Genomic DNA, 70,709 nt, shown 5'->3' with positions numbered 1-70,709 from the left:
TTCCCATGGAAGTAGCTCCGTGCAAGGGCTCAGAACTGCCCAGCTGAAGTCAATGGGAGCCCCTAGCACTCAGCATCTGCTCTGCAGGGTGGATCTGCTGGTGAGCAAATGTGACAGGACAGTTCTAGACTTCCTGGTGCTCTTCCATCCCCATCCTGTGGGAGGAAAGGTGCTAAACCCCTGGGGGTGATAGTCTATTCCCTGCCCCTCATCTCCAGGTCAACATGCCCAGCAATGCACCAACAGCTCTGGCAATCCTGTTTTGTCCCTTGGTGCTGCCTTTTGGGAGTGCTCTCCTAGAAGTGAAGGCACAAGGTGGCAAATCTGAGTACGTGCCTGATGTCGGCCAAGCCATGGATGGGAAAGGGCAGCAGCTCTTGACATGTGCATCTGTGAAGCTGGCCCAGTGCTGCCCTCGCTCGCTGGCATGTAGCCTCGTGTGACTCTCTCGACAGGGGTGGGGAGCAATTGTAACATTAATGGCCCAAGGAGCCCTTCAGGGCCTTCCACTGGGACCACCCACCAGCCACCCACAACAGCTATGGCACTGGCGCTCTGGGCGGGCGGTGGGGCACACGGCTGTCGCTCCTGCTGCCTTTTCCAAGGACAGTGACCCTTGACGACCCCTCAGCCTCTGTAGGCGGCAGCAAGAGCAGCAATGGCATTAAAATGCTGCTGTTGATTGGACACTGGGGCATCTGGAGACATTTTGCTGGGGAAAAAGAAAATGACAAAACTCCACATCAGAATTCTTCCAGCCCCATCCCTTTGCGTCCACAGCCTGAGAACCAGAAAGAGGCTGCGAACCTTCCCCAACGAGGGGAGTTTTTAATATGACGGAATGTAGGGCTGGTGAAAAGGATGCTAGACACGACGCGTCGTAATGTGCAGGCTGTTCATGCTAATTACATCAATGTTCGCGTCATTTCTAAAATGATGCTTCCAGTTGGGGGGCTGTGGGCTGGGATCAACATTAAGAGCCTTCTGTGCTCAGATTATTTCTACTGTGATACACATTCAAATGAGCCTGTCAAGTGACATTTTCTGTCTGGTTAGGAATTGGCTTTTCTAGCTTCTTGCTCATATGTAAACATTTTTAGTGGTCCCCAGCCAAGCAGGAGCAGGGAAGGCAAACATCAGACCAAGCAAACTCAACCCCTTTAGGGAAATCACTGGCCACCGAAGGAAACAAAATGCATGATGGCTTCAAAAGCCATCCATTACACTGTGTGCTGAAGTGATTCATAGCACGGGTACTTAGAGATTTAATTAGATCGTAATCACGACATTTTATCTTTGTTTTAGAAATTAGCACTTAATGACTGTATTGCTCTCAGAACAGCACCGTGACTAAACACAGCATGAACCCATGGCAGTGCTGCAAGGGGCAGAGATGGGAGAGAGATTGTGAGCTGTTCTTCAGAGCAGGGTATTAAACAGCCCAAATCCAATAGGACCTGGAAGCGTTTAGCAAGGACTCGAATGGAACTGGCTGAAAGTAGAGAGGAGAGGCAGCAGTAAGTGCCAGGTCTGCATGGCAGGTACCCGGCCAGGTGAAGGAGCTGGCTGTGTTCTCTTGGCCAGGCCCTGAGGAGCACCAGCCCAGATGGACAGAGCTCTCTGCGCATGCCCTGGGGATCTCTGCTTGGACTCCTGAGCATGGAATTGAGCTCTGTGCTGCTGAGCTTTGCCCTTGTTTACATCTGGGCAGCTGGAGGGTATGGGGAGTGACACCTGCAGACCTGGCTTGAGGCAGCCAGCAACTCTGTGTTAGACTGCAATCCGCCTCCACTGTGTCCCATTGCGACTCTGGGGCCCGGGGAGAGAGGGCCCCTCCAGCGGACTGGAGGCCTGATGAGGTTGTGTAAACAGAGCTCTCCTTAAGAACAGGGTTTGCACCGGGATAGGAGAGCTCAGGCTGCCAGGCAGCAAGAGCCCGCTCTGACTCCCGCCCAGCCTTGGGGCTGTCAGGTGCCAGTTTTTTCAAATGGGTCTCCTCCCCTACCCACAGGTGCTGGCTTCCTCCAGGCCCAGGGTGTGCTCATCCCCAGCTCTGCCCCAGGCCCCACCCGACCCCTTCCCCCAAGGCCCCCCCCACTCTTCCTGTCCTCCACGGAGTCGGTGCCTGGGCCCCTACCTAATAATGACCTAGCAAAGCCCGAGCTGCAGTGGAAGAGGAGTCGCAAAGGAAGCGTGGCACTTGCCCAGCAATGTTCAGTCTCCCATGAACTCAGGGGTCACTTTGTCTGGGCAGAATTAAGGCAGGGAACCCTCTTGCCTCTGGAGGTGTTGTGTGTGTATAGGTGCCAATGGAACTGAGGTGTCTGGTCCTGACATGCTAACTTCATGCATTGCATTTCCACTACATGGTGGGAGCTGGTTGGCATTTAGGTCTCCCCGCTCTCTCTTTTGGGTAGCGCAGCAGCTGACTGCACCAATTATGAGATGTGTCTCAAAGTCTCAGCGTCAGCCCTGTTTGCCAGGGATACAGAATGCCAGGGAGGGTGACAGAGATTGAAGCTGCATTCAGCAGGTTGGACTCTTCACAGAATAAGGCAACAATCATTAATCTCAGTCCCTGCTGGGCACTTGTTCTCCTGGGCTGCCACTTTGGGCACCAACAGAACCTTTGGTGCTGTCGCAGATTCTTGCATTCTGCAGAGGCTGTTTGTGTGTCCAGTAATGTGGGGTGTGGTCTGCCTGTGGTTTGCCACACGTCCATGTGCTTGGCCAGTACACACAGACCTGGGACACTTGCGTTATGCTGCTCTGTGGAGGATCAAGTTAGCAGTCTTCAGATATGTTAGGAGTGTTCTAAGGGGGACACTGAGCAATGGTTCTCCATGTGCACTGAAGGAAGGACAACAAGTTATGGGCTTAATCTGCAGCAAGAGAGAGTTAGTGTTGATATTAGGAAAATCTTTCTAATTATAAGGGGAGTTAAGCTCTGGAACAGGCTTCCAAGGGAGGGTGGGGAGTCCCCGTCACTGGAGATTTTAAAGAACAGATTAGACAAACCCGTTAGTCCTGCTTCAGTGCAGGGGGCTGGCTTGATGACGTCTTGAGATCCACTCCAGCCCTACGGTTCTGTGGTTTGTTGGGGTTTGGGGTTTTTTTGTTCCACACTAAGGCTGGTGATTAGTTTATACCTGCAGTAAGAGGAATGTAACCTGACCTGATCCACATGCATCCAGTGCCTATTTTATTTCAATTTGTATGCAAAGCCTATCCACACGCACGAGGCATAACTTTAGAACTGCAGCCAGATTTGTAACTACTGGGAAATGCCAAAGAGCTTGCTACACACAAACTGAGCAATATGGAGCTCCAATCACCTGCCCCTGTTCTCATGCACCTGGGGAAAAAGACAAGCCTTGACTTTCTCCAAGTTCTAGGCCTCTGTATCCTGCAACAGCAAGATCGACAGGTTAATTTCACATTGTGTCACGGGCTGTTTCCTTTGGTCAGTTCTTAAATTTCTTACCTGTTAAAAATTCCCTGAGTTTGCTCTTGATCCTGTACAGGGCAAGATTCTGAGTAGGCGTGCTCCTGGCCTTTTCAATCCCTCAGACTGGCCCTCACAATCTCATTTCTCAACTGGAGGCCCTCTCCTTTTAACTCTGTCCTCCGGTGTGGGCGGTTTCTGCCAGGAAAACACAATATTGCTGACTCAAGAACCCCTTAATGCCATCTAGCAAGGAGGTTCCAGGAATGGGCTGATTCTGGTTCATCAAGAATGTCACGGGAGGTCTTCAGTGTGAAATGCATGTACCGGTGCTGTGCAAGGAGTCGTGTGTATACACTGCAGGTATGTTTCTGGAGGCTGTATCAAGGTGTGACGCACCAGTCGAGGTGAAAAAGCAGGTTTTCAGTCAGCCAGAGGCGTTTATTCACCTGTCGTGGCTGTCCGTTGTAAATGGAGCACCATGAACTAACACAATGGATGTCCATTTACATACAAAGTCAATGAAGAGATGAGAAATCAACAGGGAAGCCGCACACAGGAAAACCAAGCCCCGAGGGGTTATCCTGCCTGGGAGGACAGAGCATGAGCTGTGGGGGTCTAAGTAGAAGGCAAAGAAGCCAATTCTTATCCTGCACCGAGGCAGTAACCAGGCAATGCGTTTACATTCATGAAAACAGCATCTCGGCCAGCCTTGGCTGAAACACTCAGAGGACTGGAGGAGGTGGGGGGAGAGGAACTTCTGCAGACAGGAGCATAGCCTGTTAGTTAAGGTTAGTCTCCAACAATCATGATATGATTGGAAACAAGCGGTTACACATGAATCACGATCTCCTGACCAACAATTCAAGTTATAACGAGTAATACAGATCTATCCAAGGGCTGTAATATTGAGCAGGGCGCTGAGCCCGAGTTGCATCGCACGAGCTGGTGTGTACTCAGGTTCTCTGGGGACAGCAGAGCTGGTATTTCAGTGGAGAAGCTCTTTAAAGGGGCTCGGAGCCTGGGGGCCTTGTTAACCAGCAAGGCACAGGCAGGCTAGGCATGCCTATGTGAGAGAACCATCCTGGAGAGCTGCGGTGTGTGCACACAACCGTCACTCATGCTCCCTGGGAGAGGGGTGTGCAATGTGAGTTTGCTAGGAAGCACTGAACGCGCTTTATTAGACCATAGCGCTGCCCTGTGACTCCTAGCAATGCAGCCTGCCCCTCTTGCTCTGAGCTCTCCGGTTTGCAACCCTGCCTCTCCATATGACCCATCTTGTTATTCCCAGCAACAGCCCTCTGACTGTTCTCTTGATATGGCTGCAGTAATGCAGGACTCGCCTTTGATCCGCAGCATCTGGGAGGCGCAGGGAGATGCATGCCACTTCCTACAGCCATATTTTTACTGGCGCAATAAAATCTCTTTTTGCAATTGAAGTGACTCTCTCCTTTATCCTTGAAATCTGCACTGCCCCTGCTGCCTGTGGAGGCAATGCCCTTCCCCACCTTCCCTTTCTGGTTACGCCAGGTGAGCCGCTCGGGCTCCTCGCTGCCCCAGAGTAGGGGACCTCGGTCATAAAACATCTTTGGATAATTACTAACCGATTCCCTAGCAGGAACAAACTCCATAGAGTCCATTCAGTCCCTGGGTAAATATTCCAATCTCCTCTTCATGTCCTCGGCTACTGGAGTCCTCTGAGCCACAGCTCAAACTGCCGCTTGCAGCCGTGATCGTTGGCTGGCTGGCCCTGGGCAGGGATTCCTGAGGTGCAGCAGTGCAGAGACCTGGGGAGCTAACTGGGAACTCATCTAAATCAAGATAGGTCAGTGGGGTTCTGCCTGTGTAAGGGGGGCCAGGATGGGGCATGGGGTGTTCAGGGCAGCCAAGTGGGTCACCTTGCTTCAAAACCTTGGCGTGTGTGAAACTGTGAACAAGTAGAATGGTAGCTTGTTGCCGAGCGTGGTACTCCTGGGGAAACCTGCTGAGACAGGCAGATTGTGATTAGTGCTATAAAATTAAACTGAACCCCACATGGCTCTGTACTGAGCTGAAATTTCAAAATCAGGAGCAAACCAGAGCCCTGAGCATAAAATCTCCTGACTGAGGATGGTGACCTTGGGATGTAAAAGTTCCAGCAGGGGTTTTTACCCCCTGCATGCTGCTGTGATCTGAGCCCCCTTGGGCTGTCACTGGGGAGGGCTGGAGTGGCTAGTGCGATTTCTCTGCACCCCTAATTCTGAGCAGAGAGGGGCCTACGCTGCAAAGTCCGATCGGAACTTTCCAAAGCTTGAGGTGTCTGGAGCCAGGGGTTTGGCTCAGACCAGTCTAGATGTAGGGGCCAGCGATGGAGCTCACATCTGGAGCCAAGCTCTGCCAGCATTCTGGAGTGCTCAGATCTGGGTCTCTGGGTCAGTCCAATCTCGTTCTGAGCCTGATCTCAGAATTTCTGTCGCTTGGCAACATGGAGACGCCACCAGTCTGAAAATGCACCCAATGGCCAGTGCTGCGCTGGGCGTGGGCTCCAGGGTGGCAGTGGGTGTCACTGCCCTGCTAGGGAGGTCTGAACTTGCCTGATATTCTGGCTTGCCCAGACCGTCCTGTCCTCCCTGCCCACGGTGCTCTCCCAGTAACTGCATGCCTGTACGGGTGCACTCATGTACATAGCATGCAGTGGCCTCAGCGTTACATGGGACATCAGGATAAAGCAGCTGTGCTGTCCCTTCCAGCAGCCAGTTGTGTGGTTCCCTGCCCCCAGCTTGTCATTGAGCCCAACCAGCACCATTAGCCTCCCTGATGTAAAGACCAGGTTTGAGTTCAGAGGGCCTGGGTGAGTCCTGTGTGTGTGTGTGTGTGTATATATTTTGGGGAGGCAGTATCTCAGATGAGTCTGGCTGCCCACTCCCTTCTGGTGCCGCCTGGCACTTCCCCCTGCGTTGATCATTGCAGTCACACGGCTCTGTTCCAGGGGTGCCTTCGGGGTTCTTGCTGGAATTTGTTCCCTTGCAGTGACATAAGAAGCATCGCTTTGTAGTCGGCGCTAGAATGTCTTTGACAGGAACCTTCACAGCCATCACTTTGCACGATGCCCAGCACCATCTGTCGACAACAATTTCCCTTGGAGTAACTGACATCATTGTTCCTGAGCTGGAGAAAATATCAGCAAAGCTGCCTGCTTGCAGGGATCTGTCAGGGCTCTCCCTTCTGGTCTGATCTTCTGCCTGAGCCCGGCTGCACAAGTCATCCTAATTGGACCAGGCCTTTAATTAGCTGTCAGACAGTGAATTATGGGCTGATGCCACAAGTTCAGATCAGTGTCGATACGATCAAATCTTCCGACAAAGGATAACGTAGGGATTTTTTTCTCATCTACTTTTTTTCCTAAAAGCTCTCTCTCTAGACCAGTAAACTCAAATGGGGCTTAAAGGTGAACTCTGAAAACTTTAGAAGCAAATTAAATGCATTAACTGGCTGTGTAAGGTCCTAACTCAGTGAGAAGACACAAGTGGACTCACGCCAACTAATATCACATCCAGAAGCCTTGCAGGCAAAGATCAGCTCCTCCTCCATGTAGCTGCCAACATGGGCTGGGGCCCAGTGTCTCCTTCACAGCAGGAGGTGAAACCACGGGCATCTGATGTACCTCAAGATGCTGCACTGGCTCGGTGAGGTGTCTGGGCTCTGCAAGGGGACAGTCACAGAGATCCTGGGCTCTGTGCCAGCCCCATGGGCCTGGACCCTGGAGCTTCCCTCCTGCAGTGGGGGAGCCTTCCCATGCTTCTTGGGGCATGGCTAAGGGAAAGGGGGTGTAAGCAGAGCTACTCTGTCTGCCATAGCCCCCTCTTGGGGCCTTCAAACGGCTCCCCTGTGTGCCTGGGGACCAGGCGGGAAGCACAAAGGACAACTTCGCACAGCACTAGTGGTGAATGAGCTGTAATGAGAACCTTGGACAGCCTCACCCAGTCCCCCTCCTTCCAAGTCTCGACCCCTCACACTCGCCTCACTGCAATTCCTCCGGGCTTTCCCATGCACTCCTTCGGGAGGCCTTACGGGGCCTGTGGTCTCCTCCAGCCAACTCTGCTGGGACGCCATTTCACCAGTAGTGTGCACGGTGAGTGACCTTTCTGCCATCCGTTCTCCTCCCAACCAGGGCCTGATTCGAAACCCACTGAAGTCAATAGACAGACTCCATTGCCAGGGCCACCCAGAGGATTCAGGGGGCTGAGGGCAAAGCAATTTCAGGGGCCGCCTTCCATAAAAAAAAGTTGTAATGATATAGAATACTATATTCTCGGGGGGGTCCCTGCGGGGCCTGGGGCAAATTGCCCCACTTGCCTCTCCCCCCCGTCCATTGCTGTGGATCAGGCCATGGGTGACTGAGCAGTAGCCCTGCCCATGCACCTTGCTAACTGGAGTCTGCTGTGGCAATGTCCAGGAACACCCCCCGACCTTGCTGCTATAGGTACGAGTCATGCTGGGCATCTTCCTTGGAGAGTGGGCAGGGGCCAGTCAGCTCTGAGAACAGGGCATTTCTGTGCCTTAGTGCAACTTACTAACAGATTGGTAGGAAACATGACTTCCCCGGACATAGCAGGCCACAGGGCGTGCTGCCTCTCGACTGAGCACCGGCACTTCCGGGGGTTGGAGCCTCAGGAAGGTTCCCTCTTAGTTATTCAGTGGGTGTTTTTCTAGCTGACCCGCTTTAGAAATGATTTGGGTGAGAGTTGCTGGCCTGCGTTCTGCAGCAGGTCAGATGAGATGGTCACAATGATCCCCTCTGCCCTGGGAACCTCTGACTCTGGGGCTTGGCTCCTGCTGGATGGAAGGAGGTGGCACAATATAAATATATGAAATCAGTGCAGAGGAGCTACAGAGAAATGGGAATCCTGACAAGAAAGAAAGCTACAGACCACAAACTGCTGGCAACGAGAAGCCGAAGTGCAGGAGAAGAGACCTCCTCCGATGAAGTTGGGAGCCCAGGGAATCTGGAAATGGGGTGTTATGATCAGAGTCCAGCTCTGAATCTGTCTTTGCAAATTACTTAGTTCTGAAGTGCCCTGAAAGCTAAAGGAAGCTAAAAAGCATAAAAAAGGGGCTCTGAAATTGGATTGGGAATGTGTGGCTTGTTTTAAAATGAATGAAACTGTACAGAACATCTGAGCTTTAGAGAAGCTTGATTAATTTATATGCTGTACCACGGCAGCTTAAATAAAAGAAAAATGAGATTTGTTTTTGTAACAGGACTCTGAGTTCTGGCGAGTGAGGCTCCCAGGAGAGGCTGGGGTAATTATTGGGTGTACGTGTGATGCCAATCATCCAGCTGCAGCGATGCTACCTGGTAACAGAAACACCGTGAGGAACAGAGCCACAGCTCGGCGGGGAGGGTGGAGAGGAGAGTCCCTTGGGACTGGGGAAGCCAGTGGAGAATACCTGGTCCTGGCGGCAACGTTAGAGATCAGTGCCTCCAGTGCAGAAGGCAAGTTACCAGCCACCCCATTTAGCCAACTGTGACTAGGTCTGCGCTTCACCCCAAACTCTGCCAAGCCCCCCCATTTCCCTCTCCTTTGGCTTGGCAAAGTCTTGGAGTGCAGGATGGTGAATAACCCAGCCAGTGCTTGGGCTGGGAAGAAATGTCTCTTATAGGCAGGTTCTTCTATAATTGGCTATTGTGGGTTTTTTTTGCAACTTCCGCTGAAGCACTGAGCACTGGCTACTGTTGGAGGCAGGATACTGGCCTTGTCTGACCCCGAACAGCAGTTCCTGCCGTCCCGCAGGGAGAACAGAAGAGGGCTAAGAACAGAGCCTTGGGCCTGACAGTTTATGTCAAACTTCCGTGAGAAATGGAGCAAGGAGCAGGTCGAAAGGCATCCGAGCTGGAGCTGCCCTGGCTTCTGGCTCAAAAAGAATAAAGAGGGTGAGAATACCAAGCACTGTGTGGAGATGAAAACACAAGGAGGGAGGATGGGGTCTGTGATCAGAGGCAAAACCGCAGAGCCCGGTAGGTCATTAGCCACCTGGCAAAGGCAGAGACAGTCTTAGGAAAGAGTAGGGGAATGTTTGAACTAACGATAGGCCGGCCGCGAAAGGTTTAGTGCAGATGAGAACAGAAAGTCTGGGTGCTTATCTGCACTGCACAAGCCTCATTGCTCTACAGAATGGGGCTGGGAATCCAGTGAGTTTTCAGCCATTTCCTGCATCCAGCTGCACTAGAAATGCCTTGAGAACAGCCTTCCTTCTCTAAGGATTTTGTCACTTGCATTTCCAGTCTGACATCAATCAGGAAACAGGCAGCTGCAAAAATGAACCCTAGTAATAATTAATAACAAGTTAGTTGAACTTTTTCACAGCTTGGGGAGGTGCATTCCTGGCTTGGCTTGAGGGAGGAATGAAGCTGCTTATTCTATTGAAAATGCCCCAGTTTAGCTAACGTTTAGACCCAGACCCACAGCTGGTGTAAGCTGATGATGTTCCATTGATTTTTATATAGAGCTGAGCCAATACACTCCAGCTGAGGATCTGGGCCTTAGATTGCATTATTAATAATAATTGTATTGATATTTATTGGTCACGCTTTACAATTTTCTTTATAAACAGATTATGAAAGATTAATAAATGGCTAATCAGAGTCAACCAGGTTAATAGGCTGCTTATCATCATCTAGAACATATACAACTCATGTTTATAACACACTTATAACACATATTAATAATTGGTAAACTCTTTATAAACAGAACTTTAATACAAAATCTGACCTAGCTGTTTCTCTGGCGCTGTGGGCTGACACAGCCCCGCATAACAGATCTTTCCCAGAGAAGTGCTGGTCTGCCCCAATATAACCATTCTTGTGTTCCTTGTCCCCAAGACCTACAGTCTGAGGACCTGGCTGGGACAGAAACCCCCCAAAGAAGTACACAGGAAAGGCACAGGGAGGGGTATTGCAGTGGGAATGAGCCATGGCAGGGTTTTCAGGCCTGTTTGGCAGGAGGAGCGATGGCTTTTGTGTTTGTAGGAGTTAGATTTTCTAGTTGCTTTCCAGGAGGAGTCACTGCACTCATTGCAGTGAGAAGGTTAATTAGTTGATCCAAATGCTGTGGCTGGTGTGTTTGGAGACTTTGAAATTCCAAAGCTGCCAAGGACACGGACGGTTCATTGTCTGATGGTGAGAAGGGTCAAAAGATGACACAAAGCCTTTACAGTTCTGTTAAGTATATTCAGAAGGGCCTGATCCTGCTGCCCTCGGTAGAGATGGCAGGATCAGGCCCTAAAAAGGCTTGCTTTGACCTGACCTGGCTCAAACTCTTACGGGATCAGAAACCACTTCAGTTTACATTTATGACGTTTAAATATTCAGGAGATGATGAATATTAAAGAACTTGCCGCTGGGGGTTCAGGCTTGAATGAACCAGTCTAAACACGGTGCACGCAACAGCCGTGAACAAGCAGCACCGCATGACTCTGGGGAGCATGGGGACGCTCCTGGCTGTGGGCTGGGAGAGTCCAGTGGGATGGATGGTGGTAGCTGAACCAAGGGGCGTGATCCCAGCAGACACTGCCTGCCCTATCCCCGAGGCAGCTGATAGCAAGCAGGTCACGCAATGCGCTTCACGTGCTTTGAACAGGCTCTCAGAGCCTGGGAGCTGCCACAAAGGCTTGATTTGGACTTAAAAACTTGGGGCCGGATTCGTCCAGCTGATCAGGAGAGGGGAACAGACACTTTGTTCATGATTCAATGCGTAGCAAGCGCTGCCTGCTGGTGGGACTGGGACACAGCAAAGAACAAACCACCCCTGTGGCAGATACTGCCTAGCACGGTATGTCTGCCTAGGACACTGGTTCTCAACCAGGGGTCTGGGGCCCCCTGAAGGGCCGCAAGCAGGTTTCAGGGGGTTCTCCAAGCTGGGCCAGAATTACACTTGCTGGGGCTAGGGCAGAAAGCTGAAGCCTGGGGCCCTGAGCCTGCCACCTGGGGTGAAGCTGAAGCCTGAGCAATGTAGTTTGCGGGGGCCTCTGTGGCGTGAGGGCCCAGGCAATGGCTCTGTTTTCTACCCCTTAATGCCAGCACTGGTTTTTCTATGCAGAAAACCAGTTATTGTGGCACAGGTGGGCTGTGGAGTTTTTATAGCATTTTTTTGGGGTGTGGGGAGGGAGAGGCTCAGAAAGAAATAGGTTGAGAACCTCTGCTCTAGGAAACCAGCACATCTAGCATCTCACTCAGGCTCCTGGCCCTCTCGTTAACAGCTGATGTTCTGTAAGTCATTAGAACAAACCATGACTCTCCGCTACAGAATCCCCTCTGTAGCAGCTAGGTGTGTTTTTTCCCATTTTATAGTTGTGTGGCTTGTCTAGGTACATGTGTCGCTTGTTTTGTGGTTGTCTGCGCTGGCCTCAGGAAAAACTCAGCACAGTTTGACTGAAACATCAAATCCAAGGGCTGTCGCTGGAACAACTGTTATAGTGGGAGTGATGAAACCCTTATTGCCACTGCCCCAGCCTAGTTCTCCAACTCCAGCCCCCCGATCGAATCTGCCTCTGCTGCACTGTGGTTACCTACATGTTAACGCCACTCCTGATCTGTCTACCCATCCCCTGCCGCTCTCCAAGACGGCTACCCTGGCTTCCTGGAATGTTTGTGTTGTTGTTACTCCTGTGCAGGAGATGTCAGAACAATGTTATTTTATTCAATGGTACAGCGAAGCAGAGCTGGCCCTTGTCCAGCGTGCAGGTCTTCACACAAGGCTCTAAAAGATCCAACCGTATCCAGCCAGCCGTGCTCCATCTGGGAGGTTTAAAGTCAAAGCTACTGTGGGTGAAAACTAAGCGATGTTTTGTGGGAGGAAGAAATAGCAAAAGGTCTCGGACTAATTGGAGCTGGCAAACGTTTCCCAGGTCTGACTTGCGAACCTTAAAATGTTTACATGGAGATCACATTTAATGTGCAGCCAGTGCCCTTGTTACGGAGGAGAGAAAACTTCTTCATTTAAACTAAATGTCGAGAGTCCGTCCCTTCCTGGCTCTCAGAATATTTCCTAATTATATGTCTCCTTCTCTAGCCTTGTGTTCCAAGCGCCAGGTGGAGGAGAGCAGCATAATGAAAACTGTTAAAAATGCTCCATTTCTTTTGTGAAGCAGCTCATGGTCGCTGCTGTGGGCACCGACTGGAACAGGTGTGCCCCATGTGTGCTTTGGGTCAGGATGATGGCATGCTGCTCTGTCTCTTCCAAAGGACTGCGGGGGGTGGAAGGAGAAACCATCCCTGGAAGGGATGGCCCTTTCTTCTAGTGATGTGCTGGTGGCATAGAAGAATACGGTGGTGTCATTTGATGCTGGGGTACATAGATTTGTCAAGTCTTTGGTTTTACGTGTGCTGTAGAGCCTGTGGTGATGATGGTGTGGGACAGGTCATAGGTAGCTCTGTTGTAGAGAGTAATGTTTTACTCAAAGCTAGTGTTAGAGCATATTGGGAATGGAGCCTTTGAATAGAAAAGGGGAGCTGACTCTCTCCTGATCATTTTGTCTGTCCCGCAAACACCTTGCAAGCTAGCCTGAAAACCTAATGCAACAAGACGGGCCTACAAAGTAACCAGGAAGGCTTGAGGCAGTGTCCTTGCAGACCAGCTCAGGAAGGGTATTGCATGCTTAGGGGACAGCATGGAAGAAAGTACAGGGAGGGAGTGGGAGAGGTGGGCAGCACAAAGCATGGAGGCTGGCAGTGTGGGTGGAGAAGCAGGGAGTGACAAGGGACAAGGCTGGGCAAGTGGGAGGGGCAGGCCCTGGAGGTGAGCAGACGATGCTTGAATTGGATGTGCTGGAAAAGGGGGAGCCAGCGAGTCTGGTTCAGGATTTGTACAGGACTCCTGAGCAATGTGTGCTCTGGGGCAGCTGAGTCCCAGTGCTGCTGTGGGGTAGATCAGAGGTCAGGGCCCACACACACTGGGAGCAAGGGGAGTGAGCGCCTGACCCTGCTCTCGGGAACCTCCCTCTCACCCAGCCAAACCAGGGCTGGGAGCATGAATGTGTCTGGCCCTAGGCCTCTGAAGAAGAGATGGCGACTGCCTGACTGAGAAGGGGAAGAGCATCTTCCTACACTGATTAGCCAACCTAGCGAGGAGGTTCAATAGGAGCAGGTGGCCAAAGCCCAAGGTAGAAAAGGGTGACCTGACAGAGGGTTAGGTGTTGGGGGGGACACATGGGATACGCCAACAGGGTCAAAGGAGCAACAAGAAGATCATCAGTAGGGGAATCTGATCAACATTGTAGATATCTGTACACAAATGCAAGGAAAATTGGGAATAGACAGGAAGAGCTGGAAGTATTAGTCCATAAGCTAAAGTGATTTAACTGGCATCACAGAGACTCAGTGGGAAAAGTCTCATGACTGGAGTATTGGTAGAGAGGGGGATAGCTTGTTCCGAAAGGCTAGGCAGGGGAAAGGGGAGGAGGTGTGTGTTGTACATGAAGGATATAGACAGTTCTGTGGTCCGGAAGGAGGTGGGAGGCAGACCATTTGAGGGTCTCTGGGTAAAGATAAAAGGGTTAAAGAGAGGGGTGAAATCAGGAAGAGGAAGTGGGTGAGGCGTGTCTAAAACAAATAAGAGAAATATCCAAATCACAAGACCTAGTAGTAGTGGGGACTGTAGTAAGAGGAGGCCCTGAGATATAAACCTTGGTATCAGAGGCCTGGTATGAGGCCTAAGGCCTGAACTAAAGTAATGGTCAAGACTTTGCTAACATAGAGCAAAGTGAAGCTGTGAGCCAGAGGCAGGCCCTGCTCACAGAAACTGACAGGGAAAGGGCTGATGCTACAAGAAGATATGTACCTAAAAGGTACTGAACACTAGAGATCAGAACATTCACATACTGGCACATTCCACACAGATAACAAGGAACAGGCCGACCCATCCCAATGACAGGGGCAAAAGGGTAATATGATGGATAGAGTTGTTTTGTTCCAGCAACATGTACAAGGTGAGAGGTGGCACCTTACTGCGTAGAGGGGTTGTACCTTGCTGCGTAGAGGGGCTGCACCTCAATACATCAGGAGAGATGTGTAACCTGTTTGTACCTGTGTATAAGAATGCATCCCTGGGGCGATGTCTTTGTCCGGCCGAGGGGGCAGTGGAAAGTCCCGCCACTGACTGAGCTGAGTCCATTGCCAGGGGGCACATAGTAGTAGTATGCCCTGCACTAGAGTAAAAATCTAGGGGGAACTATCATTGTGCTTCGTTTGACAATAAACCTGGCCGACGTACCTTCGTACCTCACTGGACTCTGTGGTCATTGGGGGTTTTCTTGCTATCTGCTGTGTCAGCTATCTGTGCAGAACTGGGACAGCACACAGAGGAAACACGCACGCAGCTGAGTGATACCAACATTGAAGAGAGCAGAGCACCACACCGGTAGCATCTGACAACAGGGGACTTGAACTACCTGGACATCTGTTGGGAAGGTAACATGGAAAAACACAAACTTTCCAATATGTTCTTGATGTGCCAGGGATGCCTTTTTGTTCCAGAAAGTGGAGGAAGTAACCAAGGGACAAGCGTTTTAGGCTGGATTCTGACCAACAGGGAGGAAGTGGTAGCAAATCTGAAGATGAGAGAGAGATCCTGAAATGAGAGATTTCATGATTCCTAAGGCAAGGAAGGTGTGAGGGCAGCGGAACAGGGATAATGGACTTTAGAAAAGCAGACTTCAACAAACTCCGTCTGTAAGATCCTGTGGGAAGAAAATCTAAGGGAATAAGGAGCTCAGGAGAGCTGGTAGTATTAAAGCTGCAACTGCAAACTATTCCAGTGCAAAGGAAAGAGGAAGAACAGTAGGAGTCCAGTATGGCTCCCTCAGGAACTCTTTAATGACCAGGAAATCAAAAAGGGATCCTACAAAAAGTGGAAACATGTCAGATAGCTAAGGAGGAGTGCAAAAAAACAGCACAAGTGTGTAGGGACAAAATCAGAAACACCTGGCAGGGGACATAAAGGCAATAAGAAGAGGTTTTTAAATACATTAGGAGCAAGAGAAAGATGAAGGGAAGTGTAGGTCCTCTACTTAGTGGGGAAGGAGTGCTAATAACTGATGACATCAAGAAAACAGATACTTAATGCTTATTTTGCTTCAGTCTGCACTAAAAAGGTTAATGATGGCAACAGAGTATTAAGCAGGGGGAAGGAATGCAAGCTAAAATAGGGAAAGAACAGGTCAAACAACATTTAGGTAAGTTAGAAGTATTTAAGTCAGCAGGGCCTGATGAAATTCACCCAAGGGTACTTAAGGAACTAGCTGGAGCAATCTCAAAGCCGTTAGCAACTCCTGGAGGATGGGAGAGATCCCAGAAGACTGGAGAAGGGCAGGCACAGCACCTATCTTTAAAAAGGGGAACAAGGAGGACACAGGGAATTATAGACCAGTCAGCCTAACTTTGACACCTGGAAAGATACTAGAGCAAATTATTAAACAATCAGTGTGTAAGCACCTGGACGATAATAGGATTACGAGGAATAGTTAGCAAGGATTTGTCAAGAACAAATCATGCCAAACCAACTTAATTTCCCTCTTTGGTAGGATTACTGTCCTAGTGGATGGAGGGAAGCAGTAGACATGATATACTTTGATTTTAGTAAGGCTTTTGACACAGCCCCAAATGACATTCTCATAAGCAAATTAGGGAAATGTGATCTAGATGAAATAACTATAAGGTGGGTGCATAACTAGTTGAAAGATCATACTCAGAGAATAGTTATCACTGGTTTGGTATCAAACTGGAAGGGTGTATCTAGTGGGGTTGCACAGGGCTTAATCCTGGGTCCTGTACTAGTCAATATTTGCTTATAAAATTTGCAGATGACACCAAGCTGGGAGGAGTTGCAAACACCTTGGAGGACATGTTTAAAATTCAAAAGGACCTTGACAAATGGGAGAATCGGCCTGAATTCAACAAGATGAAATTCAATAAAGACAAGTGCAAAGTACTTCATTCAGGAAGGAAAAACCAAATGAACAGCTACAGAACAGGGAATAACTGGCTAAGAGGTCGTACTGCTGACAAGGATCTGGGGGTTCTAGTGGATCACAAACTGAATACGAGTTATCAGTGTGCTGCAGCTGCAACAAAGGCTAATGTGATTCTTGGGAGTATTGGCAGGAGCGTTGTATGTAATAGCCAGGAGGTAATTGTCCTGCTTTGCTCTGATGAGGCCCCAGCAGGAGTGTGTGTCCACTTCTCAGCACCACAATTTAGGAAAGATGTGGGCAAACTGGAAAAAGTCCAGAGGAGAGCAACAAAAATAATAAAAGGTTTAGCAAACTTGAGACGAGAGGAAAGGTTAAAACAAACAGGCATGTTTAGTTTTGAGAAAAGAAGTTTGAGGGGTGACCTGATAACAGCCTTCCAATATCTTAGGGGCTGTTATAAAGAGGAGGGTGTTCAATTGTTCTCCCATCCCCTGAAGGTGGGACAGGAAGTAATGGGTTTAATCTGCAGCAAGGGAGAGGTAGGTGAGATATTAGGAAAAACTTTCAAACTCTAAAGGTAGCTAAGCTCTGGAACAGGCTTCCAAGGGAGGCTGTGGAGTCCCCATCATTGGAAGCTTTTAATAACAAGTTGACAAACATCTGTCAGGGATAGGCTTGGTTTACTTGGTGCTGACACAATGCAAGGGGCTGGACGTGATGACTTCTCAAGGTCCCTTCCAGCCCTGCATTTCTCTGATTCTATGAATACAGGAGACAAAATTGCAGAGGGTACCAACCGAGCCCTCCCTTCCCTAATCCAGCCAAATGTGAGCATTTCCTTGGCCTTTGCTGCAGTTAAAGCATGGTAAATAAAACTGTTCTTGGTCATTTTCTGCCCTTTTTGCAGACAGCAACAATGGGACCTTGACAACAGAAGCAGATGGTTTTGCACAGGATGTCTGTTTCACTTCTAATTGACAATTAGAGGGAATAGCACCCTGCCTTGTCATTTGCATGTTGAAAAGGAACACCAATGACATGAAACCACACAATTCCTATTCATCGCAGAGCCTATGTGTTGCTCCCTGTGTTATTCTGGTCGGAGCGCTGCCGTTTGGGCACAGTTGCAAATCCTTTATTTCAAAGAACCCCTGAAGTTGCAGCATTTCTTGGTGGCAGCCCTGGCTGTGACAGATGTCTTTCCGAGCACTGTTATAACGATGAGGCTCACCTTTTTGCAGTGCAGGCTATTTCTAGCTGTTGGAAGAGAGGCCAGTGTTTGTGAGATGTGGGTGCGGATGAGGGCCTCTGTTGGGATCTTGGACTGCAGGGCAAAGCAGGCTGGCTTGGCCTCTGACGGTTTCCAGTATAAATCATAGACTCATAGACTCATAGGTCAGAAGGGACCAATCTGATCATCTAGTCTGACCTCCTGCACAAGGCAGGCCACAGAACCCCACCCATCCAATTTTATACAACTCCTATCCCAGGACCGAGTTATTGAAATCCTCAAAAATGGTTTGAAGACCTCAAGCTGCAGAGACACCACCAGCAAGCGACCCGTGCCCCACGCTGCAGGGGAAGGCGAAAAACCTCCAGGGCACCTGCCAATCCGCCCTGGAGGAAAATTCCTTCCCGACCCCAAATACGGCGATCAGCTAAACCCTGAGCATGTGGGCAAGAGTCACCAGCCAGCACCCAAGAAGGAGTTCTCCGCAGCAACTCAGTACCCATCGCATGCAACATCTCCTCGCAGACCACTGAGCAGACCTGTCTGGTGGTAATTCAAGATCAATTGCCCAAATTAACGATCCTATCATAACATCCCCTCCATATACTTATCAAGCTTTGTCTTAAAGCCAGGAAAGTCTTTTGCCCCTACTACTTCCCTCGGAAGGCTATTCCAGAACTTCACTCCCCTAATGGTCAGAAACCTTCGTCTAATTTCAAGTCTAAACTTCCTAATATCCAGTTTATACCCATTCGTCCTCGTGGCTACATTAGTACTAAGCTTAAATAATTCCTCTCCCTCCCTAACGTTAACCCCCTTGATATATTTATATAGTGCGAGCATATCCCCCCTCAGCCTTCTTTTGGCCAGGCTAAACAAGCCAAGCTCTTTGAGTCTCCTTTCATAAGGCAGTTTTTCCATTCCTCGGATCATCCTCGTAGCCCGTCTCTGAACCTGTTCCAGTTTGAATTCATCCTTCTTGAACATGGGACACCAGAACTGCACACAGTATTCCAGATGTTCCCTTGTCCCACTGTTCTTACAGTTAGGGAGTTTTCCCTGAGATTTAATCTAAATCTGCTGTGCTGTAGTTTGAACCCATCGCCCCTTGTCCTGCCCTCCGTGGCAAGAGAGAACAACTTTTCTCCATCTTTTCTATGGCAGCCTTTCACGTATCGGAAGATGGCTCTCATGTCCCCCTTAATCTCTTCTTTTCCAAACTAAACATCCTCGGTTCCTGCAGCCCTGGTACAGAGGGTACCTCTGGCTGTCAAGGGCCCACCAGGTAACTTTAGCATGTACCTGGGCAGTTCAGCATAGACTCATTGACTTTAAGGCCGGAAGGGACCATTGTGATCATCTAATCCAGAGGTGGGCAAACTACGGCCTGCGGGCCATATCTGGCCTGCGGGACCGTCCTGCCCGGCCGTTGAGCTCCTGCCCTGGGAGGCTAGCCCCCAGCCCCTCCTGCACCGTCCCCCCTCCCCGACAGCCTCAGCTCGCCCTGCTGCCAGCGCAATGCTCTGGGTGGCGGGGCTGTGAGCTCCTGGGGCAGCAGACCTGCAGAGCCTAGCCTGATCTGGTGCTCTGAGCTGCACAGTGGCGGTGACAGCCAGGGCGGCAGCGTGGCCTGGCTCCAGCAGAGTGGTGCTGCTTTAGCGCCGCCAGCCACCGGTGATCCAGGCAGCGTGGTAAGGGGGGCAGGGAGTGGGGGTGGGGGTTGGATAGAGGGCAGGGTAGTTCAGGGGGTAGTCAGGGGGCAGGGGTGTGGATAGAGGTTGGGGCGGTCGGGGGGGGGAACAAGGGTTGGATGGGGCAGGGATTCCAGGGGGGCGGTCAGGAATGAGAGGAGGGATTGGATGGTGCGGCAGCGGCGTTCCAGAAGCAGTCAGGGGACAGGGAGCAGGGCTGTGTGGATGGGACCATCCACCAGCCCAGCAGCTGCTGCAAATCTTTCTTACAGCTTGAACTGCTTGGTTTTTAAATGGGTATTTTCCTTCTCTGTTTAGCACCTGTAACTACAGGTCATAGTGAACTGTAGGAAATGTTAATCACATTAAGGGACTGATTTCACACTACAGGCAAATTAGCAATGGGGCTTAAACTCATCCCTCTCCTCCCAACAGTACCTGGCTACCACGGCTAGCTGTCTGCACCCCACAGCAGAATGAGCAAGGCTGGGGATGGTGTTTGAGTCTTTGCCCAGACATCCCCACTTTCTGGGCAGAGCCTTTACACGCACTGTGCCTGTGGTTTGCTGAGGTTTAATGTAACTCATGGCCAGCGCAAGGCGGCTTTGTCAAATGCCAGCAGAGCATGTGTTCGTAGCCATGTGCGCGCCGGGCAGCCCCGCAGGGAGGTAGCTGGCTAGTCTATATTACAGGTACAAGGGCAGTGCTATTTCACTGCAGGCTGAACTTTAGTTCTGACATCCTATTACTGAAATCTCGTCGCCCTCGCTGTGCAATCTGGGGTTAGCATTTTGGACTTGGCATGCACATTAATCATGTCACCGAAAGGTCTGCCTTGTCACCATCTTTGGACATTTTCATCAAGTCTTCACAGTACATTGGAGCAAAGCGCACCATCTCCCTTAACAAGTACATAGACGGCTTCAATTATCAAAATTATACACCGGCCGTTACAATTTAGATGCTAGCTTATAAAATCCTCACTCAGAGAAAATATTTCCCCTCAAACTCTCCCGGTAGTTAAACGGCGGGGAAGCTGTTCAGGGCTGCAGTGTCCTAATGGAGGAAATATTGAACAATCAAATATAATTGGCTTTGAAACAGGGAAGTCCAGCTCCCACTTAGAGGCACTGAGTCTTGTCTGAGAGAATGCAAATAACCCGAGACAAAAGCCCTATTAGCTCAACTAGCCCAACCCCCTCACAACCTGGATTGGTCCCTACTGCACATTTCTAGCATTTCATCCAGTCCACTTTTCCATGTGCCAAATAACGGGGCTTCCATTGCTTCCCACACGAGAAACTGCCACAGCCTGACACACCTCACTCTCAGGAGCTTCCCTGCACACACCCAACCTGCAACCCTTGAATTCCTGTCTGCAGGGCTTGGGAAATCCAGGATTCGTTCCATTTCCATGCCCTCTGTCACAGGGATTGGGGGTGGGTGCTCCCAAGGTACCAGCTGCCCCTAGTGTAAGGGGAGACTGAAATGACTGGATCTGGGAGGTTCCTGGTGCCAGGGAGGGAGGGAGGAGCACATGGGGCCAGAAAGCCTCTGCTGATAGACAGAAGGGGCAGTTTGATACTCAAGTGAGTCCAGGCCTCACTGAACAAACAGCGGGAACAGAGGGTGAAGCACATCTCGTAACTGAGTAACAAGCTCCCTCTGCAGCACCAGGACTATCAAAGACTGGCTGTGTGCACAGTGGGCTTTGCAGACTCGTCCATGGACCAGGCAGTGACGTGCTGTGCAATCACCACAGCGCTGGAAACATTTAAATACGTGGCCTGGACGATCTATGGCCAGAGAAGGCACTTTACTGAGGCTGGAACAATCCTACTTGAACTGCAGCTGAGCAAAGGCTGGCACAGGGGGTTCCAGCTCATCGGTGCGATGCACATTACAGGCTCGAGGCCTTTTTGGGATCGCAGAAAGTGCTGTGCGTGGATCTGTTGGAGCACAAAATAGCCTGAGCAGATGTTGACCTTCACTCACTGCAGCTTTGATTGCTCTTCTCCAACCATCGCAGGTGTTCCTGAAGGTGCAACTTTAACCCTTAGCGTCCGATCCATCCTTGCACTGGGAGCCCATGGGCAATAATTGATGATAGGCTTCTCTGTGTCTATCAGGTATTCTCTGTCAGATGGCATGCAGCCCCACAAAGCCCTGCATGTCTGCACTGTGTCCGATCCCGCTGGGGCGCTGCCCCCACACCAGGTCATCACCGGCATCAAACGGGAAACAGCCAAAAAGCAAACACCCCCTAGGCCTGCCCAGTTCCATGCTAAGCTCTTTATCTGAGCACAGGAGGCGGCAAGACCAGGCGGTTAAACCCTTGGCATGGCAGTTGCACTGGACAGAGCAGTGTCCGGTAGCAACACTGCTTGATCCATGTCGGAGAGAAGAACTAAGTACAGGTTTGGAGCGTGATCCCTCCCATGTGGCTTTGGCTCATAGCCTGTCACCCGTCTGCATTCTGCTGCTCCCTGTCCCTTGCCTGGGGAGGGCCTGTGACTCCAAGGGGTTGGAAAAGTTCAGGGAAGTTTCCAAGCCTTTGGTTATGTATCCAAACGGCATGTTTGCAATGTGTGAGGTCCCCCCCCCCGCCCCCGCAGTGTAGGCAGGCAGCTTGTCTAAGAGGGGTGGGGTGGTCACACAGCCAAGAGAAAAAGTGCAGAACTGTCCAGCCTCCGCTCCCCTCCCCTCCCTGGCAATGTGTGTTGGAATCCTTGTGCAAGAGCTTCTCATTGCCTTGAGAGCCTCGGGACTCGGAGCTTTGTGCTTTGTGACTTGTGTGGATAGCGCTCAGGCGCTGAGCCCCACTGAAGGCATCACTCAGCTCCCCCTCCGGAGAGGAGCCAGCATTTCTAGGTGACAGATCAGCATTGTGGAGGTGTCCCTGCATCCCATTACCCGTTGCTTAGGGAAACATCGAGTGGCCTGACTAATCGGTTTCAGACCACGGGCTGTGCTGGGGCTCTTACCTCTGACCTTGAATACAGGGCTAGGCGAGAGAACGATGCCGTTTGTGCCAGTACCTGCAGTGCTGCTTCTTGCTGTCCTTGGAGCCTCCTTTGTGTTGGCCGAGTCTGGTAACAGTGTGAGCATGGAGCAGAGAGGACGCAGCTCAGGCCACATGTAACGATTAGGTTGGATATTACTTGAAAGAAAGCGAAGTTCTCTTCTGAACTATCAGTAAACAGCTGGCAAAAGTGACTTCAGCAAGAATGACCCAGGAATGTGCTGTGTCAGGCGCAGCTGCGGCTTTGTTTTCTCCTTGTGTATGTGTCTGGCTAGCCCCAGCCGTGTATTTCACGCTTACCAGTCTGTCTCACCTTGTGTTTCCCTTCAAGCCCGTTACCTGCTCCAGACCTGAGGAGGAGCACCAGTTCCGAAAATGGTTTTGTAACCGCCTTTAACGCCGCTATGGCCGCACGCACGCCACATTAGCAAGGCGAACAGAGTGCTCGCCTGCAGCCGGGGCTGTAGCGGAAGCTATTTAGCATGGCTCCTTTCTCTCAGACCCTGGCTGATAAGTCTGGCTGCCCATCCCGTGTTAGGTCTGTCTCTGCTCCGTCACCTCACAAGGGAGTTTTGTCGGCATACAGTTACGGTTGCTCACAATATGGCAGCAATGCATTATGCCTGATTCTGAGCCACACCGAGGTAACACTCGATTGATTGAACTGGGCAGAGAAAGGTAACACTGGTCTACAATTTTTGAGAAGTTGTCTGCTTCAGAGATAAAATGTGATATTTATTATGTATTTTGATGTGCTGAATTCAAATATGACAATTAAAACAACTGATTGGCTACTGTTTCTAAGATATTTAAGTTTTTACATTTTATGTCTATGTATATTGTGTAGATAGTAGAGTTTTAATCATAAATTGTAAACCTAGGTCTTTTCATGTGTTTATGGTTGCTTTACATGATAATATTTCACCTGTCCTGTTTATGTAACACTTTAAAAATCAGCAAAAGGGTTATATAAATAAAATTTATTATGAAACAAAAGGCAAAAAATTATTATGTACATAGTTTAGTCCTATTCAGTGTCTACTCGGCGCTTCTTGGCTTGTCTCTTGTATTCATTAAATGGAGCATCTCTTGTCACTGTCCAGCAATAGTCTGCAAGCATTGATGGGCTCCATTTGCCCTGATAGCCTGCCAGGAGATTCCACTGCTGTAGTCTGGAGCCCAACAGCTCTGCCTTACTCTTGGGTAGTTCCAAATCCCAGACAAGGTCATTCACTTCACCTTGTGTTATGAGGTGTGGTTCAGAGGAGGAGGAGGGGAGAAAATGTGGGTCCTGTGACATTGATGGTTCAGGACCAGAAGTTTCATCCTCTTCCTCTTCCTCTTCCGACTCAAGTGAGAATGATTCTGGTGCATCAGGAACCGGCAGTCCTTCTCCGTGGGGTACTGGGCGTATAGCTGATGGAATGTTTGGATAATGCACAGTCCACTTTTTCTTCTTTGACACACCTTTCCCAACTGGAGGCACCATGCAGAAGTAACAATTGCTGGTATGATCTGTTGGCTCTCTCCAAATCATTGGCACTGCAAAAGGCATAGATTTCCTTTTCCTGTTCAACCACTGGCGAAGATTTGTTGCACAAGTGTTGCAGCATATGTGTGGGGCCCACCTCTTGTCCTGATCTCCAATTTTGCAGCCAAAATAAAGGTGATAGGCTTTCTTAACCATAGTGGTTATACTGCGCTTTTGTAATGCAAAAGTCACTTCACCACAAACATAGCAGAAGTTATCTGCACTCTTCACACAAGTACGAGGCATCTCTGCTCACTTTGGCTAAACAGAAATGTGTCCCTTTGCAAAATCAAACGCTGACAAATAAGAGAGCACGACACTGTATGATTTCTAGAGCTGATATAGGGCAATTTGTTCAGCAGAGTGATGTAAGCTTCGTTATGATTGCATCATCCATGACTTCTAGGAATAACATGATGCAATTCATATCATGTATGACGCAATACTAGCTTCAGATTGCATCATTCATTGTTTTGCCTAAAAAGCAAGTACTGTCCAAACCCAGTCATAGATTTATTCATAGATCCAGTCAAAGATGTATTTTAGTCATTTCTGGTTTAAATTGAGATCCCTTCCCTTTATAACTCACTTATCCTCCGCCATTCCCAAGTCAAGGGTCATATATACTGACCCAATAGCATATCTTGAAAACTAGAGCCAATCAACAATTGTAATCATCATTTTCGTTCTCAGTGACCCAGAATTAGTAAAGTTGGACTACATTTATTTCAGAAGCATTTTGGCTGTAGAGCAGTATAATTCCATTTCATGGAAGATTTGGATATTTTGAAATCTGGTTTAACTCCAATTTGGAACAAAACCCAAAATGTCATGCAAAAGGGAATGGGGCCCAGTTTCAGGACAGTCTGCCTGCCGGGCTGCCCCAGACCCAAAGACCCTGGAAACTTGGGGGTTCTTGATGCTGAGACAGTCCAGTAGGTGGGCTGCAGAGGAGCTGGGTGGGTGAGCTGCCAGCAAGTTTCTGTTGGAACTTCGTAGAAATCAAACTGGTTCTGAAAAAGGTTTTGATTTTGACAAATCGACAAATTCCAGTGACAGAATGTGACGTATCCACTGACTGATGTGGCGTTACTCCTGATTACAAAGGGTGTGTCAGAATCAGACTCATCTGTATAAACCCCAAGACAGCTCTCATTGGAATTCTTAAGTACCTATGAGAATAACAGAGCTTCAATATATAAATCAATAGCTAATTAGAAGAAAAAAAAGGAACAACACTATAATTTAATGCTTCAACAAAGCGTGAAGGGATTGGAGCACAAAAAACCTACTCTTCCGTCTTTAGCTTGGCGTGATACTTTAAAACTCACACAGTACGTCCCTAGGAGCCATTTCATCACTGGGTGAAATTACATCACAGAAGAAATTGACATTCTGCTCTGTGAGATCCCTCAGCCACCTGCATTAGGGCTAAACTGTTTGGATCCAACCATTTCTCTCCATCTGGAGAATAAGCAGTTTCCTTCTAAGGTCTTTTGCATTTGGAACAAGAAAAAACGCAAATAAGAATATTTTATGTTGTTCAATCTGGAGGATCCGTTACAAAGGGTCAGATATTCAGAGGAGACCACGACCCAGTTGTCACTATACATACAATAATTCCATCTACAACAAAACTGACATGAACAAGATGTTCAGGCTGGCTGGCTGAGTACTCAGGTCGGGAAATGCTTGATTTAAAGCTGCGTGGCTAGTTTCTATGCATTACAATAGCACTTCAGTCCCAGGATCCTCTATTGTTTCTCAGGTAAGGCACTAGTGTCTCACGCCCTCTCCTTGCACATGCTTCATGTGGCACCATGCACCACAGTGTGTCTGCCAGACCAGCTGCGAAAGCCACTTATATGCATGATACCAGTGTGGCCATGATCAAACGCCATGGAGGTCCAGGGGAGTCTTTCCACTGACTTCAGTGCGGTTTGATGGGGCTCATGTCACACCCGTTACCCTTCCCTGTGTGCCTTACAAGGCATGTCTCACCAGGAGGTGGACGACCCTGCATGGGATGATCGGATAAATGTGACTGGATGTGTTCTTTGGGAAGCAGCACATGGCCATGTACTACAGCCGGTGCCCTAAGACATCTAAAGGAGCGAGGCACAACTCTCTCGGGCATTTCCTTGTCTTTTGGAGCTTTGCAGTCTTCATTTTTTTTAAATAACTTTTTTTTAATGGAAATTCCTAGGTGTTTTTCCTTACTCCTCTCCCCCCAAATTAGAAAAAAGGAAAGATGCTTCCCCCGCTGAGGTTCATAGCAGGGAGCACCTGGCCGGTGCATGGAGTCTATCCTACAAGATGCCTTCCCGGGGATAGTAAATTCTGTTCTGTGCTGCTTGTTGAATGAACTGCTGGTCCTGCTCTCTGTGCCGCAAGGCAACCCGAGGGCTGTGTACCTCCGCTTGGAATGCTCTGAGGTGTGTCAGGCAGAACTGTGGGCCAGTAGAAGTGGGCTGGGCTGGGCTGGCCGGTCTCTTGTTCTGGGCAAGAATGGCTGGGAATGTCTGTGTCTGTCAGGTGGCAGCTATAGCCTGCTATGAACCTCGGCGGGGGGTATTTGCTGTGCTCACCTCGTTCCTTTTCTGAACTACCACTCTGGACACGTGGGCAAAGGCAGCATCACATGAGCCAGGCAGGGGCTCTCCTTGGCCCAACTGGCTGGAGCAGTGCTGAGCTGGTCTCTATCGTGATTCCCCTCCCCTGGCTGTGAGGGGCTCGTCCCAGCGGGAAGCCGCTCTGGCCAAGCCTCAGCAGCATCTCACTAGCTTTGCAACAGACTGTTAGCAACCCCGGCTCACTCTGTGCAAATGCCTCAGCTCAAGCCTCTCCCATTTCCAGCCCAGCTCTATCGTCTACACTAATGCTTTGAAGCTGCATTTTAAGAGCCCCTAATGTGATAAACATTTTCAGCTTTACAGCCCTTCCTGGGCCCTCACCCTTTAGAAATCTAACACTTGGTTGAAGCACACGTCTGCTCCCTCTGTTTGTAAGGCCAAAGGTAAAGTAATTGCCTGATATTGTAGCCCTTCCCTCATCCCCCCGCCCTATTTCCCACACATACGCTATTGTTGGGAGGCTCAGCCTTGTGCCTCCTCGGCAGTAGGTTGGAAATGGCTTTTCTGCCAGGAGTGTGGGATTCATGGGCCTCATTGTCAATATTTCTCTTTTTCTTCGAATCTCGTTTCCTGTAGGAATTCTCAGTCTTCCAACTGCCCCCAGCCCTGGCTTTGCATCACCTCGACACTTCCCTCCTGACCACAGGGCCTTTGACAGCTGCTCCTAACCAATAGATTTGTGTGGGAATAAATGCAGATAGGGCTCTCGTTAGATGTCCATTAATTACTTCTATTTTTTCCTATGGACAATAACCATTTCACATGAGGTCTCTCAAACCCATTCCCTCAGTTTGCTGTATCTACCTCATGTAATGCTAGTTACTTTGAAATATCCTCCCCACTTTACCATTGCAGCTGACTCCCTGAATGCACAGGACAGGGCAATGCAGATGGGAGCATTGCTCCAGGGCAGGGAATTAGGACAGGGCCTGGCTTGCCAAGTTCATTGCCCTTTCCTGGCTCTGCACCTCTACTCAAACCTGCCTTGGGGTTCTTCAGGGGCTCCTGCCCCTGTCTCAGAGGGTTGTTTTCTGGGACTTGGCAGTTTGTTTCCCCATCAGTGGCAATTCCACAGTGGCACTTCTGGCAGAGAGGTCGTTGATGCGCCCGTGACGCTTTGTACCTCAAAGCAGCACCCTGGAACCCCGTATTCACCACTGTCCTATAATGATGATATGTTGTGTACAAAGTCTGCCTTGTGAGGTATCATTTTAAAAGTCTCGATCTGTTGAATGTTAATATCCTGGTGGATTGTATGTGCTGTCATTGTGTGTGAAGTTATGAAGTATTACTGTATACGGTACTGAAATATGTTGGGAACACCCACAACCAGCCTTTCGGGTACAACAGTGGAGCACTCAGACAGTATTAATGGTTCAGCAACACCCATCAAGGAAAAATCCACTATCCCAGAGACTGCTTGACCAATGGGAACTGCCTGATCCCCATGTCACAGCAAAGACCTTTCCAGCAAGCTGGAAGAAAGTATAAAAGAAGGGAAGTGACATCATCACTTGGCCTCTCTCACCCCCCCTAACTCCACACCTGGAGGAGGACCAAGACTTTGAACTAGGGAAGCGTGGCCCCAGGCTCGGAAAGCGTCTCAATCTGTGTATTGAGGATCTGTAAGCTGCTTGTATCATCTGTCAGGGTTACACTGCTTGATTCAAATCCTGCTTATTTGTAGAACTTAAACTGCAAATTTATTTTTATCAAGAACTCTGACCTTCGTGCTTGCTCCTTATAATCTCTTAAAATCTCTCTGTAGTTAATAATAAATCTGTTTTGCATTTTACCTCAAACAGTATGTCTTGGTTGGAGTGATTGAAAAATCTCAGCTCCGTTTACAAAGGCTGGTGTGTGTCCATTCCATGCCGAGGGGGGGAGACCTAGGTAACAAGCTTACACTGGCCAGACTTCTGGCTTGTGCAGGAGGGTACAGTTCTGGGCTGCAAGGCTGGGGAGCTGGGGGGAATTAGCTGGAATCTCTCTATTGTTGGTTAATGAGTGGCTGGGAGATCATTCATGTAGCCAGTAGCGGGAATGGCTGTGTATGTGCAGTGCCTGTCAGAGGCTTGTAAATTGACGTCAGCATCACAGAGGGAGAGACAACCCAGTTGGTGGGAAATAAGGGCCCAGCAGTCCCACAGTCCGGGATGCACGCTGGGAGCCCTGTCACAGCTCCCCAACAACTGCATCTAGAGCACATACGCAAGTCAGTGGAGGAGTCTATTTGTGGCCCACGTGCAAGTGTGTTTACTTGTATGCAAGAGCCTTGGGGGCGTGTGTGTGAGGGAGCACAGCTGTGTGAGTGTGCATGTGCACACACATCTGTACAGCATGGGTCAGGTTCTCTTGTTTCCTGTGCTGGCTGTTTCCTAAAAGCAAAGCAGGGCCCGACGATGCCATAAACGCAGACAGGACTGGCCTGGCTCCTGCAGGGCCCTCCCTACGTGAGGCAGGGGTAGCGTCGGCCCAAGGAGGGGCCCTGCCAGCAGTTGGGTTCTGTTCCCTGGGCGCGTTTTCAGTGAGTTCCCATGGAAGGCGGAATAGCTGGGAGCAGGCAAAGTAGCCTGGGCTATAACATGCCAACAAGCACACGGCTCCTGCCTTCCTGCCAACCCTGGCACTGCCATGGGCACGTCATCCAGCCGTGGGCACAGGAGCAGTGTGAAGTGCTCTGGGCCTCCCCTCAGGTGTTACTCGCAGCCGCCTCACAGTGTAGCCATCGGTTGTGTTACAGCCTGGATCAGTGCCCCCCATGTGGTGTATTGGCTGGGTCTGGCCCGACCAATAGAACGTGGCCCCTGACACCTACACCGTGACTGATGCAGGCTGGAGAGTGCATGCTGTTACCTGCGATGCTGCTGCCCTGCTCTGCAAAGGAGGGGCAGGGAGGGAAACCTCTGTAACCCGGCTGAAGTTGCCCTCCAAATGTCCCTACAGCTTCCTGGCGAGAGCTCCTTGGCATGTCCTGCCCTAGAGGGCTGGAGTGTTACTGCCAGCATCACCGCGTGGTGGTGTTACAGTCTGCTCGCACGAGAGCAAGGTTTGCTCCTTGGGGGGCATGGGGCTGCTAGCTTTTGTTACATGAGGGTGGCTTTGGAGGAGGGGAGCTATATGAGCAGCGGGACGGTTCTGGAGGCAGATCTGATCTCCGGGAGCTGGGCTGAGACTCCTGGAGGAAGGGGCTGCCCTGTGTGCTGTGGGCCGAGCTCCCCTCCGGACGGATGTGTGCAGGGGCGGCTGTAGGTATTTTGCCGCCCCAAGCACGGCAGGCAGGTTGCCTTCGGCGGCTTGCCTGCGGGAGGTCCCTGGTCCCGCGGATTCGGTGGCAGCCTGCGGGAGGTCCACTGAAGCCGCGGGACCAGCAGACCCTCCGCAGGCATGCCGCCGAAGGCAACCTGCTTGCTGTCCTCGCGGCGACCGGCCGAGTGCCCCCCGTGGCTTGCCGCCCCAGGCACACGCTTGGCGTGGGCGTGCTGGTGCCTGGAGCAGCCCCTGGATGTGTGTGTAGATAAAGCAAGTGACACGTAGCACGCGCTCAGGCTCTGCCTCACAGTTGCTTCCTAGTGCTGGAGAAAATCTGCAAGGTCCCAGGGACCTGCTCCCCCTTGGCAGAGCAGGGGCAACAGGATTCTGCTGCTGTGAGCTGTTCTGCACCTGCTGCATTTCATGCCGGGGCGGAAGCACTGCTGGGGTGTGTAACTTAGCTTTGTGTGGTGTTTGTCTCCTTTCAGATTACGAGGTGCTTCTGAAGCCTTTGGGGATGAAGTGGCCGAGGGAAGTGTAATCTCATTATCACGTATTATCTGTTGTCACTATTTACCGACCTAGCTGCAGACGGACCCATTGGGGCTCCAGTACTGTTTTCCAGCCTGCTCCCCTCGGTCACCAGCTGCCTCTGAATCCCATCTGACTGGCAGTTCTGGGGAGGGTGCTACAGGCAGCCGGACTAGTGCCACTTGCAAACAGGAATAAGTAGCCTGAGGTGGGCATGGGAAGGCAGCTTTCTCCCCAGTCTCTTGTGCCCTGCTCAGCCCTGTCCTTACAAATGGCAGTTTAACAGCTGGTGGGAGCATCTTGCTGCTACCTGGTTAGGCATTCTGGGAGGGGCTGGGGACTGGAGCAGAGGTTTTACATGCTAATGCTGTGCTTCCTTTGGCACCAGGAGACCAGTTCAGTTGGGCGTTTCCTGGCCTCCTTTGACTTCCCCTCAGCCCCCCAGGGGAGAGCGGCTCAGTGATTTACAAAATGTACTTTAAACTTTTTTACACTCACATGGAGGAGGCTGGAAGCAGTGGCCACTCCACTGTGATTTAGATGCGAGTGGTAAATTGTAACCGTTGACAGAAATAGCTGAGATTTACTACAGAAATCAATAGATGATTCACACAGGCCAGCACTTGACGAGGCAAATAAGAGTTCACCACCATGCCGGCAGGCGTCCGCCTTGATATTCAGTGAAAGGGGCCACTCGGTCCAGCGGCTGGGCAGGGGCTAGTGAGATGGGTTGCTGCAGGAGGGGCTTGAGACAGGAGTGTGTAATTACACAACCCCCTCTCCCTTTCCTGAACACACACGCAATCACTGACAGCAGGTTGAAGAAGACTTAAGCCAGCGGTAATACTGCCCAGCGCTTAGAGATGGGGATTTCTATTGCCAAAACACCCTACAGACATTAATCAGGAGCCTAGAGACCCCAGTGATGGGAGTGGTCTAATGACCTGAATAGAATGGACTAGAATACACCACCCTGAGGCTGGAATTTGTTCTGAATCCCAATTTTGCAGATGGGGAAAGCGAGGCACGAGCCACCCCAAAGACGGTGGTAGAGGTGGGGTTAAAACTGAGGCGCTCCTGGCCCCCCTGCCTGTGCTCAGCCCACTCCTCTATTTATGAGCACCCCATAAAGGAGATTGGGGGATTCCCTGGGCATGATCGACTCATACAGGCATGTGACTAGCTGGAGAGGAGAGGAGAGGTTATCTCCATTTGCAGGCTGGGCTGCTGGAAACCCTGCTGCAGTGACCCCCAGGTAGTGCCTGGCCAGGTAGTGGTGTAATGTGGCCAAATCAATGAGCCTCTGCGTGATGGGAGGGGCCCCAGGTGTGGCTGGGCAGAGCATCAGAGGAGGTAAGGTTGGTGTTTCTCCTCGACAGTGAACAATTCAGCAGTTCATTTCCTGGGGGCCCGGAGGGGAGTGGGACTGCTCAGCATGGAGACAAGGCATGTTACACCCCAGAGAACTGAAAGAAACAACCCCATGATCATGAGCCGCTTCCCTCAGCCCCAGCCCACCTCCCCTGGTGCTGGCTCTCTCACGGGCCCCAGCAGCTGCTTAGTTCATTTACCCCTCATTGGTTTTTGAAATGCCCAACTGATCACTGCTCCTGCCGCAGAGGAGCTGAACCCGTGGCTGGTGGAGCCTTGCAAAGGGGGATTGAGGTTTTTCCCTGCCCGACAGGGAGCAGAATGTGGTGTTTGTCCATAGGGGGTCTGCAGGCCCTTGGAAAGTCGCTCTTTCTCTGGCCATAGCTTTCTGCTCCCCTCTGTGCAGCTCTGCTGCCCAGGGCATGCAGGGCAGGGCTTCGCTCAGTGGGTGAGCGCTGTATCCAGAGGGGTCTAACCCCACTGGACTAGTTTCTTACTTCCCCGCGAAGGGTTGAGTCAGCAATGTGGCTCTTTCTCCTCCCCCGTGAGCTTTTGGGCTGTTCTCTACATAGAGTGTTTGCAGCCCCCACCACCTCCCCTCACTCTCTGGTGCCCGTGTAACACTGACAGACCCTGGTCATCGGCAAGCGGGATCGAACCTGGGACCTCTGGAGCTAAATGTCTGAGCCTCTACTGTATGGGCTAAAAGCCACATGGCCCTTAGCTCAGGCTATAGCAGACGCATTAATCTCGACGTGGTCTCAGGGCCGCTAGAGGGAACAGACACCACACCCCGGGGGTGTGCGGGTTACACCTGTACTTGTTGTGGTGCTGGGATGCCTGCGTATCTGTGAACCCACGTGAGCCGCCCGGAAGCACAGAACAATCTGGAGCATGGTCTGTCACTGTATTTAGAGCGGGTGCAGTGATGGTCCTGAAGACCGGCATCCTCTCCTGACGCAGTTTGGGCAGTGGCAGCGCTAGCGTTCCCCATTTGCTGCCCCTGCCCTGTCCATGGTGGGGCTCCATGGCCCATTTGATTGGTGGCCTGTGATGAGAGGCTGCCAGCCTTGGCATCTGGAGCTTGTGGTGATGGGGGCGTCACAATGGTCAGGCTGTGGAACTCCTTGCCAGGAGATGTTGTGAAGGCCAAAAGTATAACTGGGTTCAAAAAAGAGCTAGATCCATTCGTGGAGGATAGGGCCCTCAATGGCTGTTAGCCAGGCTGGTCAGGGATGTGACCCCCAGGCTCTGCGAGTCCCTAAACCTCCAACTGCCAGAAGCTGAGAGCGAACATCAGGAGATGGATCACTTGATGGTTACCTGCTCTGTTCATTCCCTCTGAAGCACCTGGCAGTGGCCACTGTCAGAAGACAGGACGCTGGGCTAAATGGACCTTTGATCTGACCCAGTCTGGCCATTCTTATGTTCTTAAGGTTTAAAAGACGGAGGTGGCCAGCATGCCAATTTAATACCAGTTGGGGTCTGGCCACTGGGCCAGGCCACCAAGCAGGTTTCACTCAGAGCATTGGAGCCGCTGGGCAGTGACTACTGACCTGCTGGAAGCAGCGACCCAGGGTGCAGATGGGAACTCCTCTCCTGCCCGTCACTTTATAAGTCACTGGTAGTGCATCTTCCTAGTGACCCTTTGCCTATGGGCGAGGAGAAGGGGCATCTTTCTGGCAGGGGCCTCATTACAGGAAGGGTTGTCTGGGCAGGGCCTATGCCCAGAAGCACAGACTCCTCCCAGGTAAAACAGAGTGTGTCTGGGGCGTTCGCTGGACGGGGAATGAGGTGCTAAACTAGGGATGTGGAAGGTTTGTTCACTCTAGCAGGCGCTTTTTATCCCTGCCCTGCTCTAGGCCCCAGGCATAGCTCTATCAAATTCACAGCCTGTGACATTGGGTCTCCCCCATGACCTCTGGCTATTGCTGGGGATCACAGTATTGCCACCCTTACCTCTATGCTGCCAGAGCTGGGTGGCTGGAAAGCGACGGGTGGAGGCCGGACGCCCAGCTCTGAAGGCAGCACTGCCACCAGCAGCAGCGCCAACGTATGGATGGCAATATCCGGCCCCCCTTACAATAACCTTGCAACCCCCCCCCCCCCAGCACCCTCTTTTGGGTTGAGACCCCCACGGTTACAACACCGAGATCTGATCATGTGAAATTTAAAATTTTAAAAATCCTATGACAGTGAAATTGATCAAAATGGACAGTGAGTGTGGTAGGCCCTGCCATTGGCACAGTGCTGGGTGCTTTGTCACATTGGCCCTTGTCTCGCCAGAGCCGAGGGCATCGCGAGCCGGTTCCGGGGGAGCCGGCGGGACAGTGCTCACTGCAGTGGGAATTTCTGCCAAGTCCCTCGGGCTGTGTTAAATGATTGGGGAAAACAAACCATCAAGTCCTGGCTCTAGCTGACAAATTAATTAGGAAAACACAGGCGTCAGTGTCTGTGCTGCGGCGTCTCCTGAGGCAGGCAGTTCTGAGGCACCAGGATGCTCCATCACCCACTGCATGTGCTCAGCTGGATCAGTGCATGGTTTGTTTGAATGCACTAATTCAGCAACTGCCTGGAGTGGAGGTGTAACTGTCCTCCCTTCCCCACACCCCGGGGATCGTTACACACGGCGGCATGTGGGAGATTTGACTCCGCTTCTCTTTGCAATGAGAGCAAGGGGCCTGGCCCAGCCCAAATGGGCTGCGTGGGCCACGGGGAGGAGAAGGCAGGGAGAGGATTTGAATTAAAGAATTAATATGAGAAAATGACCTACGTGGTGTGAATGGTTTGGAGCCACCATCCAGCCAGAGTCACGGGCCTCTTCTAAACCATCCCACTAAGTGTGGCCGTAACGTACTATTGCATGTGACGCCCCAGTCACTAGCTAGTACCTGGCCTAAGGAGAAGGTGCTACCAATCAGCCTGGGCCGTGGGCTCATTTATTCGCTGTAGGGACGTCCCTGGACGCCCTGCGGGTAGGAGCAGGGCTCTGCCTGGGGCAAAGGCCTTGTCATCTCTAGTCCGGCATTAGGCTTGGCTTGAAGATGGGGCACGGAGAAACCAGCCTTGACCCAGTGCTGGCTCTGTTCAGCCTAGGCCAGGCAAAGCAAATAATTTCCCTCTGCTGGTGCCCCCCCTGATTGCCCATGTCTGAGCTAGTCCGGCGCCAGGCTCAGGAGGCGCGTCACCTTCGGCTTGGCTCCGATGTGCCGCATGAAACAGGAACGGGTGGGCTGAGCGGAGCTGGGCGGGGCTAAGTGTGAGGATGGCATATGAGGTGTAAAATTCACCCCCACAGCTCTGCCAATGCCCCTCGATCCTGCCTCTTAGCCCCCCCTATGCTATGGCAGGCCTGGGCACTACCCCATCTCCTCCTGCCAGCTCTGCTGGTGCCTCAATCCTGCCCCACGGCTCCCTGCTCTCCCAGCACTGGGCTCCCTCTTCCCCCTTGGTTCTGCTGCTGATCCTGACTCCTCACTCCACACCCCCAGCTCATCCGGCGCTGGGCGCCCCTCCACACGGCTGTCACAGCACTACGAGCCTTTCCAGTAACCTCCAGCCACGCCTCAGCTGGGGACTTTGGGGGTTGGGAGCCTCCCTCAGCCAGGCCTTTCCCTCCCAGCACATGGAAACCCCTTATTGCTCTGGCAAACAGGAGCTGCTGGGCTATTCATGGCTTGTCCCACTCAAGGTGCAAGGCCGGCCTGGGTGAGGCGCGGGGCTGGGAGCAGCTCCCTGACACTGCCATGAGCCCTGCTGCCTGTGGGACTGTTTGCATGAGACTCGGCTCTGCCTGGCACGTGGGTCACTCTCCTGACTGCTCAGGCCAAAGGAAGGGGGCCTCGGGCTAGCCCCAGGCGATGTCCCGTGTTCCCTTTTGGAAAATACGGTCACCCCAGGCCAGCAAGATCTCCTCTGCCAGAGCCACAGAAAAGCCTTGAACCTGCAGATTTCTGCGTCAGCCAAGCTCCTCACAACCCACCCGATAGGCACAAGGGACCAGGCTCATAAATGTGCTGGATGCGCCTCAGACAGAGCCCATCCGTCATGCTAAGAGCAGGCCAGGCACAGAGAGGCCCGGGCCTGACGAAAGGAGAGTTTCATACCTGTTATCAGCTGGGATCAGTTGGTGCCTCATCAGTGTGGAAAATGGCAGCTGCAGCAATTCCTCCCAATCATGGCAACCTGTCACCTTTATAGCCTGAAATTGCCACTTTCCTGTGACTCTCTGCCACCCCGGGATACCTGGGGACTGCTCCCCCGGCACCCATCCAGTGGGTGACACATCTCAATCCATCCTGGGTTGGACAGTTGGTATCTGTCCCCTCCTACATGCTCTGAGAGCACTGGTCCATATGGCCTGGTTTTCTCTCGTTTTCTCTCCCTCGTTTCTTCTCTGGCACCCGTCACTGCAGAATCTGGCCAGCGCCTGATGTATTGGCAGTTTTGCATAGTGTATGAGGGCGTGTTTGAGCACAGACCCCATGCTGGGTGCAGGGCGAACCCAGCTGTGGAAAGACCATTCCTAAGAAAAGGACCTCAATAAGGACCAGTTCTATTCATCTTTATTTCACAGGAAGTCACATGCTGAACAAGAAAACCAGTGGCAATAGAGTACCCGTATCAGCAGAAATCTGTGCTTTATTCACAGGACAAAGTATCATCACAATGTGGTTGGAAACATTTTTTTCAAGCATACACATCACCATCGTCATGGGTACATACTTCGCTCAGTTGACAAAGGCAAAATGGAGAGGCCCACCCCAGCCTCAGACGCATGGCTTCCCATGGGTCATAGAGCCCCATGCAGGCCCCAGCCCCTGCGGGCGTGGGGCATTCATCCTAGTCCTGGTAAACTGGACTGGGCAGCGAGAGAGACTGACCCACCCAGAGCCCGGGCAGCTTTAGCCAGGGATTGCTCCACTTGGTGGTTATTTTCGGAACATGCACAAGGTACATGCCAGGCAGTTTGCGCCTGGGCAGCAGTGTGTATCGACCAGCCACCATTAAAAATCAGATGGCCCGTGGCCTCCACATGGCCCATCAGGGCCTCTTCTGGCTGCTCAGGGTGTGCCCCGTCACAGCGTAAAAACCAAATGCCAAACAAGCCCCCCAGCTGCTGACAGAATCTGGTGAGGGCTTGGCTGTGTCCAGCGGTCACTTCCTGGCACATGTTGGCCTGGGGACATAACTCCACATCCTCCTTGGCCTTTGGCCTGGAAAAGCCTGGCCTCCCACAGGGTCCAGAAAGCCGCTCTCACCAGCACCTGTGAGGAAGGACAAGATGGCCGACGGAGGGGGCGGCTTGCTCGTTGGCCTCCAGTTTGAACTCTCATGGAAGATTGCGGCATGCTGGCCTCACCACCGCTCTGGGCCTGGACATTTATTCCCACCTGAAGTCCTGCCCAACGGTTTCATAGAATTTAATATTATATGGTCTATAAAAGTCCCGGAGCTGCTCTATCACCTCAGGGTCTATCTGCACATGAGTTCTCCCTTTGGACTTGCCCAGGCAGCGTGGAAAAGTGCTGCTCTCTGTTTTTTTCAGGCAGGGAAACCCTTTTGTCTTGTTGAAGTAGAAGTGCTTGTCCGTGATCACCCGCTTGATGCCCAGGAAGTCCTGCACTTTGCCCATCTCCCCTGCCGGGTCTGTGATCAGCTTTTCCCCACTGACAAAGTGGATCTGGGAGAGGGGGAAGTACTGGAGCCAGCTCTGCAGGTGCACCACGTACATCCCGATGCGGATGGCGTTCCACGAGGTGTCCACCAGCCCCAGGCTGCGGTTCTGGAAGGACAGCCCTTCGAAGGTGGGGATGTCGGGCTTCTTGGAGAGCGTCTGAGTGTAGTCCGAGATGGCCCTGGTAACCGGGTTCCGCACCACCACGATCAGCTTGGTGTCTCTGGACATGTTGAAGATCCGCCGTGGGGCCTCCTTGGTGACAAAGTAACTGGGTGTCTTTTCCATTGTGATTTGGCTGCTGAGTGTCCTGGGCATCAAGCTTCTGTAAGCAAAGAAACGCACAGGTGAGGACAGGAGCTGGGACCCACACAAGGCGCTTGCAAACACAGCCCAGGTGCCCCAGACAGACAGATGGACATTTAGAACATCTGTCTCAGAAATGGAGTGAGCCCACCTCAATGTCCCCACCATGGAGGTGGGTCACAGGGACACTAACCAGGCAAGTGCAGGACTGAAAACAAGATGGTGCCTGATTGAAACTTCGAGAGGGATTGAGAGACACCCAGTGGACTTGGCCAAGACTTGGGTTATCACCCCTACTCCTGTGAAAAGTCTGAAAGTGCCTTTGAATGACCAGCCCCCCAGACCTCCAGCACCACACTGCCCCTATTATCAAGTGGGGTGTTGGCATCAGCAGTAATGCGAAGAGGGGAGTGCGACCTACCCACTCACCCACATCGTTTCCTGCTGCACTGGAGTAGGTAGTTCCTCTGCACCCCATGCATGGACTCGAGCAGGATTAGGCCTTCACAGCAAGACCAGAACCTGACCTCCCGTGCCTGACAAACATGCCCCCCCTTCCTCAATTGGCCAGCAGGGAGGGGCTCTGGCAGAGCAATGGGGCATGCAAAGCAGCAGTCACAGGGGGCTGCAGGTCAGGCCCGAGGGGCATGGGCAGCGCTGCAGAAGGAAGCCTGTGTTGCGCTGGGGCCGTTCTTCCTTCATCTTAAAGCAGGAAATTCCTTTGCAGTTTTAAAAGAAAGCAGCTTGAACTGAGCCCAGAGCTGCCAGCACTGCGCAGTGTCAGGCGCTCTGCTCACAGCCCCCTCTCCATTCACAAGCCTGGTTCCCTGGGAGCTGCAGGTCAAGCTTTTCCCCTTTGTTACTACAGCACTTTTGCCATTTACAAACCAATCTGCAGCTGGCACCTTCTGGAATTATTACCATTGCCTTGTTTCAGTGTGCCCTGATTGCATTAATGAGCGAACAAAGCCAGAGTGCTGGCCCCGGAGCCTGCCGTTATGTGGGGCACAGCGCCAAAGACAAACCAACCGGCCTCGAAGGGTCTGAGCCCCTGGCAGGAGCCACAAGCCAGCCCTCAGTGGGGGGCTGCACAGCTACTAGTCAGTGGTGGAGCCGGAGACCCTGTGTTCTCTAATGGGTCCCCCAACACCGAGCTAGTGGACAACGCAGTGCAGCCTGGGGACAGCCCAGGTGCCCAGCTACCTCGGAGCGAAAGCAGAGCTGCTACTCCAGTTCCCTCTGCCCTGGGCCAACATAGGACATGGATGGGTGCCTCGCTCAGGGAGAGTGAGAGGCAGCATGAATGGGCAGGGCCTGGCCTCAATGGGCCGCTCCACGGAACCCAGCACCTGCTCCCAATTACCACCCGCCCCCCTCCTCCGACAAACTCAAGTCAGGCCTTGGTCTGACTCTCGGGGCCCATGGAGGGTTTCCTCCTTTCCACGGCTGCTCCCGGGACCCCTCCATGGCAAAGGCCCTGCCCTGGGCCAAGCTGCAGCGTGTGTATCTGGCTGGGCTTGACCCTGCAGGGGCAGCTGAGAGTACTAGTGCTTTGTACCCCCCAGCCCCTTTCCCAGCTGGCTGTGCTGGTTCTGCTGGGCCACCCCCCCATGAGCCCACGTCGCAGGCCAGGCATTGTAACCAATGGGCAGTTGTGCCAGCAGGGCAGGAGGGGGCCAAGACCCTTGGAGGAGCCCAGTGTCCTGCTGGCAATGAAGGGGCAGCCCCAGGCTCGCGATGGAGCGTTACCCCGTTCCACAGGCCATGGGAGGGCTGCACAGCAGCTGACCCCTGCACTCTGCCCTGCCCCTGGGGACACGCTGCACCGGACCAGCAGGGAGCCTACAGATGCTCCCCATCCTGCACGTGCACCGCTGACGTCCCTGACTACAGCACCACTGTGCCTGATTTACACTGGGATCCAAGCGTGGCGACTCCATCCCCATGTCTGGCCCCCAGCTCAGGCTCCAGCTGTGCACCCAGCAGGTGCGAGAGCAGCTGCCCCACAGCTGTGCTCAGCACCCTGGCAACGGTTTCCTAGGAACACTCGCTAAGCACAAGAGCTGTATCCCTAGTGCCATCAGGCCACGCGCTGGCTCCTTGGGGCGGCTGCTGCGTGCCTCCTGTGGCGCCAGAGGGGGGACACCGGCAGCTCCCCGACACAAGCTAAAAATAGTGTGAAAGAAGCCAGCCTGCAAGCACTGGGGCCAAGCTCCTGCCTGCTGTGACACTGCTGGTTTCCACGGCGCATTTGGCCCAGGGTGTTGAAAGCATCGTGCTGAGCAGTTCAGGAACCAGCATGGGGCTGGCTCTGGAGCCACTGGCCAGGTCAGGTGGCTACACACCAGCCAGACTAGTCAGCAAGGGCACTGCACTTGGGGTCCAGGCCCTGTGTGGGGCTATTGAAATCATGGGCTTTGACGGCTGAGCAGCTCAATCAAATAACCCCATCGGCAAGACAGATTTATCCATCAATCTGGCTTATTATGAACAAATGATTGAGTTAATCAGGCCTGGATTTATTACCGGGTGGGTCACTCCCAGTTTGAGCTGGGCAGAGCCTGCAAACCGTGCTGTGCCGGTGGGTGCTTGGCTGAAAGCCACCACGCCGCCAGGTTTGCAGCCTGTCGTATTTGCTTTGTGACATGAGCGGGAATGGCCTTGGGGAGTGGGAGGGCCAGGGCTCTGCACTGGTGCAGATGTTTGCACCAGGGAGTTCCAGGCCACCACATGGGTGCCTCCCTGGCAGGGGGCAGGTGTGCCACCGTGTGAGATGGATGCCCCATGATGCCAGGGGCTGAAAGTGGCTCCTACCAGCCTCCTCCAACCACACCGATCGCTCAGCACTGAAGGCCACAAGCCAGTGAGGGTGCAATCGTGCGTCCATTGCTGGCTGAGACCGGCTCGCCCAGCCCTGCTCCAGACAGACTAAGCACTCCCGCAGCTGCCAAACCTGGCGATGGCAGCAGGGTGAGGGAGGCTGCTGATACCCACTCCAGCCAACACTATTTCCCACCCATGAGGCCTGGGAGTGAGAGGAAATGTGGCGATGATGCCTGACTACTGTGTGCAGCATAGGGCCCTGCTGCTGTCAGAGAATGAGGGGATTTGGGGGAATGAGGTTCTTGGCGTGGGCAGGGGAGCCCCAAGGGATGGGCCCACAAGGCCTGAGTGCCCTCTGGGATGCCCTGGGCTCACACCTCCTGGACCATGGAGATAATTCTGCTTGTAGGCAGTGCAGGCAGCAGGCCGTGGCCCAGCCCAGATGTGCTCAGAGACTGATCCCGTGTGAGAGAGCAGTGCAGGCCGAAGAACCACCCTTTGGAGCACCGCTGGGTCAGCTCAGTGAGACTCACAGATTAATTCAACCTGATTATGTGCTCCAGGGAAAGTTTACAAGTGCTGGGGAAGAACAGTGGAGATTCTCAGGCCCTGCTGGCGTGAGACCCCTCTAGGAGGGAGGCCACGGAGCAGGGTGGAGAAGGACCCAGAGCATGAGTCACTTTAATAGACGAGATCAGGTGCTGTGCAGTCTGACCCGGAGCAAGGCAGACAGGGAAAGCAATGGCAGCCGTGCCGCCCGTGGTGATTCGGCAGGAGAGGGTCACACACTGATCTTACAGCCATGCCCCGGGTGGCCAGCAGATAGAAAGCAAAGCATTTCTAGGGGCTACAGGCCAGGGTTGGGACTAAGGGCTTGATCCTGGGAGGTGCTGAGGGCTTCTGGGACAGACAGGCACCATCAGCTCCCATGGAACGGATGAGAGTTCAGAACACTTAGAATATCACAGAACTCAGCTCTCTGCAGACAGGCCCATGAGCACTGGGTTTTCACAAGGGGCTTCTCAGCAAAGCGTCCAGGGAAACTCAGGTTTAGAAAAGGCTTCTGCTGGAGGGGCCAAAATTTCCAAAGGGAATATGGAATACTGTGGGGGGCTGGTCAGAGCCCTCCTCTCCGGGCAGGCCTGACCCACTAACCCAAGCTCTGCCTGCCCCCTGCGTGAGGCTGGAGTCGCTGGAGCCCGAGCCGAGCCCTCCCTCACTGCTCAGCCCCTGCCACCTCCACCCCCTACTCTTTTGGCAAAAGTGGGCGTTTGTCCCATTTGCTCGTCAGCTGACCAAGTCAGCAAGAGAAAACGGACAAATGCTTCCTTTTGCCAAAAAAGTCAGGATGGCCGGGACAAGGCTTGAAAATGGGATTGTCCCGTGCAAACGGGACGTATGGTCACCCTAGCTTCTGCCCCAGAGTCTGCCCTGGGTGTCCTCCTGTGAGCAGTCCTGCTACAGGACAGCAGCACTAGGGTCGTGAAATTACTGCCAATAAACCAACCTGCCCCTCATGCACAACTGGAACGTTCTCACCTACGGGCCAGGAAGTGACATTTCATCTTGTTTGCAAAATTCTGCAGAAAATGTAAATTGCTCAAGCCCAGAGTCGGTTTCGGTGGAAATGGACCCGTTACCTACCCAAGTGGGCAAAGCAGAGCATAGCAAGCTGGGTGCCCCCACCGGGACCCCACCCCACCACCCCACGCAGCCAGGTGGGTGCAGGGGCTTTTGAGGGAGAAACACCAGTTGGTGAAAAGACGACATTTTGCAGGTGGGTGAACTGCCAAGATTGAAAAGGTGCAGATTTCTGTGAGAAAAGCCCCTCTTTGGGCCAGCTCCATTCACTACTCTCTGGGCCTTTCCCTCCTTCGATCCCCTGTGCATTGCAGGCATTATTACAGCTTGGGGGGGCCAGACGCGGAGCAGCCATTAACAGTTTACAAATAAGTGGTCAGGGGGCAGCCCGCCAACTGAGCAACCCCTGCAATAGGATCCCCTCTCAGCCCTTGAGGCAGGGTTCTTGGGCACCTGGCACATGGGGGGCTAAGTGCTGCCAACATCTAGTTGGTTTCACTAAGCACACCCTGGTGACTGCATCTCCGTCAAGTGGCCTGCAGCCATGTGGCCAGCACGCTGAAAAAACTGACCCCCCACCACAGTCAGCAGTTACTGCCCCCCATGGTGCAGACACTCCTCCTCATTCCTGCCCCACGGGGTAAGGCCCGGGGAGTGCAGAAGCAGTGTGGGGACCCTGCTGTGCCACCGTTGCATTCAAGCCTCTTTCACCAACACTGAAAAGGAAAGAGCTGCACAGGATGCTGCAGTGTCCACCCGGCCCCTTTGCATCAGGGACAGTTGAAGTGCTGGCATACCCTGCCGAGCCCTGCTTGGAGGGTGAGGATGCTAGGGATTGAGCTTGGGACCTCCAGAGCTGACAGCACGAGCCAGAGCTCCAGGGTGAAAGCTAGCAGCTGTAACAAACTCCCATCCTCTGGGGCCTGGGCCTGCAGAGGGACCCAGCACATGCCAACTCGTGGGCTCCGCTGGGCCACGTGCCTAGCTGGACAGGGCCATGCTGTCACCTCGAGGGGGGTGGACTGGCCTAGCAAGAAGCTGAATAGCACTCAAGGCACAGGGGCATTCCTGCTCAGCCGCTGTACCGCTTGCCCCTGCAAATACCCACTGCAGGGGCTGTGAGCTCCTCTGAGCTTCCCCAGCCCTGCACAACCCGCTTGCCAGGGACATGGATCTGCCAGCGCGTCCTGGAGATCCTTCCGTTTGCATTGAGCGGGCAGGAGCACGAGGCTGGAGCCTGAACTCCCGGAGCTTCGGACTCTTAACCCCTCTTCGTTCTTGCCATTTACTTCAGCCATTAGCCCCACAGCCGCTGTCAACATTGCCATCAGCCCCGAGCGTTGCCTTTGCCTTGTGTCAGGCATGGCACCATGCCCATCCCCCCCTGCAAAAGCAGGGATGGCAGGTGCCTTCTGGGGGTTGCAGTATTTCTATGGGTCTGTGCAGTGCCCATTCGCTCTACCAAATTTCTCATGAGAAAGAGAGTCAAGTAATTAGTTTGCATAAATTAATAGGCCTGTTCTATATTGGTACCAGAACATGGGCCTGGCTTAATAGGCCTGTCCCCCTGCCCTGCTTTAGACCCCATAAATCCAGGTTATGATTCCTATTGTTTAATGACTGCCAGGAAATGGTAATTTAGTGCCAGGCCCCACTGCTGCTCTCGCTCACTCACAAGTTTGTGTCGTAAATCAGGGCAAGGCAGCTTGAGAAGCGATTCACCATTACAAGCTATTGGCAGGGAATCATCAAACTGCTGTTTCATTAATGGCCCATCGTCAGGCTTGTTAGCGTTTCATTACGTGAGCTATTAGGTCTATGTATTTAAAAATGAAATTACACGTTCTAATCAATTATGAAAAAATGCAAAATAACTGCATAGTAAATTACTGAAATGAGACAAGAGGATTTTTTTTTTAAGCGGATGCCCAGTGCTTGCTGCAACGGAGATTGCTGAGACAACAAAACATAGCCTGACAAGAGGCATAGATCACCTCTGAAAGCAGGCAAGGGGGAGAAGCGTTATCCAGACTTCACCGTTACGGTAACGGTGGGATCCCCGGCCTGCAGGAGCTGGAACACGCCTTGCAAACTTAATTACAGTTTACTTTAAAATGACAGTTCTGGACTTCTGCACTGGCAGAGTTATTTGCATGCACATGGCACATCATAGTCTTCAGCTTTATTTTCCACAGGTGGTTTAGATTTGAAACCTGTCCATGTCCTGCTCCTTGTGGAACACACCAAGGGCTCATAGCAGAGATCCAGCTTATGGGGATTGTGTGTGGTGGGAGCGTGCTACCGTGTCAGCAATCCCCCGTGCGGTTTCCTGCGCTATCCGAGCTCATGCTAAATGAGCCACTCACAGGAGTGGGTCTGAGCCAAGGGCAAACAAACATGGTTATGTCCTAATGCCTCTGAAGGGAGTGAGCAGGGAGATGCATTAGCCAGGCAGGGGGCTGCGCAAGGGAAGGAGAGGAGGAGAGGCTGAGCCTGCGGTTTGTGAAGCAGGACAGGTTGGGGTAAAAGGTTCCACTGTGAGAGGTCGCCAGGGAGCTGCTTTCCTCTTCATGTGCTACTGCTCCGGACTGAGGCTGGAGCGCAGGGAGAACATTCAAAAGATGCTGCTCCTGCCAGACCCTGCAGTCAAGGGCAGCCACAGGGAAAGAGGTTTCTCATGGTTCTCACTTAGGTCAATGCACTAGCCAAGAGCAATGAGTCCGATCCTGCTCTGGCTGCCCTCCCTGTGCCAGCCAGGCTGCTGGAGACTGAAGGCAGGAGGGTGCAGTGTGACGGCCCGTGCAGGTTCCTAAGGAGTTCAGAACCGGCCTGGGAGGGGCGGAGAGACTGATTTCAGCTGCTCCTGCGGAAAGTTAGGCCCAAGTACAAGTATGCGTCATTTGTGGTGCTGTATGTAAGTGTCACCATGGAAATGTCCAGGTCCAATCAGACGCCTCTCCAGGAGCCTCAGACACCCCAAAAGCTCTGGGACAGCAGGTGCACAAGTGCCAGGGGGATGGGCCTGGAAGAGGAAGGACTGAAACATAAAATGAACACATCAAGCAGCACAGCAGCAAGTGTGGCACCGTGATCCACCTTGGAGCCGATTTGAGAGGCGAGGGGCCGTCGTCCAGCCCAGCAGTGCTGCCAGGAAAGGTCGAGGACACCTGGAGAGGAGCCACAGCGCGTGCGCTGTAGGATGAGAGGTTCACCTGGGCCCCAAGTGCCCCGCCTAGTCGCCTCTAGTCCTGGCTCCTCCCGAGGGAATAGCTTGTTCCCTTTCCCCGAGTTTTTCCTCTTTTCACAAGTCCTTTCCTGCAGTCTCTAATTTTCTCATGTTATAAAGCACCCAATGGGCCAGTCAATCGTCACCTGGCTCACAAGGGTAGATCCAAGTATTCGCTAGCCACATTCTGGGCTGTGAACGGACACACGGGTCACAAGATGCTGCCTCTCTACTGTGACTGTGTTAGCAGAACTGCCACCATTCAGCTTCTGCATCAAACACCTGATTTATGAAATCCAGCCGGGCTCCCTGGGAGCATTCGCTCTAAACCTGCTGTGTCCTTGACTGCTGCTGACAGCAAACGCCTTTGCTAGAGTGCTCATGGAAAGTGAACATGCAAGGCCATGAACGCAGCACAAGCCACTGCATTGTTTTAGTGGTGGGAATATTCCCGGTGTATTTACCCAGCATTAGTGTTGGTAACACAGCTTATTTGCTACTCCTGGCACCTGCTTTTCAGCATCTCCAGACATTCTGCTTCATTTGCTTCTCATCATTCTTCCCAAGAGGCTAAAATGCAGCCCCCCAGAGGTATTTTAAAGTGTCTGAAGTACCAGCACTGTCCAGGCCAATCAAACTCTCTGTCTAGGCTACTGTGAATTCACGTTGTGGATGTGTCCAATGGCACACGTGCCACACACGGTTAGAACACATGCTGCGTGCACGCGTTTCCCCATGCCTGCCTGTGCAGAGACATCCCAATTCTACACACAATGGGTCCTGGCAGGGGAAGCAGCGGGCTCCTGGCCTCACAGGGTGCATGCACTTGAGGACTGGAGCTGGGAATAAGGCACAGCACTGACAACCACAACACCCCGAGGTATCACCCGAGATCACCCAGTCACAGCCAGACAGGCCTCTTCCAGAGACTGGAGGTTCTCAAAGAGCAGAGGCAGGGACCAGCTGCTTGATGGGCTCCCCTCCAGCCTGAATGTGTCAGCTTCCTGAAAGCCCACTTGCTGGCGCTGCCCAGCACTGCCCCCTTCGCTTCGATCTCTCGTGCCTTCCTCCTAGCATGGCCCCAGCTGTGCCTCCAGCCCCAGCACTCAAGGTGCTACAGCAGCCGTTCAATCACACCAACCCACGGACTGCAGGGGGCACATGGGGAAGAGCCCAAGGAGTTTTCCTCTTGGGTTTGTTACTAACCTGGGGAGGGGGAGATTTTCTAACACTGGCTAAAGGGATGATTAGACACATTAATCTGGCAGCAGGTGCAGCACTAATTCCTCTTGAATGAGAGATTCTTTTTGATGATAGTTACAAAGCTTCTAAAGCCTTTTGGTACCAGACATGAGCAGTAAAGCTCACTTCAAGCTTTGAGATGTCAGGACTGTTTGGCCACATTACTGGAATGAGCAGAAGAGACGTCCTCCAGCCCAATTAAGAGTAATCAGAGAGAAACTGCCCCTGGTGAAAATACCTGGGGTGGACGGGAGTCTACCCTGAACTCACTAGGGCCAAGATTTCACCCTTGGTGGCCCCAAATGAGCTGTCAGGAGCCTCTGCCCCAGGCTGCATTGTGCAACCCAACAAAACCCAACATATTGCATGGACAAGCCAGACCCAGGGCTTCTGGGCAGGCATCTTCTCAATCTGCTCCAGAAGAAAGTCACACACTGCACAGAGTGAAGGGCTCAACCCCCTCCTGGGGCATGGCTTTATGAACCAACAAGTCAAGTCAGCTCACACTCCTCCACAGGCTTGGCTGCTCTTAGGGTTCCTTGCCAGGAATGCTCAGCCTGCCCCCTAGGTCCTCTACTTCTAGAGAGAGACTCCCACCTCCCCCTTACAACCACGTGGGGTAAGAGCCACCTGCCTTAAAGAGTCCACACAGGCTCAATACCTGCTAACAGGTCTGAGGTGTCTGCTAGCCGAGAACAGGCCTGCTTCACTGCACTGCACAGATGACAACACAAGTAGATTCTATTTATTACCTTCTACGGAAAACATAGACACAAAAGCTGGTATATTCTATCACGCAGGCTAGGCAGTGTTCACGCAGCTCTACCTCCTGCATGGGGGCACGTGGGAAAGGAGGCTGAAGGAATGAAAAGCCGAACAGGTGACTCAGCAGGATGGGATAATTCCCTACACATCCACCACATGGCAATTCTCTGCAGCCTCTGGGGCTCCGTCAAAACAGCTGCTCTATCCCCGGTCTCTCCACAGGCAGGGACTGGAGTAGCATGGAGGGCACCCAGCCCAGCACACGTGCTCATTTCACAGAGTGCCCTGAAAAAGGGGTTCCTCAGCAAAAGGCTCTGGATCCACCGAGGAGCCGGGGGTGTGTGTTGGGGTCCCTACTGCAGTATCCTCAGCTCTGCACACACACACATCGTGTCTGCTGGTTACTATAGCCCAGCCCAGCCCAGCCCAGCCATGCATCGCTGCCCTGCTCCGGGAAGCCTGGCGGGGGCTAGTGGAGAAGCGGGCCGAGGGGGGAGGGAAGATAGATCTAGGCCACAGCAGAGGGGTAAAGGGTCCAGCCTGTCTTGGTTACTGGCTTTCCCATGCCCTGAGGTTGACCTAAAGAGGACTGCTTCCAGCCAGAGAGGGGCCCAGGGTTTCAAAGGCTCCTACCCGACTTCTAACCGCATGCACGTGCACGCACGCACACTCTCTCTCTCACTTGGCTTGGCTTGGCTTGGCGAGCAGAGGGGACGCTGCATTCCATGCAGATCCCACATCTGCCTGTCGGCAGCAAGCTTGGCTCCTCGGCCTCCCCATGCAGGTTACGGCCAGGCTGGCAGTCCATCAGCGCATGGCTGGAGCCGCTCAAATAGTGGGTAGACGGCCTCCCGCAGTGCCCTGCCACCTTCCGTTGTGCTCAGGAGCACTGCTGAGCCCTGGAAGCCCAGAGACAGGGGCTGCTGTTTGTATAATCACACCCCACGTCTGCATTATCAGGAGAGCACATCAAACATGGACGCACCCTACCAGAAATCATGAAGCCAGGCTGAGTGCTTGGGCCAGACCTGGCACCGTGGCTCAGGGACGTCTCATTTATACCCTGTAAAAGTGCAGTCAACACAGTGGTGGCACTCGGGCTGTGAAAAATCCCCCCAGAGCACCACAGCCAGACTGACCTAACCCCTGGTGCAGACAACGGACGAATGGTTCTGCCTGCCTAGGTAGCAGCGCCAGGGAGCAACGGAGAACTCCCCGCCGTCGCTGTGGGAACATTTACACTCAGCGTGGCTGTGCCGCTGTAGCGTAGCCACGGCCTGATACTGTTATCCATGACGGCAGCACAACAGGCTTTGCTGATGGAAAGTCAGAGCCTTAAGCAGTATTAACAACGCCCTGCACCCATTTGCCATGGGGTCTGGTCTTTCATGCACCAGACAATGCTGATTCCTAGTGTGTCTAAGGCCACCAGAACGTGGAGCTCCTGCTTGCTGTTATCCAGCACTGGCAGGAGCCCCTTGGACCAAGGCATGGCACGTCTCCAGGTGCTTACACAGCCTGTAGCATCAGTCCCCGAGGGGCTGGGCATGCTTGGGGAAAGCGGCGGTGGGCTTGGGAGGAGGAGCTGCCACCTACTGTTCCCTCCCCAACCTGCATCCTGAGCCACGCTGCTAACCTGGCCAAGCTGCTCCGAGCAAGGCTTTTGCAGCCTGCCTATCGTGTGGCTTTTGCTAGGCACGTGGCGTTGCAGTCCAGTGAGTGCTCCCACTTGGGCACTGTCAGGACTGGGGTGCCAGGGTCCTGGGCACTTTGCCAGGCTGCCTATATGGCGATGAACATTGCTGTTTGCCCACAGGTAGCATCACTGGGCTGCGTGGTTGTCTTTCAGCAGCCCCACAGCCAGGCTGCAACTGCACAGGATCCGAACACACAGCGGTTCAGACCAGACCCATCACCCTTCTGGGCAGCAGAGCGCTGCTGTCCAGCTCTCTGGCTGCGGGCAGAAGAGGGGACGGGTGCAGGGAGGTGGAACCAGCACTGCTTCCTTTCAGCGTCGCGTCAGTGCTCGCTGCTTTGTGCTACTGGGGCAAGCTGGGCCAAGGGGCAGGGCCAGGAGGCTGGGAACACAGGCCCCCGGGGGAGCGTCCCACAAGGTGAAGGCTGTTGTTTCTGTCAGTGGCTAGGAAGGCACTTACTCATCAGGCTCCTGCTGCAGCTTTGTGCCGAAAGACTCATGGGTAGCGTTCCTTGCCTAACAGTCGCAGCTCCACCCCGCTAGGTCACCCAGGCTGGGGGTGATGTGCCAGAGCGTAACCACACGTGTCTTGGGCCTGTCTCAGGCAGATCCTCCCATGACCTGCTGTGATGGAGTAGGGACTGTCTGTGTGGCGGATGGGAGAGCCAGGGATGTCTTTAGGTGAGGGACAGGAGCTGAGCCTGTAACCTGAGCTAGGCAGGGGGGAGGGGTGTCAGCACCTTTCCCCGGGAAGCGGGACAAAGGAAGGGGCCAGCTCTAGGGGAGTTACTTTAGTTTCAGTTTTGGGCTGAGTGGTTGGAATTCAGGGAATCCCAAGCTGGGGACTAAGCTTTCTGAACTCCCAGAAGGACTCGATTGAGGGGTCCTGACTGTGCCTCCAAGCTCTGCTGTAACCTGCATTCCTGTTGTCCAATAAACCTTCTGTTTTACTGGCTGGCTGAGAGTCACTGAGTCCCAGGAAGAGGGTTGCAGGGCCGGACTCCCCCATACTCTGTTACACCTGCCAACTCCTCCAAGTAGGCACTCACTCTGTAACACCCTGCCCCATGCTGCAGCCCAAACTCCTGCCCTGCAGCGGAGAGAACACACCCCTCTGCCAGCTACAGTCACGCAGCCCAATGGCCACAATCTAACTCCAGCATTGCCACCTCCCCCACTGGAGACGTGACACTGGGATTTGGGAGGGGAAGAGAAGAGAAGAGGCAGTTGCTACAGGTATTGAAAGTCAGCCCCATGTTGTTAAACTGGCTTTGTTTTAATGACATGGGCTGCAGAGCTCAGGAAGAGTTAATTCCCCAGCAGCACCTTTCTGAGACCCTGAATTATTAATTTCTTTCTAACTTCCCTTCAGGCTCCCTGTGGCCTGTGCAACACTCCCACATTACAGGAACATACGCTCCCTCGCTGGCTGCAATGCTTGGATGTCAAACATGCTCAAAACACCCTCCCAGGAATCGACTTGCACAAAAATTCATCGGCTGATGGAGATATTGCTGATAATCGTGTGCCCGTAACGACACATTACATCATGGCTTCCTTCCGCGGGGCTAACCACGCAGAACCAAGTTGCGGGAGGCTCTTGAGTAAATATTTGCTCCTGTAGCTCGTTGTGTACAGAGGATTCACAGGGCTGAAGTTGACTCTTCTCAGAGTGTGTGTAATCCCGGGGTTTAGCCACATGCAGGTATAAAAACCAACTGTTTAGTTTAGCAAAACACGGAAGGTGAGCACCCCTGGTGGTGACCTCCCCCTCCAGCTGCTGGCACAGCTCCATTGCTGGTGTCTAAAGATCTTCCAGGTAAGTGGAGCTGGGGAACATGGAGACAGCCAGGGCTAGTACTGAAGGGACCAATTTCCTCTCAATACAAGATGAGGAATGTGCTGACGTCCCCTTGAGACCTGCACCATGGGGTACTGGGCCTCTGAAAGCCACGGCTGGGAGGCAGCAGGACTGAGATGGAGCTTGCAAAACCTGCATGGAAAAGAAAATAATCTACAAAAGACAAAATATGACCTCTGGAGACTAACATCTGAGACGACAGCAAACACCTTCTGAAATGTACCTGTGCCTCACTGCACCTAGACTGCTATGAAGGCTGCTCAGAGTAGTACCCACGCACACAGCGGGAGAAAAGACAGACACTGCTGGAGTTAACTTGAGATCATTCCCTACTGCAAGTGTGACAACAGTGCCCCTTGCCCAGGCTATTGCATAGGCGAGAGCATGCCCGTTCCCATGCTCCACGCAGCAGCTTGCACTGACAGAAAGCAATAGTGATGGACGGCCTGAAGAGAGAAAGATCCTAGTGAGCAAGCCAGCGGTTACTGCAAACAGCCTCCCTCCTGCTCATCCCCCTTAGCTCTCCAGTGCACTGCCTTCTCTGCTTCAGTTTTCAAGGCCACAGCTCCACACAGGGATCTGGGCTTTCTACTAACCTTTCAGGACAGGGGCTGTCTTCAAATTGGGCCATGCTGGATGCATGAGCCTTGCTTCCCAGCCGGTGCACTCGCTGACCCCTCTCACGGTCGCTAAGGCCGGGTCACAGCAGCCAGGCCATGCCCATGTTTTCAGTCATTCAGAACTTGACATTTCCCATACTCAGACTCTGCCCAAAGGAGAATTGTTTGGTTTTTTAAAATGAAAGTTTGAGCAGAGCTGGGCCAGGCATCTGGAAGTCTGAGCTGTGGGTGGGTGGTTGGAGGGGAGAAACTTTCCCCAGCAGAACCCTGCAATACAGGAATTGATAAATAAATATCAAGCGTACATGCAGTTAGAGAGACTAATTGTGATGTGTTCACACGTGCAACCTTACCAGACTCCTGGGCACACGGACCTGTGCTGTCTTAGTGCCCTCCCAATGGGGGTGGGGTGGGTTTATAATGGAATAAAGTGAGCCAGGTTTCGTCCATCTGTAGGTTGGAGGCTTTGGGGACTGTGATTTTGGTTTGACCCATGGTGGACATAAGGCCCATCTGTGGAGCTGAAGCCCAGATCCAGGTTAGGATGTGCAGGGAGGTTCTGATCCAGGGCTTTGCTGTGGCTCTGATTCTAGATTAAGAATCTCAGGCCTCTGTGCTAAGAGAGGTTGGAGTTGTTACCAAAGGATTAACTCCCTTTAATAAATGTTTATGTTCAAAGAATTTATGAGCGTGCTCACAGACAGATAATTAGAGACATTTCGATGCATGCCAGCAGTGCGAACACGGTAATTAACTTAGTTGCCAATTCAATTTTAATCATTTCAATGCTCTGGAGATCTCTAAGCGTCCTTTGAGCCAATAACTTCTCTTCCACGGGGCCCACGTCCTTCATGCAGTGCACACGCCTAATTCTGCTCTTTCTAAACAGCTGGTCACCGTGAAATTAAACCGAACCTGACAAAACAACACAGCAGCAGCAGCAAAAGGAACCTGGCAGGCAGAACCAGCCTGGAAACGGGGTGTCTGCTGGCAGCTGTGCTTACGTTACATCACACTGCACAAGCCGTACTGACAGCGTTCCAAGGACAGGCATTGCTAACACTCCCGTCTGGGAAAACACAGGCCTGCATAATGCTAATCTGCATATTTCTAGCGACCGTCGCAGCAGCCATGGGGCAATGTGTGGCTGTGGGGCTGCAAAGCCAGCAGCGCTCACAGGAGGGAAGGGTTAGGCCTGGAGTTGGCCACAGGGGTGTACAGGGAGGGGCACATGTTGAAAGACCTGATTCACATCAGAATCGAGTCAAGAAGAGCAAGAGTAGAGGAACCCTCCTACCTGTCACAGGCTGGGGACGTCCCACACCAAAGATGCCCTGGAAAACGTGGACAAGTCAGGCTTCATCTGAAGGCCAAGCAGGGCAGCAGGGGGCAACCAGGGCTGGGACACATTCCCTTGGCTCAGCATCATCCTCTAATTCAGTTTCATTGGACCTTAGCGTCCAAAATATGGGGGTTAGCATGAAAACCTCCAAGCTTGGTTACCAGCTTGGACCTGGTACTTACTGCCACCACCCAAAAAATTAGAGTGTTTTGGGGCACTCTGGTCCCCCTGAAAAACCTTCCCTGGGGACCCCCAAGACCCAAATCCCTTGAGTCTCACAACAAAGGGAAATAATCCTTTTTCCCTTCCCCCCTCCAGGTGCTCCTGGAGAGATACACAGACACAAGCTCTGTGAATCCAAACAGAGTGACTCCCCCTCTCCGTTCCCAGTCCTGGAAACAAAAGCACTTTCCTCTTCACCCAGAGGGAATGCAAAATCAGGCTAGCAAATCCAACACACACAGATCTCCCCCTGATTTCTTCCTCCCACCAATTCCCTGGTGAGTACAGACTCAATTTCCCTGAAATTTCCCAGTAAAGAAAACTTTAACAGGTTTCAAAAAGAAAGCTTTATATAAAAAAAAGAAAGAAAAATACATACAAATGGTCTCTCTGTATCAAGGTGACAAAATACAGGGTTAATTGCTTAAAAGAAATATGAACAAACAGCCTTATTCAAAAAGAATACAAATCAAAGCACTCCAGCACTTATATTCATGCAAATACCAAAGAAAAGAAACCATATAACTTACTATCTGATCTCTTTGTCCTTACACTTAGAAACAGAAGATTAGAAAGCAGAAACTACTTCTCCAAAGCTCAGAGAAAGCAGGCAGACAGACAAAGACCTCAGACACAAAATTCCCTCCACCCAAAGTTGAAAAAATCCGGTTTCCTGATTGGTCCTCTGGTCAGGTGCTTTAGGTGAAAGAGACATTAACCCTTAGCTATCTGTATATGACAGTTCCCTTCCCTGTGGGAGGCTCTATCAATCCTTTGTCTCCAGCCTTCTCAGAGACAGCTCCAGTGAGCCAGGCTGGGGAGATGAACCTGGCTGGTGCAGGCCGTGCTTTGCGGAGCACCAAGTTACACAAGGACCTATGGTTTTGTAGCTGATGGACTCCAAGTGACGCATGGGCAGTCATGTGGCTGAGAAGCCCCTTGGAAAGGGCAGTGTTTGTCTTCTGGGGCTCCCATGGGAACGTTTCCTTGCCTGCCAATCCAGCTCCCCCAGAATTGCTCTGTTTTCACCAGCAGGGGAAGATTTTGGTCTCCCAAAGTCACTAATAAACTTGCTGTCCAGCTGTTGTGCTGATCCATATGCTGCCCCCTGGGGAGCTCCTGGCCCTGTTGCCTTCAAAGCACTGCTGCTGCTCAGTGCCACAGTGGGATGAGGTGCCTTCCCCATGGCGTGCCAGCACCAAATCGGAGGGCCCTCCTGCTGGGAGCCTCTGCAAAGATACAGCTGGGACTTGTTGACAGCTGCCCTGTTCCATCAGTCCCACCAAGCCCCTAAGCAAACGAGGGGGCCTGCATCTCAGCTCTAGCAGCTCCCACATCCTGCTCACTGTGAGTAGAGCCTGACTCGATATTCTACCCCGGGGGGAATTCTGCGCCACTGCCCACACGCAGAATTCATGTCTTCCACAGAAAAGACATTCTGCCGGAGAGGCAAGGCAGTTACACCTTTTGTCCAGCAGGGGATGCTGTGGTGCCAGGACAAAGGGCAGTCGGCTCAGCCAGCCCTAGCGATGAGCAGCCGATGGGGGGAAGAGACCGAGTTCTGCACAGAGTGGGGGGTGGATGGGGCACACGGGGATGCTGGGGCAGGCGGTCACAGATGGGCTCAGAAGGGCTAGTGGGGCGGACAGACTTGGGCAGGGGCTGAATGGGAGTGGGGGTGCAGGGCCACATGGGGACAGGAGTACAAGGACACATTGGGGTGCAGGAACATATGGGGATGGGCAGATGTGCCTGAATGGGAGAGGCTAGGGGTCAACCAGGGTCTGCATGGGCGAAGCTTCCCAACAATACCTCCCCCCCCAAACCCCTCCCCCCAACTGTTCCACACCTCTCCCACCCACACCCAACAACCTTCCAGGTTCACTCCCAGGCTTCTTCCCAGCAATTATCCTCTCCGCCACCCTGCCCCCGCCAAGCCTTTGCACTGCTTCTGAGGGGTGCAGGAAATAGGTTTCTGTAGTGCAGTTTAAATGAATTATTACTCAGAGTTCTGATTAATATGCCTAGTAAGGAATCTATTTGTCAAAAAAAACAGTTCCTGAATCTTTTTTGTTTTCTGTTGAAATAAATTACCAAAATAACTGAAACTGGTGTGATTATATTGTTATTTGGACAAATAAACTATGCACAATTTTAAAATATTGTAGGCAGAATTTGTACGTTTTTGGCATAGAATTTTTAGGCACAGAATTCCCCCAGGAGTAAGATTTCCCTTGCAGGGACTCAGGCTTTTCTCATGCCAGAGCCTCCTGGACTCAGCATGTTGTGTGGCCACACGCCCTCCCAATGCACTACTGCTCAGTCACTGCCCCCTCCTCACCTTCCCTAGCCCGGTCTGCTGGGCCCTGGCCTCTCCTCACTGAGCCTCCACTACCCACCCTGACCCCAGCTCTGGCCTCTGGCCCCAGTCACATGTTTAAATCCAGAGTGACTCCAAGTGGCATGCGGGATCGGAGGCAGGGTACTGAGGGTGCGGGATGAATGGAGGGGCCCATCTACGGGGCTCCCTGTTGTACTTTCCCTGCCCCTCCCCGACCTAGCTGCCTTCACTGCGTTGAGCCTAGGAGCTCCTTGGGACTGAGCCACGCCATGCACGCTGCAGGGCACCATGCACAGGGGCACTGTTAGAGCAGAGACACCCAGGCAGGTACTTCACCCCCTGTAGGGGGAAGAGACCCGGTGATGCCTGAGCCCAGCGGCGTTGTCAGAGCCAGAATTCCCCACCACTCCTGAGCAGCCCAGCCCGTGTGCCCGCATTGCTGCTTCGGAGTCAGCTCCCCCAGGCAGCTCCCCAGTCCCTTGTTGCTCTGGGTTTGTCAGAGACCAGGGAAGCTCTAGGGAGGGTAAATCGGTGCTGGGCTGTTCAAGAAATGGCTGCAGGGCTGCAGCCTTGTGCTCCTGCCCAGCACCATGGTCGGTGTGGATGGAGAACAGCGAAGCAGCCCCTGCCAGGCCCACCAGGCTAAGCCATCCCAGGCAGGTGCACTAGTGTGAGCTACACTCTGCTGAAAACGTTCACCAGACACAAGGACAACAGGGGAGTAGCTACACCAGAGCTGGCTGCAGCAGCGGGCAGGACGGGATGCAACCTCCTCGGGGGAGGAAAGCACTGGGTCAGTTCATTGTTAGGGTGGCAGGATGGGAAGCAAATGAACCCCAATTTGAGCAGCCGGGGGAGTGGGGGGGAGGGGGCCAGAGGGCTACAGCATGGCAGAGAATAGCAGAAACCTTTGGAATTGGGAAGCACCAACACCAAGCCTCATAGTGCCAGCTTGCTCCTGGCATCTGCCTGCTGGGGGCCGGAGACGGCTGCTGCAGAGCAGGTTGGGGGGGATGGAGCAGTACCTGGCTTTCTGCCCTTGTTTCTTAGGTCAGCTGAGCCCTCGCCGGCATGTTCCCTGCTGCCTTGCCAGCCAAGCGAGGGGCCAGCTGCTGAGGCAGCCATGAGCCGCGCCAGCCCCCCTGCCCCCGAGGTGGATAGACACGGAAAGCTGTGCCCCACACTCCCCAGCACGGCTGGTTGGCCTCGGTGACAGGCTCAGTGCTGGCCTCCTGGCTCCAGGCAGTGTCCCCAGCTGGGCAACAATTGGGACCCCTGCACCGTAGTTGTGCTGGGGTGAGTAGAGGGCGTCTCTAGGGCTGCCTGGCACCGTGACTGCCCCACTGCACTGGGTCTCTTTTCTCTTAACAGCGTTTCCCAGCGGTGGGCCCAAGCCCTGGCACAAGGAAACGTCCTGTCCCTGTGTGACTTCCCCCATCTTCACAGCTTCCCAGCAAGGAGGAAAACAATTCCCAGTCGACGCTCGTGGAAGAAAGAGCAGTTCTGGACGATGACACACAGCGCTGTGTGTCAGGGGCCACAGCCCAGAGCTGGTGCTTGGGGCAGAGGGAGAGAATTCAAAGCCAGCCCAGGCAGGCAGACGCTGATCTGAGTAACGGTTTCAAAGGGAGCTGCTGGGCACAGCTTGTCATGGGGCATTCACTCCCTGCACTGCCAGCCCTGGCAGATTACCTTCATTAACCAAACAGCCCAATGACAATAACAAGGGGCGTTCCCGTCCCCAGAGGCTCTGCTCGGCTGGGAGACCATGTGCTCCTAATTAGGCTACTGTCAGATTTGAAGCACTAAAACCAGGAATCAATTAAAGTTCACAAGGTCGGTGTCAGAATGAATGTCTCTGAGCCCCCCAGATGTCAGAGCTACCAGCCGAAGGGTATCCAGGGTGCCTGTGCATGCCTATGGGGCCCCTATGGCTAGGCTGCCCTTGGCCATGGTTTTTGCCAGGCTTAGTATGCTGCTGTGTCTGCTCCCAGCAACTCAGACCCAGCAGTTAAGGCAGGACGAGCACTGGAGTGAGACTTAAGACAGACAGACAGACACACACACACCGATTTTAGCTTCTGGAAGGCACGGCCCCATCTACAGGAGTGAGAAAAGGGGCCCCCAGCCTCAGCAATTGAAGTGTTCCCTCGACACGTCTCTCTGCCCCCTTGTGATCTGCTGAGAGGCCCAGTAAAATCTCCAGCAATTTGTCCCCTTTCTTCTCCGGAGGCTCTGTACAATCGCCCTCTCCTAATCCTTGGTCTACTGGCCTGGGACCTGCCCCTCACCCAAAGAGCCATCCTCACCTTTACCACTGAGCAGCACCTAACCTGGGCTGCAGGAGTCTGGCCAGGACGTTCCCATGCGTGAATATCCTATAAACAAAACCACCAAAGATTCCCGGGCATGCACCCCCAACCCCAATGCTGGAGTGGGTGAGCTTCGCACCCACCATACTTGTCAGCAGCCAATAGGAGCAGCACCAGCGTGGGCTCCCAGCAGGGCTGAAAAGCTTTTTACTAGCCACACAAACACTCAGACAAAGGATCACGGACACTTTATAAACAGATGTCCCTTTTCCAGTTCACAGAGGTCATCCACAAGGGAGCAGGAACAACACCAGCCACAGGATTGACATGGCCAATCACGCGGTTCAAACAGTAGCAAATACTCCATGTCACAAGGCTACAAACAATCCACTGGCTCAAAGTGGCTCATGCAAAATATTTACGGAAGAGCAAACGAAAGAGGAAAACTCAGGACCAGCCTGTGGGTAGTTTGGAACTAGGGTGAAATGAGCGGAACAAACTTTTCACTACAGATCTGACCGGCTCTTTCCCTCAGTCACCGGATCACAACAGTTCCAGCCACCCATGGCCCATCATACAAAACCGTGGAAATCAAGAAGAGAAGAAAAGAAAAGACTCACGAAATCTCCTTCCGCCCCAGCTCCTGCTCCATCCTGCCAGCGCAGACTGGTCTCTATAGCACACGTTCCCCAGGAATAAGAGACTGGGCCCAACACAGGGCTGCCTCGGGGTGGGGAGTGGGGCAATTTGCCCCAGGCTCCGGGTCCCGCAGGGCCCCCCATGAGAATATAGTATTCTATAGTATTGCAACTTTTTTTTATGGAAGGGGCCCCCAAAATTGTTTTGCCCCAGGCCCCTTGAATCCTCTGGGCAGCCCTGCCCAACGAGAGCCTCAGGGCACCATGGGAATCCCTTGAGTGCTGGGCAAGGCCCACAGGCGCTTTGCCCAGCCAGAACCCCATGGTGGGGACGTGGCCGGCAACAAAGAGGGTCTCTGCTTCCCAGAGGTTTGGGTGCTGGGGGTAGGAGAGCAGCAGCCGTTTGCCTCGTCATCATTGGGCCAACATCTGGGAGATTCCCTTTGTTCTCAGCCCCATCGGGAGCCTACAGATCTGGGCAACAAACCCCAAGGGCTGTCTGCTCCGTTACGGGGAACATTGGACAACAAGACTGCGTGTTGGGGGGCAGCCTGGAGCTCCCCCTCCACCTGCCCCTACCCCATTTCGAAGGACCAACCTCCCCTCATTTCTGAGCAATTTTTTGTAGGTGAAACAAACATGGACAATAATAATAATATTCATTAAAAAACACATAAGTTACAGCTGCTGTAGTTATTCCCTAATTAAAAGCTCATTTAAGAGATAAGTTATCTACTCAACGTAACGTTCCAGCACATACAAATGTAGGTGGCGTGGTGGTGGGGGTGACACATGGAAGAAAGTCCCCAGATATGCCTGTCACCAAGAACACAGAGCTTTGGTGTTAACCGCGCCTTGCCCAGAGAGCAATGGGGGGGGGGGGGAAGCGCCTTGCCCTCTCCAAAGGGCAGCTACAGCTCCTATGCCCCTAACGTGGCCATCACAATGTAATCCCCTGCACAGTGTGTCCAGGAGCATCCTGCAGTTTGCTGAGGTCTGTCCATGTCGTCTTTAGCACAGCTGAGGCAGAGCTCCAGCCACATCTGCACCCACCACGGGTACTGGTCTCCTTGGTGCGTTCCTGGGGGAGGATGGGTATTCGTCCATCAGCCAGTGAGCGTCCAAGCAGGAGTCCCTCTTAGGGAGAGGTTGCTGGACCAGAGGCACCATGGACGCAGGGCTTGAGGGCCCACTGGTCTATTCTGGTGCAGCAAGTCCTGAAGTCAGACATGGGTCCCTAGGTATTCAGGCATATGTGGCTGAATAAAGACTCTAGATGGAATATGCTGTCAGGAACAGGGTGCCGATGTTACACAGCTCTGGGTAGTGCCAACTGTGACCATGTAACAATGCACCTTCTGACTCAACAGGCCGGCTCCCTGCATGGATTCAGAGCCCACCTGCTGGCACAAGCAGGAAACCCAAGCACTGCACCCGCAGAGCCAACGCAGTCACCCGGATTCCACTCCGACTCGAACGCCATCCACAGAACATTGCATCAAGTCCGATCTATGCAGTCCTTGTTACTGGTAATGCTGAAGTCAGAAAGCACAAGCAGGCTGAGCATGCAGCCCTGCCTGCTAGGAAATCCATCTCCTAACACACACATCTGCTGGAGCATCTTGCATGTTCAGGAGTCACAGAGAGGCAGACTTTGAACCCCATAATTAGAGACACTGCTCCAAGTATAACAGCAAATTAAATGGCACTACCTTCCGTGTGTTCTGGGAAGTACTGAAGGTTATTGGCAGGCTACGCTTGCAGCAGGGAAATAGCTATTTTGACCAGGATTGGTAATGAATCAATATTCCGCAGTCATTGGCTATTTGGTTTCTGCTGTCTTAACACAGATCTTTCAAAAACACTGCTCGGGTATTGTATTTCTGGCTAATGAGGTGCATTAAAGAGGCTGATGGGAATTGGGAAGGGTATGGGTGCATTGGATACGGAGTCATTAAATAGACAGCTAAGGTGCAGCACTCACTGTGCATGTTAATACTGAGTGGAAATTTGGGGCCATGGAGAAGGGCGAGGGAGAGATCTGGATCAGGGTCATTGAAAGAGATACAGAGAAAAGGCTGTCTTTTGTGAAACTGGCAGCAGCACGGAAATAGCTGGTTTGGATAAGCAAGATTTCTGGTGCCTTCTGGGAGGGAACTGTCATGAGTCTAATCCACCACGCAGGATTTTGCTACCTCCATCTCAGATTGCACTCGTGGGAGGCAGAAGGTGAATGGAAGTGAAAAAACAAGTGATCCTTTAGGAGTCTCATGGAAGGTCCAGTGTCTGGTTCTTGTTTTCATTAGAGCAATCGGCTCCTCCCTGTCAAACCTCAGTCTGGGTCATTTACATGCGAGGGCCTGAAACCCAAAAGAAAGAGATGCTTAGGCAGTGATGTGGTGAGAGTCAGAGAAATGCCCATAGGAAGACAAACCTGGTAACTAATCTAGAAGATACGTAAGGTGTGGATGTGAATCTGACATAAATATACTTTGCTATGAATAGTGTTGTGTTAAACAGAGAATAGCCCAGGGAAGGGAAATCAGATGCTCCTGTTAATGAAAGAGTAAGGGGGTCAATTCAATTGAAAGGCAACCAAAAAAATAGATAGAAGCAAATACATTTTCAAATATGGCACAGTTAGTCTGTGGAACTCATTGCCCCAAGCTATCAAGAGGCCAAGCTCTTAGCAGGATTCAAATAAATGGATTAGAGTTTTCTGTGGACAGCAAGAACATCCACAATTATACTACAGAAGACTAAAAAAAGACAAAGGATTTATACCTTCATTTTTCAGGGCACAAACCAACCACTTATTGCCCAGGGTCATGATGAAATTTCCCCCATGAACACAAGGTTCCTGCAGCTGGTGCTGGCCACTGCTGGGCTAGATGGATGCAGATCTAGGGGTCCCTCTGTTCTGTTACAACGACTTGGCCAAAGGGACAACTTCTGGCCAAGACCCGAACAGTCCAGCTTCTGCTGGCTCAGCCAGCAGGGACAACTTCCAGGGCCAGGCAGGGCGGACCCCAGCCAAGGCTTGCCCAGTGCAGCTCCAAATGGTGGAGCCTCCCAGCTGAGACCTGGTCAGTGCAGCTCACGCAGGGGGAGGCAAGGCCGGGCTACTGGCCATGCCCCGGAGGAGCCAGTCAGGGTCTCAACTGCGGTTAGAGGCATGAGACACGCCTGGCATGGCTGTGCCGGATGGGAACCCTGCTGGCTAGTGAAGCCTCTTTGCACAGCCTTGAGTGTATTTCTCAGGGACGAGGCGGCAGGCTGGCAACTGGGGTATCCCACGAGTCTGGTAGAAGTGGCTTCCTCCCCCCCCAGCCTGTGTGCTGGATCAGCACGGCCTGCAGGGGCTCCCAGGTGCAATAGCCAAGGTAATAAAGGACGCTGGACTGGGCAGGTTAATTACATTAGCTGCTTGTCTCTGGAATCCAGCTGTCAATAGGAAATCTCCTATTCGCTGCCTTGGGTCTATTGGCAGAGGAAGGGGAGCTAATCATGTCGCTGAGGTTACAGAGCTCACTGACCAGGTCTACTTAATTGCTCCACTTTGAGAGAGTAAAATCAATCCAGCGTTTTAGACTTTGTGAGCTGTGCACTTACGTCTTGGCACATACGTGAGAGACAAAAAGAATCGAATAAAACCCGGGAAGTGTCATTTAATTGTTTTATCTGGCAAGATCTCTGCATTGATCCAAGCACAAACCCAGACCTCTGGGCAGCAGTTGAGTTGCTCTTCCTGCATGGTCAATTCACATTCATCAGGCCGGCAGGGAGCTGGCACCATCCGGCTCAGCAGGTGGTGATTGCCATCCTCAGAGATGGTGGTGCTAAATTATTAATGGGAGTCGGTTTCCTCCCTGTCACGGAGCAGTCAGCTCCCAGCAGAGGCGGCCAGCCCAAGCCCAAGCCAGAGCGACCTGAAGGCAGGAGAGGCCAGTTATCCGTTATCTTTAATCCCGCTGCACATCACGGCTGTCCGCTGGGAAGCATGGCTCCTGGCCCAGCGCTGTACCAGAGGGGCTCCCTGCACTGCCGAGGTATCACAGAACATTTCCTAGTGACTGGTATCCTCAGAGGGGGCCATGGCAAGCCGCTGGGGTGCTACGAAGAGCAAGTGCCCGGGCTGTGGCCTGGAACATGTGACCCCTCAGTGTGGGGATTGTCTTTTCCCTCTGGAGTGCTGGGATGGGGGTGGGAAGGCAGGGCTAGTGCTCGGGGTGTGTTCGGTGGGGGACTGATGGGAGGGGGTGCAGGCGTAGCAGACCAAGTCTAGGAAGGGGCTCCAGCCCACGAGCAGCACGGAGGCTGACCCGGGCTAACCGAGTGCGTGGTTCGTGGGTGCTTTGGGCAGAGGATGATGGAGCAGAGGTGGGCAGGGCCCTGCAGGGAGGATGAAGAACTGAAACCAGACCAGGCACTGAAATGCCCCCATGAGCATTACTAAGGTGCTGGTGCCCTGTCAGAGGGGGATGCACATCAGTGCATGTCACAGCTCGAGGGATGCAGAGGCTTCCTCTGGCAGACGCACCCTTGCTGGCTTTGCACAGTGGAAGACAGTGGCTTTTGCCGAAAGAAGACGATCTGGCTGGGGCCCTGCAGGAAGATGACCAGCCTCCCCCCTCCCCAGCCCCAATTTGCAATCCCTTACCTTGGCACTGCCACCCCACCAGCTGAAGAGAACATGGTGCAGAGAAGCATCAATAAGCCAGGCACCCTGGTGACTCAGCCCATGCCTGGTGTGGTCCCACTGGGTGGCTCCAGGCCACCTCCATGGCCTGCCCAATTCTCTGGGGTGAAACCCAGCCCAGGTCTACGCGGTGCTGGGCATGGGTCAGTGAGAGCTGCTCACAGGCGCCCCCAGAGCTCTCTAGTCGGTCTGTGGGGAGTGGCACTCATTCAGGGCTGGTGTGCAAGGGGCTGCGGTCTCCACAGCTGCACCTCTGCTCTGGTGCAGCAGCCTCTACTTCTACACTACTCCATAAACAGCCCGTTTCACCATTGGGCAGACTCTGCCCTGGCTCTGCTTGGCACCTCCAGCAACCGTGCCCGAAGCCAGAGCTCCATTAGGCAGCAGCATGGTCTCCAGGGACGTGGCTGAAACCCAGCTGCTCAAACAGACTGGGACAACAGCCCAGGGTGGAAGGGGATGGGTCAGAGGCCACAGCAGGACTGTCACCGCTCAGACTTTGGTCACCCTAGAACTCTACAGGGGCTGCTGGGCTGCCCTGGCCCGGTGCCTTTCATCCTAACCTTACATGGCGTTAACCCCCATTTCACAGATGAGGACATGGAGGCACAGAGCAGGGCAGGGTCTGGTTTCCAGAGGTGCTGCACACCCAGCACTGGGAGCTGCAGGGGCCTGGCCCCTTTGGCAATCAGACCACGAGACCTGCCCATGTCATGCCCACAGGCAACAGCAGGATCGGCTCCTGGCACCCAACCCCCTGCTCTAGCCACACCGCTGCTGGGCTCGACGCTGAGTCCCAGGACTGGGATGCGAGGATGGGAAAGCTGCTGCCCCTCGCAGCGACTGGCAGAGTGAGCCCCGTGGCGTGCCGCCCCAGGCATGCGCTTGGCGTGCTGGTGCCTGGAGCCGCCCCTGGTCCCAGGACTGGGACAAGAGGATGGGAAAGTTGCTGCCCCCCAGGCACTGGAAGGGACTTTTCCACCTTCCCGAAGCCCAGCCTTGTCTGGGCTCCTGGCCAGTAAGAGCTGGCAGGACTCAGTGAAGCTGGACGGGAGTCGAGGCTCTCAGCAGGTTTTGGCAGCTCCGGGGCCACTGAAGTGATGTGACACCATTCACTGGGAGAAGAAATCCTGAAGAGCAGCAAGGAATGTCACCGGGGTTAACGAGCCGCTTCAGCAACCGGGGGACTCTTCCCCCCCACCCCCAGCACTGGCCTGAGAGCTCAGGAAACCCCGTCCCTCGCTCAGGAGGAGGACACGTAGGAATCGCTCAGTGAGATCACTACCTCCCCCCAGCAGAGCTGCCCCAGGCAGGGAAGAGCTTCGCTGCAGGGTAAGGGTCTGACCCCTGCCCCCACTGTCTGCATCCTGAAAGGCAGCCCCTTTCCCTAGCCCGGGCAGCGACGGGGGGCAGCTGATGGCTGCAGGGTTCCGGGCTCTGCTCACTCCCCTGTGTTTCCTCTAGTAGCGCTGAGCTCGTCTCAGGTGCTTCCCCTGCCTGGCCCCAGCCTGGTGGGGAGCCCAGCTGAATTCCCCGCACCCCCAGTATTAGAGGCTGCCATGCTGAGGAGACCTTTCCTGCTCTCCTAGGCCGGCTGCTCTGCCTGGGCCCAGCTGCGGGATGCCACCAGGGACAAAGGCCCAGTCCACGCACTCCCTGGCAGGGCTCAGCTGTAGTCTGAGCACTCACCACGTCTAGGCAATCACTTCTCCGCGCTATAGGAGAGGAAACGCTGGGTGCGTGGAGCACAGGGAGCTTTGGGGCCCAGTGGCTCCTCGTGGCCAGCCGGGCGTTAAAAACACCAGCTAACAGGAGATGGAGCGGGACAGGGAGCCCACAGCCCGAGAGGGCCACTGATTGCTTCTGAGTTGGGAGCTCGGCTCGCTTACCAAACAAGAGACTCCCAGGGCAGGGCTGCTGGGTGTGCAGGGGACCCCAGGCCTGCGGACACACTGACAGCACACAAGACTCAAGTGGGAGCAAAGCTCCCCCTTCTGGCGAGTGTGCACGGCACCAGCCCACACGCTGAACTCCCAAAACTTGCTGCAGAGCAGTCCCGAAAGCCCAGGGGCTGGAGCAGCTTCCAGAGGCTAAAGGCAGGGTCCTGGCCAGCTACTTCAGGGGAGGTGCAGACTCGTTCTTTGGCACTTTGCACACTCCAGGTACCCCTCAGACAACACCCTCCTCCCGGTACTGCCTGAGGGCGGCCGGGTGTCATGCCTGTTTCAGTCCCCACGCTGGAGGCCAGTCCACTTTTAGACAATTTACGATGTGAGACAGTGCACTGCCAAAGCCAGGGAGCGGGGAGCAAACGGCACCTGCTGGGGAGAGGGAGGGAGAGATATGGCTGCTCTGAGTCTGCCCTCCCCAAGCTAGGGAACGGAATTGGATACAAGCACAAATGATCCCCAGGCTGGGCAAGAAGAGAAAGAGGAGAGTGCTCCAGAATGGCCCCCTCCTCTCTGCCCGGCAGAGGTGGATTCCCTAGGCGAGCGGGAGGAAGAGGCTGCTGTTTAACAGAGTTAAAGGAGGCTCCTGCACTATTTATAGCTTTTGTGCTCCACTTTCCCCAGCCTTGAGCAGCCTCAGCAGGTCTGCATCCTCCTCTGTGAGCATGGGGCAGCGCTAGCTAAGCCACCTGAGAGCAGGTGCTGATAGGAGAGTCTGTTCAGACACCTGCTGCCTTCCCTCCTCTCTGGGCTGGATCTAAGCTACTAACCGCAAAGGGAGCCCTGGATTCCCAGACCCCATGGGACTGCAGCCCTCCCCCGGGCTTTGCAGTCACTGACAGGTTCCCGCATCACTTGGATACAGAAGCGGACACACGCAGACATAGCTCCCAGCCTGATAGGAACATGGGCCTGCAGGCGGATTTAGGAACACCGGTCACAAGACTGGAAAGGACCTGCTGGCCATGGAGTCCAGTCCCCGGCTATTTCAGACAATCCCGTTATATAATCCCTTTAATAAATTTACCAGGCTCCAGCTTCAAACTAGGTAGGGTGTTTGTCCCCCAATACTCCTATTGAGCGGCTGGCCCAGAACTTCACTCCTCTGAGGTTAGAAACCTTCTTAGCATCTCCAGCCCAAACGTATTCCTGTGTCCTTGTGCCAACACTGTCTTCTAGCTTCAGCAGCTCTTCTCACTCCCTGATGTATTTATTGAGAGCAAGCAGATCCCCTCTCAGCCTGCGCAGGGTGAACCAAGATCTTTCATTCTCCATTCCTAAAAGAAGGCTCTTCCTTCCCCTGATCCTCTTAGCAACCATCCTCAGCACTTGCTCCAGTATGAATTCATCTGTCTTGAACGCAAGTGACCAGAACAGTACACACTCTTCCAGAAGAGGTCTCACCGTGCCTGATACAATAGCATTAATACTTGCCTATCACCACTGGAAATATCTTGCCTGATACATCCCTGGATCACACTTGTTTTTGACTTGAGATGGGCCCTGTTTTTTGATCATCCCGTTCCTTATGCTGCAGAGCATCATATATTTCCTGCAATGTTTGAGCTGGGCAGGAAATGGTTTTGTGAAAATGTTTCAAAACTAGCCTGTTCTGCACCAGGACGGAACAGAGACCTTTTGAACTGTTCACTAAAAATAAAGAGATCAAGATCCCAGAATAGCCAATAGTCACTGTGTGAGTGTCTCTCATTTTGACCAGAAATTCCATCCTGGACCTCAAATCGTTCTCTACAAAATCATCATGAAAACTGGTACATTACCCACAAAAAGTGCTACTTTGAACCAATCTGCATTTTCCAATGAAAAACAATGTCAAAAAACTCCTGAGCAGCTGTACACACTACATCACCCCGGGGCCGATCTTCCAGACTCAAAATGGGAGGGTTTGGCAGTGCTCATCCTGCGCTCCAGGATCTCAGCTTTCTTTCTAAAAGCCAGAGCAGATCTCCAGCCCTTAAGGTTGTGGAGAAACCCTTCAGAACATGGCCCAAGTACAAACAAATGCTGCAATGCCTGCCTGAATCTGTAGAGAGCCTGGAATAGCTCTGAGGGTGAAACTGCCTCATTCAGCCTAGGGGCATTAATTCAACTGCCCAGGTTAAGTGTCCGCATAGCGATTACTTGTTTCACTGCTGATCAATACCCAGAGGGAAGGAGAGGATCCTGTTCTGAAGCTCTAGCTACACAAGTGATTGTAGGTGACCGCTCCTGTTGGCACGGTAAGCACCATGGGGAGTCAGCACCACTTATCCTTCCCCTCAGCCCGGGGGCCAGCAGAGCCCAGGTGACCATATTTTAAATGTCAGCACGATCTGACAGGCATCTCATTTTGGCACCACAAAAGGGTGGGCTGTGGAAGAATACCAGTGCCCCCATTCAACACCTGAGCAGTGCCTGACAGCGCCTGGGGGCTTCCTTGCCACACCAGCGAGCCACTAATGGAGCCGTGTGGGAATGGGGCAGGGCTGCCCGCCCACAGGGCCATTGCAAAGGCTCCTTCCAGCCACCTGGCTTCTGTAGGAACGAAGAAGTGCAGGGAGCGCTTTCCTTCTGCATGATTCATTAGCCGATCCTGCGATCACAGGCCTAGCCCTGCCCACAGAGCCCTCCCTCCTCACGCACCCCACTGGCTGAGAGCACAGCAAAGATCACAGGGGCTATGTGAACACAGCCCCCCCGCAGCGCCTCAGATGGGGATTCTGTGCAGCAGGTACTGGACACTTCAGCATGCCTCCCGCCCCCGAAAGCATGGAGAACAGTATGGTAGCCATCCCACTGAACGGCAGGGGTCTGAGCACAGAGGAGAGGGGGTCGCACCCGCACTCAAGCTGTTCTTACCCAGCACCCAGAAACTGATTGGCTTGAGATCTCTTAGTGCCTCCACAGTTTACAAGAAAGCCTTTTATTTAAATTCAATTCTTTCCCAGTCTCCCTCTGCTCTTCTTGGAGATGCACTGACTACCCTCTACGGTTTGATTGATTAGAGATCTCAGAGATTTTACATGTATTTGATTTCAGGAAGCAGACAAGCGGACAGAGTACACGAGATATTGCACTTTTGTGGAACCAACAGCAGCAGCTGATTTCAGGACGGCTATGGAGCAAATTATGGGTAGTAGGACTGGGATCATAGAGGAAGTGGAGTGGCCACCTGGAGTTCAATCTGTTAGATAACAGCCCATACAAGTTGTGAAGGTCCCTTCACCATAGCAGTAGTTTAGACAATGAGCTGGGAATGTCATAGTTTCGGATTGGCTAGGGCCCCAGGCTCCCAACGCAGCCAGCTATGGGATGTTCCCACTGACTAACACCGTCAGGTAGGTGGGGTTATTGCTGGTGTATCTCACAGCTGGGAACAGATACAAGCACAGTGGGACTTCCTGATCCTCTGCCAGCCAGCAAGAAGAGTTCCACCCCTAGGCCAGGCTCAGCTCCTTCCTGAAGCAACAACCCCAGTGCAGCCAAGGCCAGACTGATCAATTCTCAGCCCCCAAACCTGAGCAGGGCAGCTCGCCTGCATGGCCGTACACCCTGCTCCGCCATTCTGCGGAGTGACTCGTCTTGTACCCCCCCCCTGCAGTGATCGGGTGCTAGGCAGAGCCCCCCCCAATAAACCAACCCCAGCCCTCCCAGGGTCTCTGAGGCAGGGACTGGAGAGCAGGGAGCAAGGGAAATGACTAGGACACAGACCAGTCCAAGTGAGGCCACTGCGGGGAGCAGGAGCTGGGGGAGCAGCTGATGATCCCTGGGGTGGGCAGACAGGCCCCAGGTACAACCCAGGGGCCAGCGCCCAGCCCCTCATGTTCCAACATGGGCCTGAGGGGCCCTGCCTGACCCCAACCCCCCTGGCCCTGGGCTGCCCAGTGCTGCATCTCTGGCCCCACAGCAGGCTCCCTGGGGGTGACAGGGTCACTCTGGCCAGGACCCCTGCCATGCTGCACACCCCCAGGCGCTCAGCACTGCCAAGAGCTGGCCTGATCCTGCCTCCTCTGAGGGGCAGCACCCTGCACTAGCCGCTCTTGCCTGGGGAAGGGTGAGCCAGGACGGGGCTCTCCCAGCGGGGGACGGGTCCCGATCCTTGGTAGGGGTCACCCTCAGCGCTCCCCCTACAGCCCAGCACGATTCCTGCCCCCCCAGCCAGCGGAGCCGCCCAGGCGCTGGAGGCAGCGGGGCTGGGATGGGGAGACAGCGGGAGATAGGGCCAGGTTCCCCCGTCTCAATCCAGCACACGCGGGGCCCCAGTACACGCCCCCGCTCCAGCCCCTCAGGGGTCCACAGCGCAGGGGGATCCAGCCCTCGTCCAGCTCCAGGGGTTGCTCAGACCCCGCTTCCCACGGCCAAGCCCGGCGGCTCGGGGGGCAGCGGGCCCAGAGGCAGCCCGGACTCGGCCCTCCGGGTGCGGGGCTGGCCTCCCAGGTCCCTGGGGTCCGGCCGGGGGCACCGGGGGTCCAAGGGCCGTTCCCCGGGGACCGGGCAGGACACCCGAGCCGGACCCGTGGCCACAGGGATCGTCGCGCTCCAGCGGGGCGGACACAGACTCGGCCGGGACCAGGCGCCGGGTCCGCGGAGCCCCCAGCTCAAACCTTCCCGGGGAAGGGGCCCCCGGGGCTCACCTGTACCACGCCAGCCCGCGCTCGTAGTGCCGGTCGAAGAAGTGGGGCTCGGTGCCCACGGCGCGCACCTCGGGGTGCACCCGGATAAACTCCAGCACGGCGCGGGTGCCCCCCTTCTTCACCCCCACGATGAGGGCCTGCGGGAGCCGCCTGCTGCCCAGCTTGGCGGGGCCGGAGCCGTTCCCCGCCAGCGGCGCCTCCTGGCCCGCGCCCCGGGGGCCGCTCCAGGCCGGCTGGCCGGGCTCCCGGCCGCAGGAGCGGGACTTCTGCAGAAGTTTCTTGGCGCCGGCGCTGCGGGCGGGGAGGCAGCGGCGCTCGGGGCCGGGCAGGGCCCCCCCGGCGCAGCGCAGGAGGCTGTAGCACAGGTAGGTGCCGGACAGGGACAGCGTGAAGATGAAGAGGAAGCGGCGCGTCAGCCTGGGGGAGGGTGGCCCGGCCCGGCCGCTCAGCGCCATGGCTCCATGGGGCCGGGGGGCGCGGCGCTGCGCTGCCCGCGGCGCATGGGGCTGGGGCCGGGGCCGGGCGGCGCGCAGCGCACCGAGGCGAAGGCAGGCTCCGTGCCCGGCTCCCCGCGGCTCCGGGGCATGTCCCGCTCCTAGGAGGAGGGGCGGCCTGGGGCGCTCCGCTCGCTGCCTCTGTCCGCGGCCGCCGCCCGGAGCTCCCGCTTCTCAGCTCCCATGGCCGGCCTCTGCAGCCCGGCGCCGGGGCGCCGCAGCCGGCTCCCGCGTCCTCTGTCCCCGGGAAATGCCGGGGCAGCGCCGGTGCGGCTGCTATTTAAGGGGCCGCCTGACGTCAGCGCCTCCTGGAGCCCCCACGAACCGCCCGAGCCAGAGCCGCCCGAACCTGTACCCCAGAGCCCCCATCCCGAGCCCCCAGCCGGACCCCACCCTGTGACCCTCACCTCCCCCGAGCCCAGAGCCCCCATCCCGAGCCCCCATCCGGACCCCACCCTATGACCCTCACCTCCCCCGAGGTCAGAGCCCCCATCCTGAGCCCCTCCCACACTCCAAACCGTTCACCCCGGCCTCACCCCCAGCCCAGATCCCAACCTCTCATCCCCACCTCCCTGGAGCCCAGAGCCCCCATCCCGAGCCCCCAGCCGGACCCCACCCTATGACCC

The 70,709-nt window shown here is 53.6% G+C and overlaps 1 protein-coding gene across 1 annotated transcript; it reads right to left on the bottom strand.

Moving 5' to 3' along the window:
* Positions 1–36,240: 36,240 nt before the first annotated feature.
* On the bottom strand, positions 36,241–70,044 carry HS3ST2 (heparan sulfate-glucosamine 3-sulfotransferase 2). Its single transcript, XM_050968640.1, has 2 exons — positions 69,590–70,044; positions 36,241–37,657 (listed from the first exon to the last, which is right to left on the bottom strand). The coding sequence occupies exons 1-2, from the start codon at positions 70,042–70,044 to the stop codon at positions 37,039–37,041; spliced, it is 1,074 nt and encodes a 357-aa protein (XP_050824597.1). The 3' UTR covers positions 36,241–37,038.
* Between the last annotated feature and the right edge of the window lie 665 nt (positions 70,045–70,709).

This window comes from Gopherus flavomarginatus, chromosome 9 (genome assembly GCF_025201925.1).
Source record: "Gopherus flavomarginatus isolate rGopFla2 chromosome 9, rGopFla2.mat.asm, whole genome shotgun sequence".
Taxonomy (NCBI): Eukaryota; Metazoa; Chordata; order Testudines; family Testudinidae; genus Gopherus; species Gopherus flavomarginatus.
The sequence above is the reverse complement of the archived record's forward strand: the minus strand, read 5'-3'. Positions and strand labels throughout refer to the sequence as shown.

Bases quoted from the DNA above. Each gene is read 5' to 3' on its own strand.
- HS3ST2 (XM_050968640.1), bottom strand. From the start codon at position 70,044: ATGGCGCTGAGCGGCCGGGCCGGGCCACCCTCCCCCAGGCTGACGCGC. The intron at 37,658-69,589 runs GTGAGCCCCGGG...CTTTGCTTACAG, and splicing joins CGCGGGCTGGCGTGGTACAG to AAGCTTGATGCCCAGGACAC.